A 72,089-nucleotide genomic window follows, 5' to 3' on the forward strand; every position below is an offset into this window, starting at 1 on the left:
TTGTAGGATCCTTTACTATAGATAATTTAGCTGATCTGTAACAATAACATCTTCATGCCTTATATATCATGTACTGTAGTACGCCGATGGTGTATTACGTTAAAATGCGATTGTCCAAAGAGTTTAAAAAGTCTTTTTGCAAAAGCTATTATGCTAAGGTATAAAATACAATGTATTTGATAGGCGTTACAATTTACCGGTAGGCTGAAGTAATTGTTTCTTAATTAAAATTGGGATAATTAGTGTAGATTGCCGTTCACATTAATTTTACAACCTCCCTTCAATTTGTCATTGGAAATTAAAATAATAAAATGCATTCATTGTCGGAATATGTAACATTTATTTGTATATTCTTTAATATAAATGCGAGAGAAATGCAATGTACGCCGAGCTTTCCCCGTTTTCGTAGCGAGTTCAAATACATGTTTTATTTTCCTTCAATGCACAGTACGAACTAATGTGTTAGCAGACAATTTATAGTGTTACGCATGAAAACATGTATCTCTATTAACTGACGTTACTTTGTATAAAAATCGACATAAAAATCGACGGCATTTTACGGGATCACAAAGTTAACTGCCACATAAACAATAAATCGAATGTATCCGTTCTCTTCAAATATAGGCAGGATAAGTATGCGTATACTGTTTTGTATTTATATAGTAAAATGATCGATTGTAGGATACAAGTCCTTCTTCCAGCACTCGAGAAAAAAAAATAAACGTTGTCATGTAGCCGACAAAGAACGGTTAAATTAAATCAATTACTCGTGTGTCATGGACATTTGGTGTAAAAATTGTTAATCAAATATGCCTATTCTATCTTTTGGCATGTTCATATTTAGTTTGTAATAAACGACTGTAACGTGATTATCGAACTAGGTTTCTTACGTCTACATTAACGCAGACGTTGGACTTTAGCTTATGGAAGCATAGCACTGTAGCGTATGGAAGCATCGCACTGTAGCGTAGATCATTGCCATTCAACTAGACCATCGTACTTAAGCGTCCCCATTGTTTTTAGAGTCCTACATATATATATACAATTTATGGAAGTTGGTTGAACACTGTGATAAATAATTTGATAATTGAAAGTTACATATACATGTAGTTATACTTCTAAAAAATGTTACAAAAGGGTAATGTTGTTCAACGTGACCTATGTATGAAATGCTATAATTTCATAAATTAATTTTATAATAATAAAAAAATGTGTTCTTTAATACTTTTTTTATTTATTATATAACATATGTAATAGTAGTCCAACTTGGTCTCTGTTTTTCTTTGTGTTTTATGGGATAATATACCATCTTCTTACTCCTAGAAAAAAACCATGTTTCATTGTTAGACCTATTTATTTGTGTGATAGTCTGTTGGTAGCATTCAGTGAAAGTCTATAGGTTTACAAATAAAAAGTTAAATCCTCTACCGTACAGAGACAACCTGTTCTATGAACTATACGCTAGGAGTGTGTTCATTTACATTAACTAGAGCGTGTTTGAATAGTTGTACCCTTATTTGGTGTATTCACTCGTTTTATAATTGTAATTACATACGTCTGATGTGATCTGTATAATTCGACCTACTAAAAATCGTTCTCAATGAGAAATTACGTCTTATTAAATATGAAATAAAGAACACCGTATTTTATCTATTTCTAGTCTTTAAATGTTCCCTATGTTACTGCAACACATATAATTTGTTATACTAAAACTCGTTAAACTTCTTTTGCTCAATGAAACACTTGCCTTACTTGAATCGTAAAATAATATACATTCATTGTTATGAAACAACTCTCTTGACTGTTTACTTAAGAATTCACACCTTACCACAAAAAACTTTATTTTTACAGAAATGGACATTTCGATATAACAGCATATCAATTCAAGTGTTTATGTTGTGTTCCGATACCTCAGAGTATAGCTTTCTGTAAATTTAAAGTATGTGGTATAAAATTGAAAACATAATGGATAATATGTCAAAAAGTCAACAATCTGTCCAAAAATCAGAAAAAGGCCGAATGGCCACTAATCGGTCCTCAACACAACTGATTTTTTTAAATAAATGAGGCCGTTTGTTTTCTCGTGTAAATGTTTTTACATTAATGTCCTATCGGGGCATTTTATAGTTGGCTATGCGGTATGGGCTTTGCCCATCGTTGAAGACCGTACGGGGACCTAAAGTTGTTAATGTCTGTGTCATTTTGGTCTTTTGTAGATAGTTGTCTCATTGGCAATCATACCATATCTTCTTTTTTGTATGATCCCTTACAAAAATGTGCACTTGTTCAGTCGTTATGAACGTCATAATTCAAAAAAATATAAATATATCAATGAACTTAGATTAAAAAAAAAAAAAACTTACAAAGGCCAGAGGATCCTGACTTTGGATAGGGGCAAAAAAACAGCGGTGTTAAAATGATTATGTTATGTTCTCCTATTTATTTGTATTGTAGTCCTTTAATGCTATGTTGTCATTTTAATGTTATTTTCAGCATTGCCATTAAAGCGGGAGGTTTGGAATGCCACAAAACAAGGTTCAACCGACTATATATTTTTTTAGAAAATGGCTTGCACCAAGTCAGGAATATGGCCATTTTTATATTATAGTTGTGTGTGTGTTACATTTTCACGCTGTGTTTCTGTTGCCTCTTTTAGTTTGAATTCACATTACTATAAGACGTGCCACGGTACTTTTCTATCTAAAATTCATGTATTTAGTTTTGATGTTATATTTGTTATTCTCATCGGATTTTGTCTAATGCTTTGTTTGTTTCTGTGTGTGTAACATGTTAATGGTCTGTCGTTGTTCTCCTCTGATATTTAATGCGTTTCCCTCAGTTATAGTTTGTAACCTGGATTTGTTTTTTTGCTATCGAATTTTGAGTTTCGAACAGCGATATAGTACTGTTGATTTTATTGGTAATTCTCAACTCTTTTCCTACACCTTGAGCCAATGAAGAAAAAACAAAAACACAAATCAATAAGTACAGTTAAACGAAAAGTGAAAATAAGTCCTAGTCCGATGTCAGAATAGGTTACAAGATAAACTTAACAAAATGACAATAATACATGTATAAAGAAAAAACTTCTAGCAGTTACTGATATAAATGTTCAAGATATTTATCCGAAGGAACTTACTATATGTAAAAAAACACTGTTAAGAGAACAATGCAAGGTATTCCCACCAAACTAAATGTATTTTGATATGAACATATTGAAATTGGGCTAAAAATGTCATTTTCAGAGTCAGATGACATCTATCTGTGATCTGATTTAAAAAAAAAAGGGTTTCTGTACTATTTTTTTATAAAGGCGATAATAGAAAACTTCCGGTTTCATTTGGTGGTTTACCTGACACTGAATTCATTAATATACCGGAAATAGCTATTTTTCTGTATACTTTTACATTTAACAACTACAGAAAAATAGCTATTTCCGGTTCAAACAGGGTTCATTTCCAATTCATTTTTCAATGGAATATCGCTTGCAACATAGCTTTAATATGCACACATATTAAGTAAAAGCAAAAATAAAAATCTTGAATGTCAACTTTGCCTGAGACCATGACCTTAATTTCAAGGTCATGAATCATTGACTTCAAATCGAAAGACTCCCTCGAGCTTTGATATACATGGTGAATGATTTCTAATACTATTCGCATAATTCTAAATATAAGATGTGATGAAACTCCCATTTAATGTTAACGCACACTTTCAACCGAAAATTTTGTCACAGCTAATTATATAGTTAAAATTATGTGTCAAAATCTAATTGTTTCTAAAATGAGTCAAAATTAATTCAAAATCTAATATTCAAACAAGACCTTGACCTTGATCTTATTTTCTCTTTCTGTGGTCATAGAATTTCAATTTATAAGACCCTATGTCTCTATCACTTATTGTTTACTAGTTACAGTTACAATTTTCTTATTAAAAAGGAGGAATAACTCCTTTATTGTGTCTTCGGACCGCTTGGGTCAAGATTATTTTTAAGATCCTAAGGATATAACGATAAAATTGGTATAATAACATTTTTGTTGTAATTTTTAACGGTTGCGAATGTGATGCGTACACAGGAAAAAAAGTGTTTTTAGAGATACCTCTGACAATAAAAAAGTGTTCGGCTAAACATGGTCAGTTTCAATGGCGCAATCACTGTTCGATAGTTTATGCAACAATTCGAAGCGGTATTTTGCGATACCAAAAGGACCGTATGTATTGATGCAACCAAATTCTGACGATTCAGTGTCAGGGTATTCGTAGACAATACATTTGTAACAGGACAGAACGCTGTACTTAAACATATCATCCATCTTATCGATGTGCCAAAGAATAAAACACCATTCAAAATCAAGCGGCACGCAAATGTTATCGATGCAACAGTATTCCACATACAACAAAAGATTGTCCCCACTCCGAAAAGTATGATATCGGTGCAGGAAGGAAGGTCACATACAAATGGATTGTTAAGAAATGTATGGTGATTCAAGGAGACAGAGACTCCTATAAAGATTACTCGTTAACCGAGGATATTAACACAGAGGAAGAGATTGTTGAACAACATAACACTTCACTCTCGACTTCTTAAACAATAATATTTGGTGCATCCAATTGGAGTCGCCATATAATTCAGGACCCAAGCGTAAAAGTTATAGCGATATCAGGCACCGCACTTGATCAAAACCTGACTGAACAGCGAATTCGGACAACGTTACTAATGTGATTTTATCATTAGGGACAAACGACACCAATAAGCAGAGGAAATAACGGCAAATCTTACTACCTGTATAGATCCAGAAAAAAACAAATAACCAAACGCACGCATTAGCATCAGCAGTATTCTACTACGAAGAGATAATTGTACCTCTATAAAAGCATTAAATACAGCAGCAAGATCTGTCAATAGCTCTAAAAAACTCTGTGTAAAAAGTTTAATGCTCAAATACATTGACCTATGTCCGGGACGAGTTATCTCCAAACGAAACACCATACCTAGCACTGTTTGACTTGATCGACTCGAGTGGGGTTCCAGTACAGAATTGGTCGAAAATATATTCGAGGACTTTATAAATTCAGAGTGAGAAACAGCTTGTAAAATGTCTATGTTTATTTTTTTGACCTATACACATTTTGGCTATGTCCTGAATTACCACCCTTTCATGTAAAATTGACAAAGAGTTATTGTAACTTACAAATGTATGTATTTTCATAAACGTACACTTTGAAATTACCAATGTGTTATCAAATAGTAAAGTATACAATATGTTTATTCATCATGTTGACTGAAAAAAATAATTCCATGATTATTTGTAGTAACCAATGTGGGTTTCGGCCTATATCAGTAGTTGGAAAAATGAAACGAAGGTATTTATTTATTTAAATTTAAAAGTAAAAGCTACTGGCGTATGCTCACACCAGTGAATTTTGGCGGTTTCATATTTATGCACGAACATAATGAAACTGTTATAAATGTGTGAGACTTTCTATATATTTGTGTAAAAATACTTTTTACATATCTGTAGCATGTATAATGAATGAATAAAACAGTTTGGTCTCTTGTGGACAGTTGTGTCATTGGCAATCATGTCACATCTTCTTTTTATAAAGCATTATTTCACGATATATTTGTATTTAGTTAATATGGATTGTACTTTAAATATCAATGGTATTGTAAAAAGAAGAATATTGACGTTATATGCCTGCAAGAAACACATAGCTCCGGCGATGTCGAAACGAAATGTAAAAAAAACTAATCGAAGGGGTACAGTTTTTGGGATCATGAATCCAGTTATTCAAAAGGGGTAGCGATTCTTTTTTCAGAAAAAAATAAATTTGAAATCACTTAAAACGGCCAAGATAGTTATGTTAGAAAAATTTCTGTACATGTTATATATAATTAAAACACCAGGTAATACCGGGATTTTTATTTACAATATTTATGCTCCCAGTTTGGCTGGGGACAGAAATCATTTTTTAGAAAAACATACTGTTATTGATAACAGTAATAAAAATATCGTTCTTGAGGATTTTTACTGTGCTCTAACAAAACATTTAGACCGAAAACCGGTGCCTTTTTGAGAAGACGTTGTGTCGCTTGAATTAAAAACATTTTTCGTGTGTTAATGTTGTTTAACTATTATGATACATATAATCATACAGCAGCTGTTCAATGTTTACATTATAAACATAGGATTTCGGATTTTACCTATGCTAAATATAGTAACACGATTCACACTATCAGTTAACGGTGAACAGAACAAGAAAACCTTACATCACTGATGAGATACCTGCAAATCATTAAAATATATACAAGTAATACGATAGAAAAAAAATGAATACTTTCTTGTAGAGTACGTATATAGTCCGGCAGTATGCACATATATTTGTCCACAACAGTTTACTTTTCAATCCGATAAAAAATGCACAAAGTTTATATCAAGTGCACATGCATCATTTCCATTGTGTTGAATTGAAAACCCATGCAAGTAGCGTAAATCAGAAGAAATTCTCCAAGATTCAGGGTATTTCGAAACATGTTATATGCTGTGTGTCTGGTTCTACACTTTATAACCGTGAAAATCGGCAAAAAATTGTCCACCTTTCAATCGTGTCGAGTTCATGTTGTTAATTTGATATATATTTACATGATAGTATAATACTTTCAAACACGGCCATCAAATTCTAAATTATTCAATTACCATGCGTTAATTCCTACACTATCAAACTATCCGAATTAATTTACAATGCGTTTTAAAATACACATTACTTTCAAGAGGTTTAATAGCGGAACAATTGGTTTAAGGTCACTTCAAGTGATATTTTATGAACCAGTTACAAATTAATGATGAAATAAAAATGAAAAATAACGAAAATTTAAATTTATCTATTTATCATGCTTGTAGGAGTTGGAGGTCAACCATGGTGCACATACAATTTTAAATGTGCACCTGGACAGCTGTAACTCATCAAGAAGTGCAACTTGGGACTTCTCCTGCCAGCTAGTTTGGATACTTGTCGTTTCTTATTGCCATGGTTGGTCACCAACCAAAATTACGGTGATTCCCTTTGAGGAGGACCTGGTATTCTTTGTATTTGAGGTATAATAGGGGTGTAAGTTGTCTTGTAGGAGGTGGTAGTGGACTTCCCGGTCTAATCGGTGGTATTGGTGGTGTTGTCACAGGACCTGTCAGTGTCATTGGAGGTGGCAGCAATGTTGTCAGCTGACCAATTTGTAAAGAAGGATATTATTATGTATATAAAATGACTTAAGAGACCAGATGTAAAATTGGAATAGTTTCAAATTTCTTTTGTACTGTATACTGATTTCCATTACACATTTTGTGAAAGAAATCCTGGGAATACATATTATGTTTTATTAATATGTGGATGATTATGTTGTGTTTTTCTCTTAAATCGATCAGGTGATGAATGTTTTGAAATTATGTTATATACGTTTTGTTAAATTAATTCCGGTGAATTAGAAAATGAACAGTACTACATTATCGTAACATTTACTTTTTTTTATTGACATAAACGAACAAATTTAAGATATAGGACCTACTTATATTATCATTGGTAGTAGCATGGTAACATTTACTTTATCACATTTGGACAAAAACATATGAATACGTTAAATATAATTCGCTAGAATCAACTCGTTTGAAAAAAAACAGTTAAAAACACATCCGCCAAAATGCTAAAGAAAATTAAAAAAACAACATGTGAGGTGTCTACAATAAGAGTTGTCAGCAACTGCGTATCTGAATGACAAAAAAATGGTACCTCGATTATTTTACTCACATTTTAAATGATTTTTTTTCCATTTGTAGTTGACTGTAATACGACACAGACGAATGCGTGAAATATGTAAAGTTATTTTTTATCAATAAAATCATTACAAATCTCATATATGTTATGATGGTATGATACTGAACCCCTTACGGGAAGGATTGTGCGTGATGTTTATATGATGAAATCATAATCTGTCAGTCAGTTTAATTGAAGCCTGGAGCTGGCATGTCAGTTAACTGCAAGTAGTCTGTTGTTATTTAGGTATTATTGTCATTTTGTTTATTTTCTTTGGTTACATCTTCTGACATAAGACTCGGACTTCTCTTAAACTGAATTTTAATGTGCGTATTGTTATGCGTTTACTTTTCTACATTGGTTAGAGATATAGGTGGAGGGTTGAGATCTCATAAACATGTTTAACCCCGCCGCATTTTTGCGCCTGTCCCAAGTCAGGAGCCTCTGGCCTTTGTTAGTCTTTTATTTTAGTTTCTTGTGTACAATTTAGAAATTAGTATGGCGTTCATTATCACTTAACTAGATATAGGAAGATGTGGTGTGAGTGCCAATGAGACAACTCTCCATCTATATATATTTGTTTAGGGGCAGCTGAAGGACGCTTGCAGGTGCAGGAATTTCCCGTTACATTGAAGACCTGTTGGTGACCTTCTGCTGTTGTTTGTTTAATTTTTGGTCGGGTTGTTGTCTCTTTGACACATTCCCCATTTCCATTCTCAATTTTATCAATGTATATTTTGAAAGTAAAATCATGAAAATACTGAACTTGGTGGAAAATCAATGAGGAGAGTCCATAATCACAAGGCAAAATCAAATAGCATTACACCTCAAAATCGAACGGACAAGAACTGTAATATTCCTGACTTGGTACAGGCATTTTCAAATGTAGAAAATGGTGGATTAAACCTGGTTTTATAGCGTGGTAGTTTCTGTTTTCTACAGTTTATGTTCGGGTCTAATTTATGTTAATGTGTGGTTCTGTTAACTATCATATTTATTTTGTCTTTTTCTTGTGTAATTTTTATTCCTAAAGTATAACCACTTCATTATGAAGGTGTTACATATATTGCAAAGCTTAAATAACAAATGAAAAAAAAAAAGAAATAGTTGATATGTTTGACGCTGTTTTGAATCGGTGTTCATTAAGCCTTATCGATTTATTTATAATGAATAACGATATTCTACCCTTGCTTTTTGTTATTCTACATTCAATTACACACTTGGAGCGATATATTGAGTTTTAAAAGGAAATTTGCATCATGTTCAGCTGGGATGAATTTTCTGAGAAAAAAGAAGCGTGAACACATTATAACACTAGTTGAGTTTGATATCAGTTAATGTTCCACTAAGAGGATTTAAAAACCTTAACTGGCTTCGCATATTACACAGAAATGCATATACATATTCTTTACATATTCGTGATTGTGAAACAGCTATGGTATCTTCCTACAAAATTGTTGTCACATTTGTAACACAGAAGAAATTATACATTTTCTAGGCTTACTAAGTGCTTTAGAAAAAACAACTTTTCAAAAACAAGTTTTGTATAGCCTAATTTGATATGTCATAGATTTAATGTTTTTGATCATTTTTTAACTGAACTGTCCCGTTACACCTCGGGAAATGAATGAAGAGCGTAATTAGTAAAACGATGTAAACTGTATTTTAATGTAACTTTAGTGTTTTTGAAGATTGATATTTTTATGTTTGCGGCTTATTATTGTTAATCTTATTAATTAAACATTGACATCATGCATCAATCTTGAAGTGATTTTATGCAATTCGATGTCATGGTCACACACGACAGAATTAACATATAAAAGATAAAACATTAGGTTTTTAACCATCTTAGCAAAGGGCTACCGTGTATAACCGTCATTCGAGATGATTGCATTACTTTTTTAATGCATAAACAATGCAGAGTGATGTAATTAAGATATCAGGAAAAGGTTGATCCCGATTACTTGTTTTCTTTTATATGTACTTGTTTACTATCACGTTTACTGTTCAGGCATGTTTATATATATGTGTGACGTTGCTCGGTTCAGATTCATCCTACCTGCAGACAAAGGGAGTGCAGTTGTCGTCATGGACAAATCTAACCATATCCAAGAGGCTATTCGCCAATTAAATGATGACCGGTTTAACAAAAAACTTAATTCAGACCCACCCTCTAATTCGGCGATGAAATAGCTGAATGTTAAAAGAAAATTTGTGACAATAACATCATTGATATAGATACTCTCAAATATTTAAAACCTGACGATTCCAAACCTGGCCGATTCTACCTGCTCCCTAAAACTAATAAACCTGGTAACCCAGAAAGACCATTGGTCTCAGTTAATGGTCATCCCACCGAACAAATATCCGAATTCGTTGATTACTATCTTCGACCACATGTAGAAAACTTGCCATCTTTTATAAAAGTTTAACTACTAAAAATGCAGGGTTTAAACCCCCTACCTGCCAATACAACTTTTTTTCACATTGGATGTCACCTCCCTCTATACGAATTTTCCCCATGCGGATGGTATTGAAGCATGTAGAGTAGTTTTGGACTCTCGATCTCTTAAAATTCCACCTACTAAATGCTTAGTAGAAATGCTTACTATGGTCCTGAAAAAGAACAATTTCACATTCCAAGGACAACACTATTTACAGAAAAATGGCACTGCTTTTGGTACAAAAATGGCGCCAATATATATGGGTTAAGTTGAAAAGCAACTGCTGGAGTGCTCCATCGAAAACCCGCTTTACTGGTGTCGATTTATTGATGACGTTCACATGAAATGGGAGAAGGGAGACCAATAATTACAAACTTTTATAACAAATGTTAATAATCAACACCCTACCATCAAATTCACTCATGAAACATCTAATTCCATCATTAACTTACTTGATACATCTAGTACCCTCTCTGTAGGTATAATAAACACAGATATATTCTCTAAACCTATATATACTATCAATACAGCTAAGCTCTTAGAATAATGCAAATCTGATCCTCTGAGGACACGTCAAAACAACGTCTTGTGCAGCTCAAAGGACATTTGAAAAGAAGGAGATATAAACACAAAAACATCAAAAATAGTTTTCGAAAAGCGGAATTCATCCCCAGAAGCAGTCTGCTAACTTACAACGAAAAACAGAAAAGTTATCCAAAATCTTTCCTGAGCCTCCCATGATTGCCTTCAAACAACCTTACAGCCTGAAAAATATACGTGTCCGTGCTGACCTTTCCAAACCTAACCATACTGTTGGTAATTGTCAGCCTTGTGGGAATAAGCGCTACAAATGTTTCAACCACATTGCAGCATTCATCAACATTTCACAGTAAGACCACATAAAAGACATACGAGATCTTCTGCAATGTCAAATGCAAAAGCTCAAACGTGATTTAAGTTCTTGAGTGTCCTATATGCGGTGTCCAAACTGTTGGTAAATCTTTGCAGCCATTTCACAAACGCCTTATTGGCCACATGATAACCTCACAAAAAACGATATATTCCTGTTAGCCAACACTTCAGGTTACCTGATCACAATCTTTGATTTTTATTTGTTGACATATTTTCTAGGTTTCTAGTGATTAAGAGTACAATACAATGTGACTGCTTTCCTTTAGTTTTGACTTGTATTACACAATACATGTTTTGTGTCTGTGTGTTTTGTTCACACATCGTTGTCAGTATAATTGAATAATATACATCTTTCATATAAGTGATAAGTGTCGTTAGCATAACAATCATGTTCATACGGCGTGTCAGAAATATGTAATCAAAATCTCTGGGCTTGAGGTTTTGAATTTGGCGTTGTTTTCATTTAAGTTTGAGTCGATCAGAGTATAGATTACTACAAAGTTTGTTCTAAAGAATGATGTCCGTCTTGTAGTCGTGCTGCGTGACTTGTACGAATACAAACTGTGGGTAAAAATAGTTAAAAATAATAATTACATAACTAAACACCTATAAAAAGTAAACATGGAAGTTGGTCAGGGATATATTTATCTAACAACTGTACCAGATTAAAGCATTTCAGACAAGGTCTTCTTCGTGTTACCTATAACGAGACAATATCTTAATTGGAATGTTTCAAAACATTTCTGGATAATATGTATTATTAATCATGTCTATCAAAAGATGGACACGAAAAGAAAGGTTCAGCTATATTTGTTTTCAGAACTCTAGTTGATGTAAGTTTGGGTTGTTATTAGTCTGTAGCAAAGTGGTGTTATTCTTTGCATTATATGTAACAAAAACACGACCGGAAGCAGTAAACAACTGCAAATAACCTCATTTGAGTTTTATCTGTCCTGGTGCACATTTCAAACTACATGTGCACCATGGTTGACCTCCACTCACAAGTCCTGCAAATGAAAAAAAATGTATAACTTCAAGATTTGATATTGTCATGTACATAACATTGAACAATTGGTTGATGAAGTACATATTTCATAAATAATATTTGTCCACAGCCATATTTGGAATTCACCTTGCTTTTTTTATCTGATTTGCCATAATAAAGAACTCTCATCAGAAATCATAACAAAATCCAGAGATAAATAAATACAATGAATTGTGTAGAGCTGTATATTAAAAAAAAAGGAAATACAATAAATGACCATATGTAGTTATGGCTCATGAAATTTAACCACGTTTTTTATGTTTCGTATGTTATCAGAAGAGAACAATTTTATTACACTGAGCTGTGTATGTGTCACATAGTTCATAGCGTATTATGTGGTTTGATTTTTAAAATTCACCATGGTTAAATGCAGACATTTAAACATAAAAAAAAATGTGATGTAATTAGCAAAAATTTAATTCGCTAAGGACCGGATGAAACAACATTTAGCAACTAAAGGTTATCGTACGGCTTCAATAATTAAAATTAGGTCGATTGTTATAAAAAAAATTGCATATACGGTCAAAACTAATATAAATGCAAATATGAGATATTGTGTTTATGGTATTGTTAAGAACCATTATGTAAAAGGTTACCACTGGTTACGGCTTTTTTCTTATAGATAATATAAATGATCATTTAGAATATACCTGTACTTATGACCTTCTTTGCCATATGCCGAAACAGAAGCGACAAGCGAAACTAGAAGAAGAGTCAACATAATGATTGGTTATTTTGATCTGTATAAGATGTGAAGTATACTCCAATATGTATGACCTTTTATAATTTGTTTATTGTAAGACACGTGATACATAGCCTAAAAAACATTGGATTGATATATTATGAAAAATGAGATTTATAAAATTGTGGTTTTGAAATATTATGCAAATATTATAATTGCATATCTTGATTAAGCAGGTTTTTTTTGGACAAAGTCCGATACATAGCATGCAACTATCACGCATGTCAACAAATGACCTTCATGGATATGAGAGAAAAAATAACTGTGCTGATGTCAGCAAGTTTAAATGTAAAAAGAATAAATCTGTCAACGTTAAATATTGCATCATAATATAGTATAGTAGTGCATATTTTGATCAAGGATTTTTTTATATAGAAAAGTCCAATCTATAGCATGCAACTATCACGAACAAGTAATATGACCTTATTAGAATAGAAGAAAAACTTTTTTTGTTTATGTCAGCCAGTTATAAATGAGAAAAAATGAAACTAATAACGTAAAAGATATTGCATCATATTATAGTACAGATAAAAAAATTGTTTTTATTTCATAAGTTTATTATTAACAGTTTGAACGAAACGTACATTTTTTTACATTTTTGATCAGATATGAAATTGAAAAGCAGGAATTATCTTGATCAAAAAGGGAACATCATACAAAGAACAATATTTCGTTACATTAATTGATTCATAGAGGAAGAAAGTAATGCAAAATCCCGAGTCTGAAAATAAACAAATGTGATTGATTTGGTTCATGAAGCTAATGCTCTACGCATCCGTTAAATATGCCCGACTCATTTAAAATGTATGCCCTATATTTGTTATTTTTTTTCATATTGGAAAAGTTACCGAGTGCCAAATATGAAGCAGATTTGCCCTTCCGGGGTTCCCCAAATCATCTCTGATTGCTTTTTGTTCGTTTGGCTAGGTTTTCTATTTGATATGTTGTATTTTGTGTACTATTGTTTGTCTATCAATTGTAATAAATTTTCGCAACGCGTTATAAGTTTCTATATTGTACTTTATGTACTATTGTTTGTCTATTGGTTGTAATAGATTTTCGCCATGCGTTATCAGTTTATATATTGTGTTTTATGTACTGGTGTTTGTTAATTAGTCGTATTTTTTTTAGCCATGAGTTATGAGTTTCTATATCTAGCTGTCTATTAAATAATTTGTAGCTTTATTAGCATTTTGACATAAGATATCAGGACCATGTTTTTTCTGAATGTTTTTTTTTAACTAAGCTTATGTTTTATAAAGCTGCATTCCTAATACTAACTAAGGTCTTTCTACCTAAGAAATAAATAAATTAAGCTGTATTTGGCAAAATTGTAGGAATGTTGGTCCTCATGGCTCTTCATCTTCGTACTATCTTCGGCTTTTTTTTTAACAACAGTATGGTGTAGGCTTAACGTGCGTCTGTCGTAAATACACAATTTCATCATGATGTATATGATGAGTTTATTGGATACAACTTTCTATCTTATTTAGGGCGATTTCTATTTATTTTTACAGAAATTGTTATTTACGGATCCGGGATATCAGTAAGTATTCGACTTTTACGTTAACTTTCCAAAATTAATAAAAAAAAAATTACGTGTCAGACACTATAATGATAGATATAATTAATTTCACCGAAAACTATCACATCTGTCTCAGTCTCAATATAGAGATATTTTACAAATAGTAAACTAAAAACCTACTGGTTTTACTATACAAATGAAGGCAATGATTTTTTTATCAACATAGCATTTTGTGTCTCGCAAGTATCGATATTATGTTGTGAATATAAGCTATTGCTGCTTTTATGTGCGTTTTTACACTGCATGAAAGATTTCGAAACATATAACTTTTTCATTTCTGCTATTATGACTGGATTTACTGAAGCAAAATACTCCAGATACATATTTATGCTATTAAAAAACCCATCAAATATGAAGTATCAGGTCAGTCCTTTTCTATTCGGGATTTCATCAGCAAGAACTTTTCTATAGTGCTAACATATATGTTTTATATAACGTGTGTGGTTATTTTACATATCCTTGTCATCATACATCAATATGTAAATGAATTCATACGATTCGGTGATCAGAATGACAGCATACGATTATGACATATGAAGTTATAACCTTTAGCATAATCAACCATCTGTTCAGTTTAAAACATTGGTAAGTAATTAATGTATGGGGATACCTGGCATATTTGTTCCAATTGAAATCGATCAAAATGTTCCCTAACATAGTTTTTAACCATCGAGTCTTGATCTCTTGAGTTTCCCACATGTTAGTTACAAACGTCTAAAAATAGCCAATCAAGACAAGCGTGTTTATCAAAAAAATGTGTTTGCTTAAATATTCGGTAGACACAAATCCCCTGTTTTTATTCAGATCTGCAGTTAATGCTTTTGTTCGGACATGATTACAACATATTAAAACAAGGAGATGTGCTATTATTGGCAGTGAGTCAACTGTCCACCAATGTTCATACAATTTGGATGTAAGCTATTACAGGCAAATGAAAGCCTTTGACAAAGACTAAAACAGCACACTGTATAGTCAGCTATAAAACGCCCGCATGGAAAGATTGATACATTTCAAGTGATAAATTAAACAGACTAATTCATAACAAAACATTCCGTAATGTTATTCTTTTTTTTATTTATATTTCATCAAACTTCGAAAAGTGCGTCACTCCTCTCAACAGCCTCTTATATGATATTAGTCGCACACAATAGAGACTGCTACACTTAAAATCTGCATTCGCAAAAATAAACAAGTTTAAACTACAATTCAACAGAGAAATAACGTTACGTTTATTATTGCAAATGAAGCCTAACAATTGATATGCATTACAAAAAGATTGTCTGGCGTATAAGATTGTAATCCTGGTACTTTTGATAACTATTTACACCACTGGGTCGATGCCACTGCTGGTGGACGTTTCGTTCCCGAGGGTATCCCCAGCCCAGTAGTCAGCACTTCGGTGTTGGCATGAATATCAATTATATGGTCATTTTTATAAATTTTCTGTTAACAAAACTTAGAATTTTTCGAAAAACTAAGGATTTCTTACCCCAGGAGTTGATTACCTTAGCCGTATTTTGCACAACTTTTTGGAATTTTGGGTCCTCAATGCTCTTCAATTTTGTATTTATTTGGTTGTTTAAATATTTGGATATGAGCGTCACTGATGAGTCTTATGTAGACGAAACGCGCGTCTGGCGTATAAAATTGAAATCCTTGCACTTTTGATAACTATCAACAGAAAATTCCATTATTGCCAAACACATAATATAGTACTTGTTAAATCAAAAATGACAACAAAAGAAATTAAACAAAATTGTAAGTGATGGCAAAATATCTATGACAATTTCTTTATCTTTTGCTCAACACACTTTTTGATATAGTTAATATTCCCAAAAGCTATGTAAAAGTTTTCAAATGAATAGCTTCGAATAATACAACACACAGAGTAAATTATGTCAGAGATATGTGATTTATTCATACCTGCATGTGCTTAATTCACTAAATCGAATTTTAGAAAACAATTTACCACAACACGAAAGCATTTATCAAATTAAAAACACATTCATTGCTTCGTGTGTCTAACGTCAAAATATTTATAATTCACATATTTTCTCGTTCAATGGTTATACCAACAGTTTTAAAATTTCACATTGACAATGTCAGCCATTAGGGTTAAACATCAACAGTATGTACTAAATGATTTTAGAAAAAGCTCGAGATTTAAAAAGTCCAAAAGTTATATAGAATGCATACATGTTATAAGAAGCCACACATAGTTAATAAAACTACGCGATTAAATATTTTTGACGTTTTTGGTTCAACATATTTTCTAATTCATAACATAAACATAACCTAAAAACATATTGTAGAAAGATTACATACTGACAGGATCTGTTTAAGTACAGTCACTTTATAAAAACCAAGAAACACAAAGAGTAGCATATACATTACACCTCCAAAAACTGAATGATAATACAAACACATTGACAGGATGTATAGAAACCAAGCCACGTTAAATGGATATCACAAAAAAAACAATCTTTAGTAAAAGTAATATTTATAATAGATCAAAGACAAATGAACGACTCATATAGCACATAGTTAAGATGATAATCAACGTCAGTACGCATAATTTATGTCAAAGTCATTGTGTATTATTTGTGAAGTTAATACGAAATATTGACCAACAAGGTATTGGCACCTTCAGATGAAGTTTATTTAAAAAGGACGAGCCGTTCTATGACTTACACTGGTTCAACAACTTTCTGCTTAGACATTGTGTCTATTTAAATTGATTCAGTTAGTTTATGAGAAATATTTTAACTGATTTAGTAATTAAAACGCTCCCATTCAAGCTTGAATATGAACAATCTATCAAATATGCCAAAAAACGTCACCTTTTAGATGTTTTTTTTGTCAAAAATGAAAGTGGCCGCAACAGTGTTCATCCTCAATTTTTATATATGTTATGTATTATCATCAAATACAACAAACATTTCAATATTATGAATGAACACGAATGCGGCCACTTTTTTTAAAGACGGCAACCGTCTAAAATTTAACTGAAAAGCTAATTTAGCATGACTTAATGATGCTAGTACTTGATATATGTCGATGTATTGTCAAAATAACCCATATTCACGACGCAGAAGTATTCTTCTTTTTAGTAAATAGCTAAAAGATTACATTTTCACAAATTGTAAAACTGCTATATTTTGGGGCCAAAAAGAGGTCTTATTGAACCTCCTCCTTTGAGAAATAGGTCTAAACACGAGGCGGAGGAAGCTGTATCTATTGTTTTTAGTTCTGATGCATATATATTAAAGGAACCCAATCAGAAAAGGTTTGGATTGATTATGAAAAGAACATCACCAATACATCTGAAAGTAAAATTAAATAATCTTGTTTCTTTGAATCAATTGTTTTGACAACTTTCTGAAGGAACTCCATTTCTTATGAAAATAAGGAGAGATCGGCAAGGAGAGGCTCACAGTGTGTTCCCGCAGGAATACCGACAATTTGTTGAAAAAAGTCTAACTCTAAACTTAATAAATATGTTGTCGATAAGAAACTCCAGCATACTGATCACTTGTTCTTGTGTGTAGCATGTTTTAACTGTTTTGTTTTAACTACAGCACACGTAACATAAAAAACTAAAGAATAAGCTAAACGAACCCCATAAAAAACCAAGGGTGACCTAAAGGTACTCCGGAAAGGTAAGCTGATCCTTTTCCATATGTGACACCCGTTGTATTGCTGATGTGATAACAAATCCGATTAATATGTCTAATTCGATATTTCACAATCATGATAGGGAAGGTTTGTATGTACAACATGAGGAACATATCCGATATCATTTGCAAAACGGTTATTCCATAACGGTCAACCAACTCGTGATGGCGTCCTTAAAATTTATGAAGGGATGATTTGAACTTCACCAATTAGTACTTTTGATTTAATAGCTTCCCTGTGAGCAAGACAATCATTATAGGAAATGCAAGTACGGGAATTATTAGTTTTAAGGATCAACATAGGTTAAAAACCACTACGTGAGTAATCAGTTTCACAGTATTTCTAAAGACCGTCTTTCGCTGCTGACAGAATTTTAGTCACTCTAATGGACAATTATTTAATCAAACATGAAGATTGGCCAGCAATAGTACCACTCACGCCAACGATTTCTGACACACTTTTGTCATAATCGCCAATCAGTTCATCAGTTCAGTAATGAACTTAGTTTGATTGATTCATAGCCTTGTATTAGTAACTTTTGAGTAAGCAGTATTCCTCGTTCAATTGTTCATAGGTTTTCTTACATCTTACTACTGTTATCATTGACATACGAGACTATTTTGATTATTAAATGTTTCTGTTTCTAAAGACAAATCATCGGCCTTATCTATATTAAAAACAAGAAACAAACAACAAAATTTACGAAGGGGCGATTTCTACTGCACCATTTGGAACAATTGATATAAAAGCTTCCTTTTAAGCTTAATTCATACATTAGAGGGTCACCTTAACAAATATAATAAAAGTTGAAACTATAGTATTGTATTTGCCATTTGATTAGGGACTTCATTTTTTTTAATTCATATTCGCAATTTTCTTTTTTTGTGATTTTAGGTTCTATGTCAGATATATGACATATGCTCATATCTTAATATGATGAAGTTTAACTTTACACACACACAATGATTATTGCATAGTAGAATAAATCGTTATTTATCTTGGCAAAGTAAACCTGTTTTAAATTGTATAACAAGGTTTGTGATGTGTTTTAATTGTTAAAGAAAATACTACTGTGAGGTGAGAGTAGTGTTGATTTTGTCCTTTTGTTGCCTCATTTTTACCATTATCTTGTAAAATCTTTAAAATACTTGGGTAGAAATATACTTAAAAAAAATCATGAGAAAACCAAAATCTCAGTGTGTCAGTTAATCAAACTAAATAATTCAAGTTGTTCTAGAATATATTTATTTAAAAAATATACAATTCGCAAGCATTCAATATCAGGTCTTCGTCGTGTTACCTGAAACAAGAGAAGACAATAATTAATATTTTCTTTATAATCTGTATCATCAATCAAAACTAAGATAAGCTTAAAGAGAAAGTACTTTTTAACATGTGATCAATTCAAGCTAGTTAATTATTACCTTTTTTCATGCATGACCCTAACAAAATGTTGTCTAAATTATTTCTTATTGATGTGGTGAATGTGCTTACACGGTTAATAAATGTTTGATAAATGTCATACAAAATAAACTAAATATATGCAAACTTACCAATATAATATCTAATAGTATCCTTTACCAGATGATCCACCGACAACCCTGCTGCCTCCACTAACTACACTGACTGGTCCAGTAACAATACCACCAATGGGTCCTCCAATACCACCGATTGGACCAAGAACTCCACTACCACCTCCAACAAGACCGCTTACACCGGCGATAATACCTCCACCACCGATGATACCTCCACCACCAATAATACCAGCTCCTCCAAGGGAAGCACCGTAATTTTGGTTGGTTACCCACCATGGCAATACAGAACAACAAGTATTCAAACTTCCTGGCAGGAGAGGTGCCAAGTTGCAGTTTTTGCTGAGTTTAATCTGTCCTGGTGCACATTTCAAACTACATGTGCACCATGGTTGACCTCCACCGACAAGTCCTGCAATTTAAACAAAATATACTAACTTCAAGATTTGATGATTGATAAAAACTTATTTAATAAATGATATTTGTCTAGAGCCATTTGTAGAATGCACGTTGCGGTTTTCTTGAAACACCACATTAATAAACTCTGATAAGGAAGCATAAACAATTTAGAGAGAAGTAAATACAATGAATTGTGTAGAGCTGTATGATTAAAAAGGGAAATAAAATACATGGTCAAATGTGTTCATTGCTGATCAAATTTCAACGAAGATTTACAAAATTCGTATGCTATCAGCAGAGAACACATATATTACTATCATTTGTTTATTCCACCGAAGATTAACATCATACTTGGTTTTTCCCTGTAAGTGTCATGTATGGTGAAGCGTATTATGTGGTTTTATTTTGAGCTGGAATATTCACCAATGCAGACATATGAATATATAAAAAAAAGAATATATGGTGTAATTGGCAATGAGTTAACATGCTAAGGATCAAAGACACAAAATCTAGAAACTAAATACTATCGAACGGTTTCAATAATCAAAATTCGGTAAATTATTTTGAGAAAAATTGCATGAAATGTTAGAACTTATATACATACAAATATGACATATTTTGATGATGCTATTGTTCAGAACTATTTTATTTCGGCTTTTTCCTTATTGATTATATAAATAGTCATTTAGATCATACCTGTATTTAATCCTCCGATCAATCCTCCTAAACCGCCACCATTTAACAGAAGTCCACCACCACCGACAATCCCTCCAGATCCACCAATAATTCCACCACCGCCGAGAAGTGGGCCACTTGTGATAACTCCACCATTGACAAGTCCTCCTAATAATGGACCTCCTTTGTTGTATGCCGACACGGAGGCGACAAGCGAAACTAGAAGAAGAGTCAACATTTTGATGGGTGACTGATCTGTAGAAGATGTGAAATATACTCAGATATTCATGTCCTTATATACTATGTGTATTGTAAGACACGTGATACCTGGCTCTAAAAAATGGTTTAATATATTATGAAGAAGGAGATTTATTAAATTGTGGTTTAAAATATGCAAGCAGTGCATATTTTGATTAAGCAGGTTTTTTTTTACAATACATAGCATGCAGCTATCACGAACATGAAAGATGACCTTATTAGATGTAACAAATCCTTGCTGATGTCAGCCAGTTGTAAATGAGAACAGATGAAACTAGCAACGTTAGACATTGCATCATATTAAAGTACAGACAGAGTTTCTTGTTTTTTATTTCATCAGTTTGTCTTCTTCATTTGCCAGAATATGTTTAACCACGTACGCTTTCCCCGAATACTGATCCGAAATTAGGGTATAGCTTTCCTTAAAATACATGGTTCTGCTATCCAATTTTGTTTCTTTTTTAGTTTATCTAAGATTTTTGGAGAAATTTCTCCTTTATCGTCGATTATGTCGTTTATAAAACTAAATATCGTCTTCTACCCAATGTTTAAAATACAAACTTTTGCCTTGAATCTTAATATATTGATTTCCACATAAAACCTGTTTCCTGATCAGGCTGTCATTCCTATAGTTTTCAGTTTTCTTTGTCGTCCCGCTACCATTTTGTATCCAGCACTTTAAGATTTCTAGGTAAACAGTAGACAGGTTTGTGTGTGTTTTCTAATCAATTATGAGAACCAAGATTCATTTTAAATATTACGCATGTTTACCCCCAAACTCACTGTTGTAGGTTGGAATGAGTTTCCAGTTTGCCAAAGTTTCATCTGTAAGTCTTTTTATCAAATTTATTTTCATTGCTTTAATGTAAGAATCAAGATTTGTCATTTTTAACAACCCTCTCCTTTTTCTTATTAATCTTTTCTTAGCGCTGAGCGTTTAACTTTCTAATTTCTACCCTCCAATAAAATATAATATATCATCTTCTTAAACTTATATATATATTTTTGTGTACATATTTATTAGTGATGCAATATATCATATATATTAGGTATAAAAGGGTTTTTGATGATAGTGATTCCACCATTTATTTTCCAATCGTTAACTATTTTTTCGGATTTTTTCATACGTTTTTCTGTATAACTTTTTTGACATTTATTTTTTGGAGCCAAACTATGTTTTTGTAATTATTTTCTTTTTGATGATGAAACATGTGAAATAACATAGTAGAGTATTCGATAGACATTACAAAAAATAAAGTTATACTTGTTAGATCGATTAAGTCATAATGTTATAATAAGATATTTTGTACTAAAAGTACCCCCCCTCCCCCTTCCAAAAAAAAAGGTGTCATGAGCACCATATTATAAATAAAATTAGAAAATGTTATTAAAAACATAAAATGTACTATCTCTTTTTTTTCCCAACTGCAAATCCGAGATTCTTTTTTACCAAGATTAATTTAATTCTTAAATTTGACAGCAATACAACAACAAAAATGACCCGGGATTCAATAAGTTTAGAATATATCCAAGATAGCTGCATAGTTTGATGAAAATCCAAGTTGATGTGAAAAAGTAATATAAAAAAATAAAAAAAAATGCCTATCTGAATTTATATAATATTTTTTTTACCTATTGTAAATTTAAATTTGTTCATTTCAAAGCAATAAGTCAAAATAAACCTGAATTTTGTGAGACCAGTCAAAACTAAATTTTGAGGTCCAGACTTGTCGAGACAGGTCGACACTGGTTGAGACTGAGTCGAGACTAGTCAAGACCATTTCAAACAACACCAAGATCATCAAGTACTGCATCAGACTTATTAAGTAAAGTCGAGATCTAGTCGAGTACATAGTCGATAATAATCGAGTAAAATGTGTGCTCGATTTTACTGGTCCAGCACAAAAACTGGTCAATTCGGAGTTTGTAGTGTTTACAAGGTGTGCACTATACATTTTGTTTTAAATTTTCATATTTAAAAAGTACCAAGTGCCACATATGGAGCAAAATTACCCCTGAGAGTTGTTTGTTCATGTTGTTAGATTTTTAGTTTTACATTGTGTAGTTAATGTACTTTTATGTGTCTATTGGTCGATATAAATTTAAGCCATGAGTTATGCGTTTATATTTCACCTTTCTATTAAAGAATTTATAGTTCCAACCTTTTCAGCATATTGGCATTAGATATCAGAATCATATTGTTTGGTGACTGAGTTGTATTACTAGTCTTTTTTTTATAGTAATGCATTCCTTGCATACAACATGTTATTTAAACTAGACCGATTTTTTTTTTATTTTACAGAAAATGATATATAAGGTCAGCAGTTTTATGTTAAATTGATGAATTGAAAATCTACTGTTTAATTATCAAAAGAAGTATGATACTTATGGTGCGTTCATATACTACATGAGGAATTTGGATACATATAACTTTCACATATCATATTTCAGGTATCATGCATAGAGTTACTGAAGCAAAATACTCCAGAGACATACTTATGCTATCAAAAAAACTAACAAATATAAAATATTAGGTAAATCTGTTTCTGTTTACAGTACGTAATTATGATAGATATCTATAATAACGGCAATAACTGTACTATAGTGTTTAGAAAAACATATACCATTTAATGTGTGTGATTAGTCTTAACTATATTTACATATCATTGTCATCATACATCAATCTGAAGTAAATGTTTACGAGTCGATGACCAGGATGACAGCATACGATTATGACATATAAAAAGTTAGAATATTTAAAATGATAAACCACTTGTACAGTTTGAAACATTTTTTCATCACTTAATTAAACGGGATACCTGGTATATTTGTTTTAATAAAAATCGATACACATTTTCCTTATAGGTTGCACTTTGTAAATCACGTGTGATTTGCAAGTCAAGCCTCTTTTGGGGAGAAATTCAATGCGCATTAAATACTGCTACTGTTTATCTAGTTGTTGCCATGGATGCAAAGTAACTGTTTTCTAATTAAGACTCGATTAGAGAATTAAATGGATATAAATAAAAATGTCTTTTTATTTAACTTATTTTTCAGGTGGACTGGATGACATTTGGGTGATTAGTCTCGATAACCCAGACGCATATTTAAATATAGCGTCTGGGGTGATTAACCGGACTGGTCAGATATTTATAGGGGGCGTAACAAATAATTAAATATAGAACATATCTATAAATAGCACTTCCGGTATCCCCATTCTATTTAAAAACAATTAATGCAAACAGTAAACAGTGTAACGTTACATGTATAAAAGTTATGTGATTATTAAAACTGACATTTTGTAGTTGACCCTATTTTGCCCAACTTGCAGATGGGCAAATTTAAAAGAACGATCGAAAACTGTAATTTATAGCGGTGGTCATTTTTCCTGAATTTTGTGTCACATGTAAAAAAAATAATTAAGAATTAAGACAGAATTTTTTTTCGTGGGAAAAATTTGGTTGATTATATAAAGAAACAATGTAGCATGACTGTAGAGTGCCCTCATTATAACAAGGTCTGGATCAGCCACTGTTTGTGTATAGGGGGTATCACGCTCCGCTATGCGCTAAGAGAGCCAAGGTATCCGTATAGGTGGACCGTTGTACATAAAGCCATACAATATACCCTAATTTTCTGGTGAATTATAGTTTCTCCGACATGTATCCCGAACGGCCTATAATCTAGGACCTCATCTTTATATTTATTGTCATTTTTTTCAGTCCTGAACATTTAATACCAATATTTACCACAAGACGATAACCAAGCAACCCAAAATCAATCTATTTTTATATTATAAAACACCACGTTTAATATTCTCTTATCTTCATACTATAAAATGCTCGATAAAATGTCATTTTTCTATATTTGTATTATAGCATACACTCTCTATTCTATGAAATATTTTCCACTTGACGTTATAAGCAACCAACAATTTATATTGTATCCACATTAGTCTGTATTCTTTATTTCCCCCCCTTTTTTCTTAGTTTTGTCTCGTTATTCTTATTTCTGTAAATCCTTGTTATAATTTATGCTTTCCTTTTTATATAATCTTTCAGATATCTGACGCACTTACCTAACTCGAAAAGCACACATCAAGTTACGTTTATGGAAAGAAAAACAACTCATACAAATACTGAGATTTCAATGTAGAAAATCCTCCATAACAACTTATTACTGGCAGATTTATTTACAAAATTAACTGATCTTAAAATTGCAAACGACAGAATAGTCTGAATGTTTCACAATAATCTATATCGCCTAATCCTTTTGGGAAGAAAACATTTAGGGACCAATGTTCACACAATACCACTTTGTCAGTCTCCGTGTCCATGAGGAAATACATAAGTTAACCAGTCATTCATGAAACCCAATTTAATACTCTCTGAATACATGTATAAATCAATCACATGGAAAAGATGGAATGGGATTTGTCCCATACTGCATAACTTGTAAAAAAAATAACTGAAAAGTGTATTCTCCTACTACAAACTATTATGCTGAGTTCACACGTAATATATTATATACGAATTTGATTCCAATATCCATCATGTATTTAAGGGCAGCTTCACAGAAATTCTCCTGTACATGCGAACCTTTACATAAAATAAGTAGATTGGTATGATTGCTGATGAGAACAACCTAGCAAAGTTCAAATGACATGGATGTTCGCAAATATAATCACTGCTGGGCCTTCAATATTAAGAAAACTCCATACCATATAAATAACTGAGAAGGGCCAGACATGTAAATGAGATAAATTCAAACGTGAAATCTGTTAAATTTCTTATATGATTGTTGATTTGTTTAATTTCTCTGACATATCTGACAACAATGTGATTCTTGATTTTTGTTTTATTTACTTAATGACTGTCTGTGTACCTTTTTTCGCTTTATGGTTGCTGTCAGTATAATGTTTATACTGTGATTATAATGATTGCTGGCAGCTTCAGTATTTCAAAACAAATCTTTGAATATTTTTTTCTTATAAAATTGGAGCTGTTTATGATACAATGAAAATTCAAGTATTATAGATTTTTTTTTAATTCTTCACATTTTACACATAATATCTGTGTCCAGAAATCTTCATTGGTTTGTCTACAAAAGAAAGTAAATGTTAAAATCATATTAATTTTTGGTCACCAGCATAGCATATATGAAAAACAAAATGTTTGGAAAAAACATCATAAATAAATAAACATTTTAAAATGTCTTGGTGCAAGCTGAATCCCGCTACGGCATGCAAGATTATCTCGCTGTGTTGATGACACAACCCATTGGTAGCATTGGGTTGTTTCCTGTTCTTTTGTCGGGTTGATGTCTCTTTGACACATTCCCTGTTTGTAATCTCTATCAAAATCATGCATGAACTGTTATCATTATTGAAGGCCATACCGTTGCCTATAAGTGCTCACATCCACCTTGTTTGAACTTGGGGTGGATAACTGTTTCATTGGTATTCAAACCACATCTTCTTATTTTTATAATGTTGACCTTTTGGTACTTTTATTCTCAACTTTTTTTTAAGTCAACAGTATGTCCCCTTAATTATGTTGATGTCTACTTTTGGTAATGTATATCACTGGGATCAGTCATCGGTTGTTGCCTCATTGAGACCTCCTTTCATTGATGCTGGATCTATTGTTTTGCATAAAATCGAATTTTCAGTGTTTTCCTCAAGCCATGTTTTTATTTTAAGGTTTAGAAAGTCAATTGGTATATATTCACCGACAACATTGTATGATTTCTTTTATGATTTTTTTTTAGTATGGAAAAAATGCCTTTTAAAAGTGCAAAAAAAGTATTGTCCAGTTGACCAGTCCAGACTTTGTTTACTAACAGTATATTTAAACTACTTTTTATAACAACGTGTCCCACTTCTTCTATGCTTGTTTAAGCTAAATGCATTTGTTAAAAAAAATCGAGCACAAATCATTTACACCGTTTGGTATATGTTCAAATTGGCATCTTCTAGATATACTTTGTTTGGTTTTCTTCTGCTAATGGTTTTGGATTGCTTTCCCTCTTTTAAATGTGTACAACATTGCGCATCATTCCTCCCCCCTTTTTTTTACACATATCAAAATGCGTACTCCATTATACATTGCAGACAGATACAACAAACTTATCCTGGATGAAGTTCATATTTCATAGCACTTTCAATAAAATTTATAAAGTTAAAGATAATACAAATCAACCACAACATGTATTTATAGCGTACACACGACTGTTCGAGTGGTCCCAGTCAATACAAAAATTGCCATTTATTATATTATTAACTGCTTGCGTAGCACGGACATACATGAAAGAATATAACTACTCAGTGTTTCAGGTTGTATTAAAATTTATGTGTAACAGTTTGTGTTGTTATATTATGATTATATCTTACCAAAGTTTGATGTGCTGTTATGTTCCTATGCGGTGATGGAAGCCATGCTGTCTTTTGTTTTCCACGACTTGTATGTCGTCACAGAAAAATATAAATAGCTTTAAACAACAATCGGTACACTCGGGATTTTCAATAGTATTATCGTAATATAATTTCTTCCGAAGTCAATAACCAACTTCTTGGTTATTCGTCTTGGACATTATCTTTAAATACAAGCTAAAAAATCCGATACTATTCCGAATGTCATAAATTACCATTTTTATATCACTTGTCATCCAGACGCTCTACTTTGAAAAATAAAGCGGCTGGATGATCGAGACTATTGGGTGATGAGTCCAATTTAATTGAAAAATTCAGTGCGAACCTGCAATGTTTATAAATGGAGGGCAGTGAAATTTTAAAATATGCCACACAGCTATATGTTTTTATTTGTACAAAAAAAGAAGTGCATGTCTCCTTTCCTGAAACTTCCTGAATGAACATTGCCTGCATATGCAATTTAGGCAGTTCCTATGGAAAATGTAATTGCTGGTTTTACACAAGTGCAACCTAAAATGATTTTTGCTTTTTTGCTTTTTGAAATCTTGAGTTTTCCACATATTAGCTAAAAAGGTGCCTAATAATAGACAATCAAGACAAGCGTGTTTAAAAATAAATATGTTTGTTTTAATACTCGATATAAATAACTCCCCTGTTTTAGTCAGATCTGCATTTATTCTTACATGATTATAGCATATTGAAATAAGGGTACGCGCTATTATTGGCAGTGAGTCAACCAATGTTCAAACAATATTGATGTAAGCTATTACAGGCAACCTAGAGCCTTTGACAATGAGGAAAACATCACAGTGAATAGACAGTTATAAAACGCTCGGACATGCAAAGATTGACATAATAAATGGATGTTTTCAACGCTATTCGAAGTTCAATAACAAAAACAAAAAATAGCTTCCATCCAAATTGTTTCAAAATTGGTTGACCCACTGCCAATAATAGCGCATATCCTTATTTTAATATGCTATAGTCATGAAAGAACACAATTTATTCAAACATTTGTTCAAATAATCAGTAGAAATAACTCCCCTGTTTTTAATCGTATCTGCAGTCTATGCAATTTGGATGTAAGCTAGTACAGGCAACCGAGACTCTTTGACAATGAGAAAAACATCACAGTCAATAAACAAATTAGCACCATACACAATATAACACAGGTTAAAGCAACAATTAAAACAAAAAAAACTTATGATGGTATGCTCTCTATGAAAATTGTCTATGTCTTAAGTTAACCCACATTTCAAAAGAGTAAACATTTCCAGAACGGTAACGGTATCTACAATGTATAGGTTTTCCAACAAATTTCATTGCAAAATACATTTAACAATGTTAAACAGAGTAATACATGTCAGAGATATGTCATCTATCCATACACAAAATAAGCTGTTGTGTTCACCAATTCACAAAATCAATTTGCAACTTACAAAAGTTAATAATCCAAATTAAAAGATTTTTAAAATTGTTATATTTTGAACTTATATACGTAAAATAGTAATGTAAAAATCGTTTTAACAAGATAAATAATAAAAGAAAATGTACATATGTACACGAGGTTTATTTTATAATAAACACGATCATTTAACGCTGCAAATACACGCGCGTTTACTTTCAAGTGGGCGTAAAATAACACTTGTGAAATCTGTTGTAAATGCTCGTTCACATTTTAGTGCACGTATAAATAAACTTCAATCTGTTCTTTCAAATTAATAAACTTATGAAACGAAAACGAATTACTTTAGTGTAAAATGTACTATAATATGATGCAATATCTAACGTTGACAGATTTTATTTTTTAGTCAATTACACCTGTCTGACATCGGTGAACATTCTTTTTTATTTTATCTAATAAGGACATCGTTCACGTTCATGGTAGTTGCATGCTATGTATTTGACTTTGTCCACAAATAAAACCTGCTTAATCAACATATGGATACATTGCACATGTTTACACCACAACTTTATAAATCTATCTTTTTGTAATATATCAAACCACAGTTTTTAACTATGCATTACGTGTCTAATAGTCAAATAAACAGAGTATAAATGACATGCGTTTCTGAGTATACTTCACATCTTCTACAGATCAAAATAACCCATCATGATGTTTACTCTACTTCTAGTTTCTCTTGTCGCTTCTGTTTCGGCATATGGTATTATTAGGAAGGCAAGCTGAATTGAAAAAGTTATTAAAAAAATAAAGTGTACTATCTCTATTTTGGTCGAACTGCAAATTCTAGCTTTTTTTACCTGGATTAATTTAGTTCTTGAATTTTACAGCAATACAACAAAAAATAAAATGACCTTGGATTTAGTAAGCCTAATATACATGTATATCTAAGATATTTACATACTAGTTTGATGAAAATCAAAGTTGATTTAAAAAAGTTATTGAAAAAATTAAAATGTACTATCTCTATTTTGTCGTGTCGCAAATCCTAGCTTTTTTGACCAAGATTACTTTAATTCTTAAATTTTACAGAAATATAAAAAAAAAAAACTAAATGACTTGGGATTCAGTAAGCTTAATATATATCTGCAAGTTGAAAATCCAAGTTGATTTGAAAAAGTTATAAACAAAATTAAAGATGCCTATCTGAATTTATATAATAATTTTTATTTTTACCTATTGTAAAATTAAATTCTTTCATTTCACAGCAATAAACCAAACTATCTATAAATAAGCTTCAATTTTGTAAGATCAATATTTAATTCAGTTAGATTGGCTGATTTACACCAGTCAAAACTACATTTGAAGGTCAAGACAGGTCGAGACAGGTCGAGCCTTGGTCAAGATCATTTCAGACTACACAAAGATCATCAAGTACTGAATCAGACTAATTAAGTAAAGTCGAGACCTAGTCGAGTATACTTAAGTTCAGGTAAGTACAGTCGAGGCAATGTCGAGACTAGTCAAGTTAAATGTGTGCTTGATTTTTACTGGTCGAGCCCAAAAACTGGTCAATTCAGACTCTGATCAGTTTGTAGTGTAGTGTTTTATCATTATTTGTACAAATGGTTTACATCAGTTTTTTTTTATTCCCTTGACATAGCTGAGGCATCTATAAAGTTTTTAATAGATGCATATTCTGCTATTGTTTTTTTATTTGGTCAAGTTGTTGTCTCTTTGACACATTACCCATTGCCATTCTCAATTTTATTATACTTTGTATCGGACTTCTTCCAGCCAACAAAACCCAACTTAATCAGCATATTTCAAAGATGAATGCCTCTAAATACAATTAGACTCTGATTGTTCATAATATATTAAAGAACTAGTTACTTCACATGATGTTATTAATCCGTGAACATACACATAAACATTTTGAACAAAACATGAACGATTCTACCATATGCATTAACTGATCCGTAAACCTATTAAATTTAGGTAACAAGTAAAAACGTATATTCTATAGTACAACTTTATTTTAACAGTTACCAATAAACATTCGTTTCATTAATTCCAATTTGAAATATCTTTATTGAGGACTTTCTTTTTGAATTCGATAATGAACAAGGAGCTTAAATTATAACCAAGTGTCATAACGGGGAGAAGATTGATAGTAAACCAAACTGATAAGTGTTAATGACAGTAGTGCATTGTCTGTTATTTAATCATGGAAAGGTATTTAGTGATGTTTGAACAACAAAACAACACTTGTATAGTAATGTTTGTCAGTTTAAAAAAAAAGCAAAATCCAAATGATTGAATGTTTATAATTAATCCAGCTATTATAAATTCTGCTTTAAGGTGTACCCAACATTTCACTTAAATTGATTTGACGCGTTTAATTTTCATAGATTTGGCAAAGTATTTACTTTGACCCTTTAACAAAATGTAAAAATTTCTAAAAAATTTAACCAACCATTTTATCAGAAAAGTTACACTGGTTATATAGCAGTTTGACAAACACCAATTTTGATCATTGAGATGCTAAATATTCCCTTGACAACACAACGTTACTAAAACGTTTAGCTGACTTTACAGAGTTGTCTCCCTGTAGTTTTAGGTACCACCTTAACTGATTTTTATACAATCTGTGAAAGATATATGGTATATGAAAAAAGTAATGCTATGTTATGCAATGTAATGCATCAAATTACACAACTGTTTACCCAGGTAATGCATAAAATTACAGTTACATGTTATGCCAAAATTGCTCCATTTAACATTGTATGCAGTTACTTGGAAAAATGTAATGCATTTGAACTAAGTCATTAGTTAGATGTATATTGAAATGTTAGCCTTTGATACAAATTTCATTATTTGTTAACAGCCTCTATCTAGTTGTCAGTACTTGCAGGTCCTCTCAGATCTGTACATAATGGTTTGTTCTCGTCTTGAATTTTTTTCACGATTAATTTAGATTGAAAAAGGGGTGATTGCTCACAAACTTGATTCAACCCACCACATTACTTATGAACATTTCCAAGGTCATGAGAATATCGTTCAGCGATTGTCCTTTGTTTAAGCCTTTTTTTTTCTAAGTTGAAATGTTTCAACCTATCCATGTCGGGTTATTTTATAGCAGGCTATTTAGTGTAAGTTTTTTTATTGTTAAAGGTTGCTTACATCCAATTCGTTTGAACTGTGGTGAATAGTGTAAATTGGCAATACAACCAAATCTTCGTATTTTAAAATCATTTATAGATCATATCAGTACAAAAGTCTGAAGTTTAAAGATTTCATTAAAACCCAAGTTATTTGATTAATACTTTAACCCAATACACAATCTTCCTAGATTTAGTGTTGGATATAAGGTGGACTAAATATTCATACCTGAAAGCCAGGGTTAGTAATACAGAAACAAAATTATAAAAAAAAACCAAAACAATATAGTTGAAGATATTTAGGTAAAATGTGCCTGAGAAGGTTGGAACTTCAATTCACTATATGTGTCTCGTACTGATATGTAGAAAAGCGTTTGACATCAGATCGATGTCTATCGAAACAAAGATCCCAGGTATTCATATGATGAATGATGTCTCTAACACTGCACACATTAGGGGCCATGTCAATAAAAGTATTCTATGATATGTCCTAATATATTTCTTTGGACATTTTTTAAGGATAGTCTTATGAGGTGTCTGAGACTTTTCTTGGAATATAAACAAAGATATCGCATGACAGCCTTAACTACGATGGTCCTAGGACCATGCTAACACATTTATCTAACTAAAAAATATGTAGGGATTTCAATGACATATATTCTATTGTATTTCTGTTTATACGTAAAGGAAAGAGGATTACTATTTTATGGATAACAATAAACACGAAATAAAAGTATTAACGGAATACTATTAGCTATGTTTATATATATGATAACAAATATGAATGAATTTCGTACACCAAAAAACACATTTAAATAGTCACAAAACTTTGTTAATTTTGAAATTCGTGCTGCATTTTTTTTATCTGAGGTCCACTCGATTTCATTTGATATATTGAATCAGGATTATTTAAAAATTAAGTTTTTTTTCACATTCTAAAAAATGATTATTATGTAGATGAGAGTAATACTATGACATCGAAAAATATGCTTTTCGGAGAATTACTATTGATGCCTATTTTATACAAATGTGTATACACAAAAGTAATTTTAGTACATAAGAAAAGATCTTTGACAATTATGGATAACATTTGTCTTGAAATTGAAAACAAAGTAACACAATTGATTGTTAAACAATTATTAGTACATAAAAGAAGATATGTGACAATTGACTACGCTTTATTCTTGTAAGAGGCTTATAATTAAAAACAAAACGATACTGAATACTATAAACGTTATTTGTTGTTGGTATCTGGAAGTATTTTATTGATAAAATTTGTCTTGAAATTGAGACAAAGTATGACAATCGATTGTTAAACAATTATTAACAAAATATTTAGTTTTAATAAAATATTTAGTTTTAATTTCATTACAGCACTATAGTTTAATATTGAATCATTTGTTTTTTATTTTTGAATTTATGCCATATTTGCTGTTTTTATTTCGTTTTCGAACAATACTGGCCTGAGACACCTATATATATATATCCTATCTATAGGCCCAAATTTACGAAATGTCTTGTTTTAAGACACTTTTGTTAATTTGACTTAAGACTAAGATTGTCCGTAGACCACATAAAGTCATGTTCTAGTCCTATGATAGCTCCGTTGACATGGCCCCAGGGATATGACAGTTGTTGTCCATTCGTTTGATGTGTTTTATTATTTGATTTTGCCATTTAATTTAGCACTTATTTTTTCGGAGTTTAGTATTTTTGTTATTTTACTTTTAAACAAATTATGTTCATTTTTTTTATATATTTCATACTGTTATCAAAAGGTACCAGGAGTATAAGTTAATACACCAGACTCGCGTCTCGTCTACATCAGTGACGCTCAAATAAAATAGTTAAAAGCCAAACAAGTACAAAGTTGAATAGCATTGATGAACCAAAATTTCCAAAAATTGTGCAAAATTAGGCAAAGGTAATCTATAATATTCAAAATCGTATGATGTCATTATAATCACCAAATCCTCAACATTATTTTATAGATTGATGTATAATTACAATAATTAACGAATATGGTTAACACTGACTAACCGCAGATACAAAATGTAGATTTAAAAAAAAAACTCTTAGGAACAGTGCACAACGATGTCACGAATATCTATCAAGCCTATGGACACTTTGCTGATGTAATCCCTTACAGAAAACAAAAACCCAGATCAGTTAAGATCAGTTAAGATAAGGTCTGGAGCCTCACACCACATCTTCCTATATCTAGCATGTCAATAACAGCTAGCAGTCCTTTGTTGATTTATGTATAATTATAATTGTGTTATGTTTCTTTGCTCACCTATTCTGACATTGAACTTGGAAATAGTATGCAATGATTGTGTTAATGCGCGTTGCTGTATGTTTGCTTTTTCTACATTGGCTAAAGGTACAAATTAATAGGGGCAGGGTTCAGATATAAATAAAATAGAAAAAATTGTTTAACCCCGATGCATGTTTGGGCCTGTTCCAAGGCGGCATCTGTTTTGTATGATTTTTAGTTTTAGTTTCTTTTATACATTTCCGAGTTTAGTATGACGTTCATTATCAATGAACTAGTCAATATATTCTGATAAGAGGGTCAGCTTAAATACACTTCCGGGTGCGATATTTTGTCGCTGTATTGGAGACTCATTGGTGGTCTTCGGCTATTTTCAGCTATTTGGTTTGGTTATTGCCCCTTTGACACTTCCTCATTTCAATGTCCGATTGTATAACCTAGCAATAACACTTGTTATTCTTTTTTACCTGTTAATTCAAATCTTTTTAATACAAAAATATCTTGATATCGCAAATTTATATGTACATCAAAAGTATACAATATCATTACCACTAATAACTAATTTAAAAGTAGGAATTTGTGATGTCTTGATAGTTAATAACATACCAATATCATTCATAATCATAAACTGAATCATGCTCAAGGAAAAGAGGTTTTCCTCATCATTAAAATGTTTACAACTATTGATAGATAAGTCGGTTAAAAGAAGCATGAAAATTCCAATCATTATCAGTTGACCAGTTTCTGCCAGTATTAACAACTTGTGGAGTATTGTCCTGGTGGATAATACCGGTGGACGATAAATACCATCCAAACATTGTTTTCTGATTGGGCTGCAATAATACATCTATTAGAACTAAAATTTAAAGACAAAACAGATGCGACTTCCTCTGACAAGTCTTTAGACGTGTACCTTGACACTGACATATGCGGTCATAATCCTATTAAACCAGACGATTTTTGAAACTATTAATATCCACCACCTAGTGATAGTATACCAATTTCACCGGCATATAGGATATATAGTCCCTACTTCATTCGGTATTCACACTTTGTAAAATTATAACAGTGTAACAGTGTCTTGGATGAAAACTAATCAAAGATCGTCAAAACATTTAAGTCACCAGAAGCACTACGTCCTTTTGGATGAATATACTTTATCAACATCACAAATAAAATACAATTGTCTTGAATGTAAAGTATTGGTAATAGCAGTGTTTTCGATCTTGATAACGTGTTATTGTAATCTTTTTTACATGCACGTCTTTGATAAGTGTTACTTTTACTGTTACATCCATTTATGAATATATATATATTTACGTGGCTCTGTACGTCTACATTCTATCCTTGCCTCATTGTGCTATGACACATGTTTCTGTTATTGTCTTCAGTGTTTGCTTACATGCTGATGTCTGTATGCTTTTTTGTTTTTATTTGTTGACATTCTTGCTTGTTTTATAGTAATTAAGATTACACAAAAGGATGACTTCTTACCCCCTAGTTTTGACGTGGATTATATACTACATGTATTATATCTGTGTTCTTTGTACAGACATTGTGGTCAGTATACTGGAATGTTGTGAAACTGTCATATAAGTGATCATTTTTTTTTAGCTATGAACTAATGGTAAATCCACCATTTTAAGAAAATACCTGTACAAAGCAGGAATATGACAATTGTTATCAGAGTATAGATTAGTATAAAGAGCGTTCTATATATAGAGTGATGCGCGTCGTGTTGTCATGCTGCGTTTTTATGACTAACGGGCAAAATCTTCACAATGTTAGTGTAAATAGAAATTAAAAAAAAATAACACCACCAAAAACCTAATGTGTCATTAAATAAAAGAACCATATAAGTTTGTCAGGAATATGTTTATTTTACAAATGTACAGATCTAAAGCATTTCATAGCAGGTCGTCTTCGTGTTACCTACAACGATAATAATGATTTAAAGATATGTTCTATAATATAGTATTAATTATGTTTATCCTCATCTTAGTATATATCTAGGATTATGATTGGTTAACGCACGTCGTTACAAAACCCAAAGTCCCTGGGTGTTGCTAACCATATACCCGGACGTTGCTAACCTTTATCCCGTGGGAACTTCACGCAAGTTTTCCTTAGTTCCATGGTTGTTCCTTGTGAAATATTGAATTCTGTAGATTATTCATGATGTTTGTAATCAAATATTTAATTCATTAACGATTTTGTCCTTTTATGCCGATTATACTAATTTCATTAAATGCATCACTTGACTGACACATTTTCAAGGAATAGGACTACTGACTTATCTATGAAAATCACCCTCGTTGACGTCAAACCATCTATTACGTAACTCCAACAACATTGAGCGCCAAATTTGACTCAATCCGGTTTCTCTGTCTCCGTATTAAAAACGTCTTATATTTGACTACCTGTAGGGTTCTAACAACGGAAGTACCCTACACCCCGTAAATAATATGTAAAATTTCCAAATTTCAATAAAACTTTTTTTAGATAATGAACAAAAACGTTGTGTTCACGTTACACTTGGTACCCGAATTTCCATTAAAACTCGCCCGATTCGGACTTAGACCGGGGATAAATACGCCTCATGGGGAACTGGGGTACTTCAGGGTGTTAAAATAACCATACATACGGATATGAACGTAGATAACTTATAATATCAAAACCTTACATTGAAATGACAAGAAAGGTTTACCTATATTAGTGACACAGGAGATGTTGTTGTTTTAAGAACTGTAGTTGATTAAGGAGTAAGTTCAGTAAGACCCCTGTTTGGCCCCAAAATATAAAAGTTTTACAAAATTACGAAAATATAATCTTTTAGCTACTTACAGAAAGTCAAATACTTCTGCTACATAAATTTTGTAAAAAACACAATGTACATATATCGGGTATTAACATCATTAGGTCATGCTAAATTACTGAAATCTTCACAATTTGAGCATTTTGTTAAAATTTTAGACGGTTTCCGTCTAAAATGAAAGTCGCCGCACTCGTGTTCATTCATAATTTTGAAATGTCAGTTGTTTTTCATGGTAATTCATAACAAGTATAAAGGTTGAGGATGATCACGGATGCGGCCACTTTCATTTTTGACCAAAGCCATCTGAAAAGTGACGTTTTATTGGCATATATGATATATTTTTCATATTTAAGCTTGCATCGTAGAGTATTTAAAGAATGAATCAGTAAAATATATGTTAAATAAAATTATTGAATCAATTTAAATGGACAATTAAGAGTTAAAACTTCTTTCTTTCGATGAACCTTAGTTTTGAGGCCAAAATCGGCCGTTAACCTGCTCATGTTGATCCTTAGTTGTCTGTAGCAAGTTGTGGTTTATTAAAATACGTTTGTATGCATGTCGTTGTGCGTGTGTTTCCTTAACGTTTCTTTTTTTCATAAATTTTCATACAGACAAGAAAGCATGCAATTTCAAATGATCTCATATGTAATCAAGATCTAATATAAATGGCTATGTATCGATACAGTATTTTGTATTAAACATGCGACAATAAATATTACTTATTCTGTTGCTTTAAGATTTGACAACGCGATCAGCATCATACTGTTCTAAATGAATAATAATTTCTTATGCACGACTTGAACAAAACTGTGTTGAACTAATTTATTATTGAAGCTGTCGATGTGCATACAATGTTAATACAGAAATATTGAATGCTAAGCAGAAACTTACCTTTTAGAATATCTAATAGTATCCTTTACCAGTTGATCCACCGACAACCCTGCTGCCTCCACTAACTACACTGACTGGTCCAGTAACAATACCACCAATGGATCCTCCAATACCACCGATTGGGCCGCCAATACCACCGATTGGACCAAGAAGTCCACTACCACCTCCAACAAGACCACTAACACCACTGATGATACCTCCACCACCAATAATACCTCCACCACCAATAATACCAGCCCCTCCAAGGGAAGCACCGTAATTTTGGTTGGTTACCCACCATGGCAACAAAGAACAACAAGTATTCAAACTTCCTGGCAGGAGAGGTGCCAAGTTACAGTTCTTGTTGAGTTTGATCTGTCCTGGAGCACATTTCAAACTGCATGTGCACCATGGTTGACCTCCACCAACAAGTCCTGTAAAGATATCAAAATACATAAATTACAAAATATCATAGTGTCATGTATATAACATCGTCCAATTGGTTGATGACGTACATATTTAATAAATGATACTTTTCCCAAGCGATTTTCTTTATTTACCAAACTAGTAAATGCTCATAAGAAAACATACGAAACCCATATATATGTAGAATACAATGAAATGTGTAGAGCTGTATGAGAAACATACATTGATACGATGTTAATTTATAAAAGATTCACAGGAAATTACAAATTACTACCGAGAAATGTACATGGAACGGGAAATTATATTTGAAAAAATCGCTATGATGCCGTAAATCATTATCAAAATATTTTTTTTAAAATGACCGTTACATACAACAAGGATGACCGTGATTGGCAAACAGTTGACCGTTACTTGTAAAGGATGACTGTAATGTGTAAAGGCTAAGTGTAATTTTTAAAGGATGACCGTCATTTGTAAAGGATGAGTGTAATTTATAAAGGATGACCGTAACTTTTAAAAGATGTCGGTCAATATTCTAAGAGATATCCATAGGTGTAGTCCTAGCTTTATGTTGACTTTGTCTCAATAAGGGATCGGTTAGTGGATACTAATATGTTTCATAAACATTGCCGTGTTTTGGGTTCATGACAATGATAGTACATTGCATATTGACAAACAATGAAATATTTATTGATAACAATGTTAAAATGTTAATACAAATTGACAGCGATACGACGAAAATTTTAAGAAACATGAAATACGGATGCCTCATACACTTTCATTTTCAAGTGGGCCGTGAAATGGAATAAAACTGTTAGTTGACATTGTAATTAACAAAATCATATCATAGTGAAAATCATCAGATTATCAACAATTTCCTAGACCAAAAAATGTAACCCGAAGCTGGACAGACGGACGAACGGACAGACTAACGAACGCACTGACCAGAAAAATTAACGACTATTTTAAGGATCTGTTTTGCTTGAGCTCACCCTCATTAGCTTAGTCGTATTATTTTCAAAACATTTTTTATTTTTTTAGTTGCAAGAAAAATGGAAGACTAATTAGAGATGATATAATACCAATGGGTGTACATAAACATGATGAATTGGCATTTATTAAAGGTGTATTTATTGTGTCATTAAAAGGAATCCCAGAAACAAAAAAAAATCGTTTGTTGTTCATGTGCATGTCTTGTTGTAAATTCATTTAAAGAATTAAGACCTCTACCGTAAAAAAGATATTTATGGTTAACACATATTTGAAGCACGTCTTATTTTCTTCTACCTATAGGGTAAAACTTTCTTATTAACACGTTGATACTAACACGATTAATCATTTGAAACAAAAAAGGTAGTTATATAAAAAACGATATTTTTCTAAGATTTGACGGTCATCAAATAAAAGTTACGGTCATCTTAAAACCAATGACAGTAACCCTTGTTATGAATTGCTGATTATGTTACGGTCATCTCGATTGTGATTTACGGTCACCTGAGCGATTTTTTCAAGTCGAAATTCCAATTTCATACACATTGCTCGGTACTAATAAGTGATTTCAGTGTGAATCTTTTATAAATTTACATCGTATCTATGTTTGATTTGTAAAATAAATGATTTAGAAGCACGTTAACATACAATACAAATACTGACCTAAGTTTTCATCCAACATCTTGGTATGACCGTTAATGCAGTTACGGTCATCATCTTTACCCCCAAGGAATTATGGCAATAGGTTAAATATTTCACAAACGTTAAATGAAATGTCAAAACAAATGTGCATGCATAAACCAAATATTTAAATTATTGTAAGGAACCAATTTATAACGGGTTGTGGATTTTTTTCCTTTCCATAGAGTAAATGGTCATTTATAACATACCTGTATTTATTCCTCCAACTAATCCTCCTAATCCACCTAATCCACCTAATCCTCCTAATCCCCCTAATCCACCATTGTTGAGCAGAAGTCCACCACCACTGACAATTCCTGCAGATCCACCAATAATTCCACCACCACCAAGGAGTGGACCACCAGAAACAACTCCACTACTAACAAGTCCTCATAATAATGGACCTCCTTTGCCATATGCCGAAACAGAAGCGACAAGAGAAACTAGAAGTAAAGTCAACATTATGATGGGATATTCTGATCTGTAGAAGATGTGAAGTATACTCAGATATGCATGTCCTTTTATACTATGCTGATAGTCAAACACGTGGTACATAGCTTAAAAACAGTGGTTTGATATATTGTGAAAAAGGAGATTGATAAAATTGCGGTTTTAAATAGTGCAATTCTTGCATAAGTTGATTGAACAGGTTTTGTTTTAGGACAAAATCCGATACATATCATGCAACTATCACGAACATAATAAATGACCTTATTAGATAAAAAAAATTAACATAGTTAACTGATGTCAAATATTGCATCATATCATAGTGCATCTCAGACGAAAGGAGTTTGTTGTCATTTCATAAGTTTATCAATTTGAAAGAACAGATTGATCACTACATACAATATCTTTTAATCTTGTTAAAAGAATGAATTTATACCGTCTTGAATGAAAATGGGAAATTTTACAAAGAACAAGTGTTTCTGTAATTATCTTACTAAGACAGTTATGTAAAAAGCTAAGTCTGAATACACCAATAGCATTATTTGTAAATAGAATAATGGTCACCGAAGCTAATGTTTCACCCATTCATGATGTTTGTCTACAATATTTAAATTTTCATGTTTGAAAATTTACACTTGATTCAAATATAAGACACACACATCTAAATGCATATTGAGGTATCTTATAGAATTGGCAAAGAAATCGATGCTTGGTTGAAGTCCAATTCCTTTTGAAAGAACAGATTCAAAGTTTTGTTGAATACTTGAAATAAGAGAATTGCAAACTAAAGTATAAGTAGCATCAGTGTCAATAGTAGCCCTGCCTAAAGTATAAGTAGCAGCAGTGTCAATGGTACCCCTGACTAAAGTATAAGTAGCAGCAGTGTCAATGGTAGCCCTGACTAGTATAAGTAGCAGCAGTGTCAATGGTAGCCCTGACTAAAGTATAAGTAGCAGCAGTGTCAATGGTAGCCCTGACTAAAGTATAAGTAGCAGCAGTGTCAATGGTAGCTCTGACTAGTGTGGTTTTACAGCTGCAGGTATAACTAAATATCTATCAATATTTCTACCAACAAGCTCATCAAGGCTCTCTTTCTCTTTTCACTCGCGAAAACAAATCTGATTCAGATATCACCTCCCCCCAATTTTAAAGTTAAGTGGCTGTTCCTTTATGAAAGCCATTATTTTGATGATTTGCAGTAGTTTAAATAAACTATAGAAGTCTCGATTGCGCATTAGAAAACGTAGGCTGCAGCAGCGTGCTTGCAGACGAAAAAAAGGATTGAGATGTTAGGGCTCACTACATTTTTATCTTTTCTGTTTGTTTCAAATGATATTTCTTCTCCTAAAAATGCATGAAATATTTGCCACTGGACGTTAATCAACCAACAATAAATCAATCTTCTCCATGGAATATTTGACGAAGGGAGAGAGAAATGTTTTTTTTTTTAATTTTAAGTGTAATTTGACGGATCTGAGATACTAGACAAACATATCATTTACCTCACACTTTTTTTTAGTAATGAATTTATGCGTGAATCGTTGTTTGAGTAAAAACCAGTGGCCGATATTTCTATGTACGTCAAGTCAGTTCGGGAAGACCTTTTCAAATAAATTAGGCAGCAGCTATATAATTTTCGTAAGAGGGGGGAGTGAATTTTTCATGACAAATTTTGGTCGAAAACATTTTTTTTCTTTCAATTTTAGCATTAAATATATTGGCAGTTGAAAGCAAAAGAAAATTTCAGTGTTAAAAAAATATTTGTTTTTCTCCAAAACTGGAAACACTTTTTTCCGAAAAATCCATAGCCTACACCCCACACACACACACATTACCCCGAAAATCAATAGAAACTTCTTTATTGGTTTGGCAATGATGCTGCTTTGAGTCTTGATCAGGGGCTTATAAAGTACGTTAATTTAAAAAAAAAGTAATAAACATAATATACATTTTAGACAACAATTTCTGTAAAGAACCTTATTGATAATTGTTGAAATTATCAATTTTATTCAAAAAAAGTTTCCTTCTTAAATATAAAAACGAATCAACTAATGTCCTAAATGCCTACATTTGTGTACACTTAACCTACACAAGGCCTGCATTGAGTTTCGAATGTGTGTAGACCAAACATGATTTAAACTACATGTAAACATTGCGTGTTATCAATGGGAACGCAATTGTGTTTAGTTTACGTGTGAGTTACACTAACACAACACCAAATTTATGTCAATGTGAACACGGCCGAAGACAAATTACACTTCAATATTAAGAATGAACAGGAATGCGGCCACTTTCATTTAAGACGAAAACCGTCTAAAATATATCTAAAATGCTAAAATGTGAAGATTTCAGTAGTTTAGCATGACTTGATGATGCTAGTTCCCGATATATGTGCATTGTTTTTTGTCAAACACAGCCCATATTTATTAACCAGAAGCAATACATAAATAAAAGTATATATATTTTTAAAATTTTGTAAAACTGCTGTATGTTAGGACCAAAAAGGGGTCTTACTGACACTACAACTTTTGAAAACATTAAAACTAAAAAACAATATAGAGCACACTTTGTTAATATTATGGATGAGTAAAACGTTAGGCTCATGAAACAGTATTCTTTTTTACCAATCAATGCTATTGGTGTATTTTCCGACAAAATATTTGACAGTTCTTTTTTAGGATATTATTTATCAAGTAATGCGAAGAAACACTTGTTCTTTGTATGATATTCCCTTTTCATTGAAGACATTAATTTCTACATTTCTATTTCATTCCGCATGCCCATCTCAGCAAGATATAAAGATAGTGTATCTTTGGATCAGTATGTTCTGTAAGCTTATTACACTAATGAAACCGTTTACATTACTCTACAATGCACTATAAGATGATGCAACATTTAACACTGATATATTTATCCTTTTCTCATTTACAACTGGCTGACATCAGCTATCTTTTTTATTTCTTTCTGAAAATATCATATTTTATGTTCGTGATAGCTGCATGCCTGTACTGGACTGTGTCCACAAAAAAACACGTACCTAATCAACATATGCATAAATTGCACTATTTAAAACCGCAAATTTATAAATCTCCTTTTTCATAATTTATCAAACCACTGTTTTTTAGTAATGTATCACGTGTCTTACAATAATCATAGTATAAAAGAACATTCATATCTAAGTATATTTCACATCTTCAACAGATCAAAGTAACTCATCATGATGTTGGCTGTACTTCTAGTTTCTCTTGTCGCTTCTGTTTCGGCATATGGCAAAGGAGGTCCATTATTAGGAGGACTTGTTAGTGGTGGAGTTGTTACTGGTGGTCCACTCCTTGGCGGTGGTGGAATTATTGGTGGATCTGCAGGAATTGTCAATGGTGGTGGACTTCTCCTTAACAATGTTGGATTAGGAGGATTAGGAGGATTAGGTGGATTAGAAGGATTAGGTGGATTGGTTGGAGGAATTAATACAGGTATGTTATAAATGACTATTTATATTATGGAAAGGAAAAAGTCCACAACCCGTTATAAAATGGTTCCTAACAATAGTTTAATAATTATTATTTAAATATTTGGTATATGCATGCGTAATTTGTTTTGACATTGAATGCAACGTTTGTGATATAATTTACCTATTGCCATAATTCACTGGGGTAAAGCTGATGACCGTAACTGCAATCACTGTCATCTCAAGATGTCGGGTGAAATATTGGGTCATTTTTTTTTTGTATGTTAACGTGTTTCTAAATCATTTTCTTTACAAATCATACATTGATACAATGTAAATTTATAAACGATTCAAACGGAAATCACTAATTACTACCGATAAATGTACATGAAACAGGAATTTCGACTTGAAAAAATCGCTCAGATGACCGTAAACCACAATCGAAATGATCGTAACAGAATCAGCATTTCATAACAACATGTGAACAAGGGTGACTGTTATTGGTTTTAAGATAACCGTTATTTGTAAATGATGACCGTCTCTTTTAGATGATGACCGTCCAATCTTCGAAAAATATCCGTATTTATATAACTACCTTTTGTTGTATCAAATGATTAATCGTTTTGGTATACACGTATTTATAGAAGATTATTACCCTATAGGTAGAAGAAATTAAGACGTGCTTCAAATACATAGTTTTTCATCAATATATTTTTACCGGTAGAGGTCTTAATCTTTTAAATGAATTTGCAACAAGACATGCACATGAACACCATTTATAACATTGTTATCAATACATATTTCATTGTTTACGAGAAATATGCAATTTACTAGCATTGTCATGAACCCAAAACACGGCAAATATTTAAAAAGAAAGGTATGAAACATATTAATATCCGCTAACCGATCCCTAAATGAGACAAAGTCAACAAAAAGCTAGGACTACAAATACGGATATGTCTTAGAATATTGACGGTCATATGTTTACCAATCGCGGTCATCTGTTTACCAATAACGGTCATCTGTTTACCAATCACGGTCATCCTTGTTATATGTTACGGTCCTCTTGAAAATATTTTGATAATGATTTACGGTCATCTTAACGATTTTTTCAAATCGAATTTCCCTTTTTATGTTTAATTCTCGGTAGTCATTTGTAATTTTCCTTTGCATCTTTACGTCGTATCAATGTATGCTTTGTAAAGAAAATGATATATAAGCACTTTAAAACAATACGGAAACTGACCTTATTTTTCATCCGACATCTTAGGATGACTGTTATTTAACAGTCATCAGCTTTACCCCAGTGATAATTGTTGTAGCCGTTCGGTGCCATATAGTTGCTTTTGTATTTGTCATTTGGTACATAATAGGTTCTCTCATTGGCAATCAGGCCAAATAATATTTTTCTAATGTATAATCAATAAAACAAAATTGAACATAAAACCACAATATACGCTATGAACTCTGTAACAATGTGTAATAGGTGCAAACCTGGTGGACTTATTATCATCGGTGGTGTACACAGCACAAAACAATACTTGTATTTCATGTTGTTAGCATCTGTTATTATAAAGAATCAGTGCTCTAACTCAATCAACAAGAAATACATGTACATTTGGCGCTGCGTTTAATTTCCGTTTTTATCATACAGCTCTACACATTTCATTGTATTCTATATTCGTAGGTTTCGTATGTTTTCTTATGAGCAGTTACTAGTTTGGTAAATAAAGAAAATCGCTTTGGAAAAATATCATTTGTCTAGTATGTACGTCATCAACCACTTGGACGATGTTATATACATGACACTATGATATTTTGTAATAAATGTATTTTGATATCTTTACAGGACTTGTTGGTGGAGGTCAACCATGGTGCACATGTAGTTTAAAATGTGCCCCAGGACAGATTAAACTCAACAAAAACTGTAACTTGGCACCTCTCCTGCCAGGAAGTTTGAATACTTGTTGTTCTTTATTGCCATGGTGGGTAACCAGCCGAAATTACGGTGCTTCCCTTGGAGGCGCTGGTATTATTGGTGGAGGAGGTATTATTGGTGGTGGAGGTATCATCGGTGGTGTTAGTGGTCTTGTTGGAGGTGGTAGTGGACTTCTTGGTCCAATCGGTGGTATTGGAGGACCAATCGGTGGTATTGTTACTGGACCAGTCAGTGTAGTTAGTGGAGGCAGCAGGGTTGTCGGTGGATCAACTGGTAAAGGATACTATTAGATATTCTAAAAGGTAAGTTCTGCTAATCATTGATTTTTTTCTGTATAAACAGTGTATATAAAAAAGAAGATGTGGTATGATAGCCAATGAGACAACTATCTATAAAAGACCAAAATGGCACAGACATTAACAACTATAGGTCACCGTACGGCCTTCAACAATGAGCAAAGCCAATACCACATAGTCAGTTATAAAAGGCCCCGATAAGACAATGTAAAACAATTCGAACTAGAAAACTAACGACCTTATTATGTAAAAAAAGGAACGAAAAACAAATAAGTAACAACCACTGAATATACAGGCTCCTGACTTGGGACAGTCAGATAAATAATGTGGCGAGGTTAACCTGGGACAGTGGTATAACAGTACAACACAAGTGTATACACATCGACAGCACCAATAATAAATTAGTTAAACACAGTATTGTTCAAGTCGTGCATTAGAAATAATTATTTATTTGACTTAAAGTACAGTATGATGCTGATCGAGTTGTCAAATCTTACTGCAACGGAACAAGGAATACTTATCGTCGCATGTTTAATACAAAGTAATGTATCGATACATAACCAGTTATATTAGATTACATATCAGATCATTTGAAATTGAACGCTTTCTGGTGTTTATGAAAGTTTATGAAAAAAGTAACGTTAAGGAAACACATACACATACAAACATATTCAAATTAATTCAATAAGTGAAAGTACATGCTACGATTCAAGCTTAGACATGAAAAATCTATCATATATGAACAAAACCGTCACTTTTCAGAAGGTTTTGGTCAAAATGAAAGTGGCCGCATCCGTGTTTATCCTCAACCTTTATATACTTATGTATAACCATCAAATACAACTTACATTTCAAAATTTTGAATGAACACAGATGTTAGACGGAAACCGACTTAAATTTCATTAAAATGCTAAAATTGTGAAGATTTCAGTTATTCAGCATGACCTAAAGATGCTAATACCCGATAAATATGCATTGTTTGTTTTTATAAAACGACCAATATTTATGTTGCAGAAATATTTGACTTTCCAGTAAATAACTAAAATATTACATTTTCATACTTTTGTAAAACTGCTATATTGTGGGGCCAAAAAGGGGTCTTACTGAACTAACTCCTCAACATGAACTACAGTTTTAAAAGCAACAAATATAGGTAAATCTCTCTTTTTATGCCAATGTTATGTTTTGATATACATAATTAATATCATAAATATTATCGAGAATATATTTGAATCATTATTATCAGTGTATTGTATCGTTGTAGGTTACACGAAGACGACCTGATATGAAATGCTTTAGAACTGTACATTTGTAAAATAAACATATTTCTGACAAACTTATATGTTTCTTTCATTTAATGACACATTAAGTGTTTGGTTGTGTTATGATTTTTTTTAAATATTTGTACACTAACACTGTGAAGATTTTTCCCGTACGTCATAAAAAACGCAGCACAACAACAAGACGCACATCATTCTATAGAACACACTTTAAATTAATCTATCCTCTGATAACAATTGTCCTATTCCTGCTATGTACAGGCATTTTCTTTAAATGATGGATTGCATAGCTAACAAAACGTATAACTTATATGACAGTTTCACAACATTCAATTATACTGACAACGATGTTTGCACAAAGAACACAGCCAAAGTACAGTTACTATGTTGTCCTTGTCAAAAGAAGCGGGAAAGTAGTTACCATTGTGTTGCAATCTTAATTACTATTTAACAAGCAACTATGTTAACAAATAAAAACAAAAAAATCATATAGACAACAGCATGTAAACAAACACTAAAGACAATAACACAAACATTTATCATAGCAAAATGAGGCAATGGTAGAATGTATATGTACTAAGCCACGTACATTATATATCATCATAAATGGACTAAACAGTACAAGAAACACTTATCAAAAACGTGCATGTACAAAAGATTACTATACCACGTTATTTCTGCTTTCCAATTGTGAACTTTCCTTTTCTAAGTAGCAACATTCCAGCAGCACCTACATACGGGTTAAATATCTCCCAATTGATACGATAGTCCCGTGCTTCATTTCCTATCATGATTTTCTTGATAGAGGATTGCTGCTCATAAGGAAGCTTTTAAACCAAGAGTTCCAAATGATGAAGTTGAAATCATCCCTACGTAAATTTGACGAACGCCATCACAAGTTGGTTTACCGTTATGGAATAACCATTTCAAAAATGATATCGGATATGTTAATTACGTCATAATTACAATCCCCTTCCCCTTCATGAATGTGACCTACCGATGTAGACTATTTACTGGATTTGTTATTACATAAGCAACACGGCGGGTGCCATATGTGCAGCAGGATCTGCTTACCCTTCCGGAGCACCTTAGATCACCCCTAGTTTTGGGTGGGGTTCGTGTTGTTTTTTCTGCAGTTTTCTATGTTGCGTCATGTGTGCTATTGTTTGTCTTTTTCATTTTTAGCCTTGGCGTTCTCAGTTTATTTTAGATTTATGATTTTGACTGTCCCTTTGGTATCTTTCATCCCTCTTTTAGCAAGATTGATAACCCTGCTAGTACCTAAACAATACATTTAAGACAATTGTATATTATCTGTGATGTTGATACAGTGTACTCACCGATACGGACGTAGTATGCTGCTGGTGACTTATTTGTTTTGACGATCTTTGATTCGATTCTTAGTTTTCATCTAAGACACTGTTACACTGTAACAATTTTACAAAGTCTGCATACCGGAGGAAGTAGAGACTATATATCCCATCTGCCGGTGATGTTGGTATACTGCCACTAGGTGGTGGATATTCAAAGTTTCAAAAATCGTCTCGTTTGACTAAGATTATGACCGCATATGTCAAAATCAAGGTACACGTCTAAAAACGTATCTGTTTTGTCTTTAAATTTTAGTTCTGAAAGATCGCAGCCCAATAAAAAAAACAAGGTTGGGTTGGTATTTACCACCCCCGGTATTCATAAGTGGTGTTCACCAGTATTAATCACCCCGGACAAAACTCCACGAGTTGTTAATACTTGCAGATACTGGTCAACTGATAATGATTTAAATTTTCATGCTTCTTTTGAGCGACTTATCTATCAATAGTTGTAAACATTTTTATGATCAGGAAAAGTTCTTTTCCATGAGCATGATTCAGTTTATAAATATGAATGATTTTGGTATGTTATTCACTATCAAGACATCACAAATTACTACTTTTGGATTAGTTAGTATTGCATACTGTTGATGTACAAATAAAGGAGTAAGTACGGTAAGGGCCATATTTGGCCCCAATTATAAAGTTCATAGTTACAAGACAGTAAATGTCTTAAGTTGCCTTAAAGACATGTCAGAAAGTTAAACTAAACTGTTTTTGTCAAAGTTTAATTCTCACACGTTGATTTTACGTCCCAAAAGGGTCAAAATAAGGGATTTTGGTGAAATTTGAAATTTTCAATCACATTTACGACCAGGAAACATAGAGCGCAGTCGTCGACAAAGTTAATATCCAAATAAGACATGTGAAATGTCTTCACAAACATTATTTTAAAAGATCGTTGTTGTCGACGTATGCGCTCTATGTTTCCTGTTTAATAATCTTAGGAAATTTACCGATTTTTATTGATTTTTTCGTGAAAAATCAATATTAGTACAACTTGTGACGTCATAATGAAACGCAGAAACGTAAAACTTTCAACAAAATGGCTCATTTCCTTTCAAGTCACTTAATTCGCTATAATTTATTGTGATATTGGTCAATAAATCCGAATTAGAAATTTATTACTGAACATACTCCTTTGCTATTTCAATTTTTTAAAGTGTATAAATAAAGATATTTTTTTATAAAAAAGATTTGAATTGACAGGTAAATAGAATAAATATAGAATAAAGGACTTTTTGTTTTTGATACTGACTTTATCACAGTAAAATATCAGGTGAGCCCGAAGTGCGAGCATGATATTTTCTGTGATAAAGTCAGTATCAAAAAAAAAAGTCCTTTATGTTGTTTATCGGTAATTAAAGAAAAATAAAAATCACTACAATAATAGAGAAAATTACAAACGAACTCCTTTTTCGCGTCGAATCACGGCGAATCACACTTGACGTCACAGGCTGCATTACGTCATTTGAAAGTTTGTCACAGTGCAGTAAACATGCCGTTCTCTTGTACAAAGTATTGAAAAGGAATTATAGCATGCGTTTCATTAATATTCTGCTTTGGACATGACACTAACAATGGCAAATATAATGGTAGCATACCGGTAAGTCAAGTTTCTTTATTTTTCACAAAGCATCATCATAGTGATAAATAGTCAGTAATAACGAAATAGTGTGAGGAGACATTTATACTGGAGCCCACCCCATCCCCCTCTTTTCTCCCTAGGCAGTGTAAGCTGACTGTAAATTATCTGAATAGTTATCAAAAGTACCAGGATTATAATTTTATACGCCAGACGCGCGTTTCGTCTACATAAGACTCATCAGTGACGCTCAAATCAAAATAGTTAAAAAGCAAAACAAATACAAAGTTGAAGAGCATTGAGGACCCAAAATTCCAAAAACTTGTGCCAAATACGGCTAAGGTAATCTATTCCTGGGGTAAGAAAATTCTTAGTTTTATTTCGAAAAATTCAAAGTCTAGTAAACAGAAAATTCATAAAATGACCATATAATTGATATTCATGTCAACACCGAAGTGCTGACAACTGGGCTGGTGATACCCGCCGGGACGAAACGTCCACCAGCAGTGGCATCGACCCAGTGGTGTAAATAGTTATCAAAAGTACCAGGATTATAATTGTATACGCCAGACGCGCGTTTCGTCTACATAAGACTCATCAGTGACGCTCAAATCAAAATAGTTAAAAAGCCAAACAACTACAAATTTGAAGAGCATTGAGGACCCAAATTCCAAAAAAGTGTGCCAAATATTCACTTTACTGTCGACTTCATTATTATTTTAAACATTTTAATAGAAGTCACTAAACTTTTAGCTGATCATTCTTGCTTTTTCAAAGCCATGTTCATTTTTTTTTCAACACGGACCAGAAATATGAAACTTAAGAGTTTAAGGGCCCTGCGGTTACCTTTAATTTCAGAAGCGAATTTAGAGGAAGGGGACCCGGGTCACAGTCACCCCTTATAAAGGCAACAATTCTGGTCAAAGCAGACTTTTATAGTTTGGTGCCCCGGTTATACCCCCTTTTTTAAAATTTATCCTAGATCCGCATACATGCATGAAGATTACGGTTCACTTTTTTGTTCTTTGTTCTAGGCAAAGCTGTTTTATTGACACTGAAACGACATACATTTGTATTTAAAAATTGTGTAAGAAGCTGGCCCTCTTGACATAAAATATTTACTAGTTCAGTGATAATGGACGTCATACTAAACTCTGAAAAAAATAAAATAAACTTAAATTAAAAATCATACGAAACAGATGCTGCCTTGGAACAGGCGCAAACATGCGTCGGGGTTAAACTTTTTTTTTTTATATATCTGAACCCTGCCCCTTTCAATTTGTACCTTAAGACAATATAGAAAACAAGCAAACACACAGCAACACGCGTAATAACAATCAGTACATACTATTTCCAAGTCTAATGTCAGAATAGGTAAGAAAAGTTACAAAACAAAATTATAATGACACATAAATTAACAAAGGACTGCTAGCTGTTATTGACATGCTAGCTCCAGACCTCATCTCAACTGACCTGTTTTTTTGTTTTCTGTTTGGGGTAACATCAGTAAAGTGTCCATATACATGATAGATATTCGTGATATCGTCGTGCACTGTTCTTCAGAGTTTAAAAAAAAAATCATTTTATATCTGTGGTTAGTCAGTGTTAACCATATTTATTAAATATTGTCATTATACATCAATCTCTAAAGGAATTTTGAAGATTTGGTGTTTAGAATGACATCATTAGATTTTGGATTTTATAGATTACCTTTGCCTAATTTGGCACAACTTTTTGGAATTTTGGTTCATCAATGCTCTTCAACTTTGTACTTGTTTGGCTTTTAACTACTTGATCAGAGCGTCACTGATGTAGACAAGACGCGCGTCTGGTGTATTAAATTATGCTCCTGGTACCTTTGATAACAATTTGAAATATATAAAAAAGAAATAAAGAATATTTGTTATTTGAAAGTAAAATAACAAAAATACTAAACTCCGTGAAAAAAAACTAAACGGAAGGTCCCTAATTAAATGGCAAAATCAAATAATAAAACACATCAAACGAATGAACAACTGTCATATTCCTTAGGCCATATCAACGAAGCTGTCATAGGACTAGGACGTGTCTTCATATGGTTTTAGTACAATCTTTGTCCGGATTCAAGTTAAAACAAGTGTCCTAAAATGAGATATGTCCTACTTTTGGGCCTAAGGATAGGATATGTAATTAGGTGTCCTAGGCCAGTCTTGTAAGTAATGATGTTCTAAAACGAAATAAAAACAGCAAATATGGCATAAATTTAAAAAAATAGAAAACAAATCAATAATTCGAACTGCCCCTTTTTCAGCTTACAAATACTAGCATCAGCAGCATTTTTCACTCATGAACATACGTTGCAATGCTCATTTTTTTTGAGAATGTGAAAACTTATTTTAAATAATCCTGATTTGATATATGAAATAAAATGGAAAGGAACTCAGAACAAAAATTCAAAAAACTTTCGATCTTCAGTGGTGTACAACTTTGTACTTTTTTCACTTTCGATATTCTAAATATGGGCGTCACTGCTGAGTCTTGTGTGGACGAGGTGCGTTTTTGGCGTATTGAATTTTAAACCTGATGCTTTTTGTTTATCTTTTAATCATGTGTTTCTATTGTAGTCCTGTAATATAATGTTGTCATTTCAATGTTGTATTTAACTTTGCCATTAAAGTGCGAGGTGTGGCATGCCACAAAACCAGGTTCAACCCACCATTTTTATTCCCCTTTAAAAATGTCCTGTACCAAGTCAGGAAGATGGCCATTGTTATATTATTGTTCGTTTCTGTGTGTGTTGCATTTGAACGTTGTGTCGTTTGTTTACTCTTATTCTTGATATATTTAGATAAGACGTGGCACGGTACTTGTCTATCCCAAATTCATGTATTTGGTTTTGATGTTATATTTGTTATTCTCGTGGTTTTTTGTCTGATGCTTGGTCCGTTTCTGTGTGTGTTGCGTTTCGGTGTTGTGTCGTTGTTCTTCTCTTATATTTAATGCGTTTCCCTCGGTTTTAGTTTGTTACCCCGATTTTGTTTTTTGGTCATGGATTTATGAGTTTTGAACAGCCGTATGTTACTGTTGACTTTATTTGTTTATATCCCAAGACATATCTCAGATACGTCCAAAAACAAGAATGTGTCCCCAGTACACGAATGCTCCTCTCGCACTTTAATTTCCTTTATTCGGTGGACCGTGAAATTTGGGTCAAAACATAAAATTAAAATTAACATTAGAAAGATCATATCATAAGGAACATGTGTACTAAGTTTTAAGTTGATTGGACTTCAACTTCATCAACGACTACCTTGACCAAAAATTTTAACCTGACGATGTCCGAACAGACGAACGGACGTACAGACCAGACATAATGCCCCTCTACCATCGTAGGTGGGTCATAACAATGTCCAAAGACATATTTTAGGACATATTCTGTGATACTTTATTGACATAGCCCCTGATTTGTTCAGTTTTAGAGACAAGATTCATCATATGGATACCTGGGATCTTTGTTTCGATAGACAACGATCAGAAGTCAAGTGCTTTTCTTCATTTCAGAAATTTACAAAGTAATTAAACTAAACGATCATTACACAAAGTTAGATAAGCTTGAAATGCATTAAATTACAATTTTTTAAGAAGTAATATCAAAGTATTTGATTAACTGACACATTTTTGAACAAAATTGAAACGTTTTTAAAACAACATAACGACAAAAACGAGTCTAACATATGCAAGAACTGTTCCGTAAACCTATTAAATTTAAGTAACAAATAGAAAAGTATATGGTCCGAGAACACAATTAATTCGTAGTGCATTTCTTTTAGAACATAAATGAAAATTAAAAAAATCCCACCTGCGCTTTCTCAATGAAACTTTCACAGTGTTGTACTACTTTTGGGACAAATTATATCACAATTATAGAAAACTTCATCGTCTCTAATTCAAAATATGGACAATTTTATCTTTAGGGCGTCTTGAAATCTTTTGACAGCTTCCGAAGTGCCATATTTCAACCTTTTAGATCTAGCAGGGCGAGGTAGACTTTTATGTCAGCAACACAAACTTTGTATCAAGGTTTGTAGTGGCGTTTTAGTTAAACAGAATATTTGTAAACATTTAATTTTCACCCCTTTTTTCTCTATCTTAAAAAAATTCGATATATTACAACAATGTCGCCTTTCAGTCGTTTTGCGTTCTTGTGTAAATGTCATGAACAATTATTGAGGTTTAATATTACTGGAAAATTTATATTCTTAAAAAACAACCTGTTGTGACTGAACTCAGGAATAAACATAAAAGTTAATGTGAAAAATATTTATTCTATACATTTACAGTTTTCAGGCATTCAATAACCTGTCCTTTTCGTATGACCTACAATGAGAAAATAAACGAATCAAATTGTTTCATATTTTTTTCGGATAATCTTTATGCTTAATCAAAAACTTAGATTGGCATGAACAGACAGGTTCACGTATATTTGTGACACAAGACATATTGTTCTTTTCATACTTCTAGTGTATGGGTTATAAGTTTCGACCCTTGGTTGTCTTTAACAAAGTGTGGTTTATTTATATTTTTTTGTATGAATGTCGTTGTGTGTGTGTTTAACTTGTTTCCTAAAGAAATGTATTTGATAAGACGAACCACTAACACGCCATTCAAGCATGATCTTAAAATAACGTCATATATATAGGAAGCAATTGAAAATGCATGTACCAAGTAAGGAATATGACAGTTGTTATCCATTCGTTTGATGTGTTTTATCCTTTGAAGTTGCAATTTGAAAAGAACTTTTCGCGGAGTTCAGTATTGTTTTTCTATTTTAATTTTTAGCTTATTAGTAGGTCATATATCTAAAAATCGATAGTCTATCCTGTTTGAAAAAAACCGATGTTATTAAATTTTCAATTGAAACGACCTGACAACATGATCATCCATGTACTGTGGGGCATCTGATAAATGTAAGCTATACAAGCGTTTATATCTAATTGAAGCGGTCGGTGTGCATATGTCGTATTAACATATTGAATGAGGGATGTTTTACACACTAAACTAGAGGATTGAAAACTTACCTTTTGCATATTTAATAGTATCCTTTACCAGTTGATCCGTATCCACCGACAACACTGCTGCCTCCACTAACTACACTGACTTGTCCTGTAACAACACCCCCAATTGGACCTCCAATACCACCGATTGGACCAAGAAGTCCACTACCACCTCCAACAAGACTACTGACACCACCGATGATACCTCCACCACCAATAATATCTCCAGCACCAATAATACCAGCACCTCCAAGGGAGGCACCGTAATTTTGGTTGGTTACCCACCATGGCAATAAGGAACAACAAGTATTCAAACTACCAGGAAGGAGAGGTGTCAAGTTACAGTTCTTGTTGAGTTTAATCTGTCCTGGTGCACATTTCAAACTGCATGTGCACCATGGTTGACCTCCACCGACAAGTCCTGGAAATAAGAAAAATATGATTCAATTCATGATTCACACTCATATGTGTAAAGGAACGTACATGACTGGTCAAATTCATTTTTCGCTGATCTAGTTTGAACATCGTTTCTTTATGATTTCGTATGTTATCACTAAGGAATACATGTATTACTTTGAGCTACATGGAAACTGTCGATGAATAAAAGTCTAGTAGGTTTTAACCTGTAGATGTCATAAAATTGGTAGCGTATTTTATGGTTTTATCTACAGCTGGAACGTTCATCTACGTTTAATGTTGACATTGATCAAAATATAAGATACTGAAAAGAATGTATAGTGTGATGGTCAATTGGAAAAATTACTAGGGACTAATGACACAACAATCAGTAATTTTTTAGGTCACTGCACGGATTAAGCAATTCAAATTATGCATTTATTGTCAGATCAAATAAAACACGCAAAGATGAGTGGTTTTGATTTTGCTATTGTGAGAATCATTTTATAACCGGTCGTGGATTTTCTTTCATAGATAATATAAATGGTTATTTATAACATACCTGTGTTTAATCCACCGATCAATCCTCCTAATCCACCTAGTCCTCCTAGTCCTCCTAATCCACCATTGTTAAGCAGAAGTCCACCACCATTGACAATTCCTGCAGATCCACCAATAATTCCACCGCCACCAAGGAGTGGACCACCAGTAACAACTCCACCACTAACAAGTCCTCCTAATAATGGACCTCCTTTGCCATATGCCGAAACAGATGCGACAAGAGAAACTAGAAGTAATGTCAACATTATGATGGGTTACTTTGATCTGTAGAAGATGTGAAGTATACTCAGATATGCATGTCCTTTTATACATTGCTGATAGTCAAACACGTGGTACATAGCTGAAAAAACAGTGGTATGACATATTAAGAAAAATTAGATTTATAAAATTGCGGTTTTAAATAGTGCAATTCTTGCATTTGTAGATTGAAAAGGTCAAAAGGTTAAGGACAAAATCCAATACATATCATGCAACTATCACGAACATTATAAATGACCTTATTAGAAAAAAAAATAACATAGTTAACTAATGTTAAATATTGCATCATATCATAGTGCATCTCAGACGAAAGAATTGTTTTTTCATTTCATCAGTTTATTAATTTGAAAGAACAGATTGATCACTACATACAAAATCTTTTAGTTTTGTTAGAAGAAGGAATTTGAAAAGCAGAAATGATATAGTCTTGACTGAAAAAGGGAATATTTTACAAAGAACAAGTGTTTCTGTAATTAACTTACTAAGAATGTTATGTAAAATGCTGAGTCTGACAATACACCAATAGCACTATTTGTAAACAGAATAATGGTCAACGAAGCTAATGTTTCACTCATTCATGATATTTGTACGACTTATTTTCAATGTTTGTCTACAATATTTAAATTTTCATATTTGACAATTTACACTTGATTCAAATATAAGGCACAAACATGCATAGTGAGGTAAGGTCTTATAGAATTGGCAAAGAAATCAATGCTATCAATGCTTGGTTGAAGTCAAATTTCATGCATTTAATATCAAGAAATAAATAGGGAAAGTGTATCAAATAAAACATGCAAGTTATACACTGTTTACACTAGGGACTATATCCGTAGACAACGAAAACCAAAGGACGATAACTGTGTCCTTGGACCAAATAGGACAGAATCTTTATAAAACTTTGCATAACCTAAGCTTATGCTATAATGAAACAGTTAACCAAGTTTCATGGCCAAATGTCATATACAAGAGAAACTAGGGTCATTTTAGTATTGACATTTGGATGTTTATTTTTGTCTACATTTGTCAAGATTTTGGCTAAAAAATTTGAAATTTTGCAAAAATTGCCTTTTTAAATGCTCTTGAATATTATATATTAAGTATTAAAAGCATCTGCACACTCATCTTATTTATCAGATGTACTGTAATTATTCCAAAGTCAAATTTATATGAGCCTATGCCTGAAAATAGAGATTTTCCAATTCAGGGAAGCCTTATATAAATATGCATTTTTCTTAGCCAATTTTAAGTTTTTGAAGTTTTTTAAGCCTAAATTATTCTTACATATATATTAAACTTACTTTAAATGTATAGAAAAGTTACAAAAAGTATACCAAATGGGTATAAAATGGTCTTGGGCCATGTAGTACTGAGAATTATTCAGAGTCAATTTAGGCGGTAGTCCATATTGACATATAAAAATGCACACAGAAGCTATTAGAAGTGAAAATGTGTTACTTTTTGCTAATTTCTATGCTAAGGTGTTATGATACAAGAAGTCGTATTGCAAAAGGACTCTTGCATTTAATTTTTTTGAAAGACAATATGGTCTGACGGTCAGTTTTTTCACTTTTCAATGGAAAACTTGTATTTAGTTTTAGTCTCAATAGGCATCAATTTGGACCACCTACTATCATACAGGAAAAAAATATGGTAGCCTTTAAAGGAGTTAGGTGAACTGAATGTAGTGAAGTGTTTTTTTTACAGATTTAGGGAAATATTTGTGATGGACTACAGATTTGATGTACAAAGCGCTTCACATTTTACATACATCAATTAGGCCGTTTAACCAGGGCCATGAAAATAAAATATGCTGCACTTTTTTTCTGTGATAATCTACTTTTTTCAATATTCAGAGTTCACAAATGGTTAACTAAATTTGATTTGAGCATAGAAACACAAATATCAGGAACAAAAAAACTGGCAGATAGAATGTCAGCATGCCTCTTAGGCATAAAATGTAAACTGCTTTAGAATGCTTATTATAGCCGTAGAATGCCAAAATGGCACATTTTAACAGAATTTCTGTGTACCAAAGATGTAAATCCTTTACATTGATTGAGTTTGACAAATTGAAACCAGCAAATCATTCAGGAAAGTTGCCGAAGTACAGAATCTAGATTTCAGGAATCCACCTCTTAGGCCCGATAACACAGTTATTTGGTAGTACATTTCTTTAGACAATAAATTCAAAGTAAAAAAATCGCACCTGCTCTTTCTCAAATTTTTTTTTACAGTGTAGTGTACTGCCAGTGAGACAAATAATATCAAAATTATAGAAACTTCTACCAGCTCTAACTCAAAATATTGACAATTATGTGTTAAGAGGGTGTAAAATTCAGTTTGACAGCTTCAGACGTGATAAATTTTGACCTTTTAGAACTGGACCAATTCACTACTTCACATAAAGAACCAGCACCAAACCTTTTTTGACATGTAATTACATCCCCCTACTTAATATGTCATGCATTTAATATCAAGAAATAAATAGGGAAAGTGTATCAAATAAAACATGCAAGTTATACACTGTTTACACTATGGACTATATTCGTAGACAACGAAAACCAAAGGACGATAATTGTGTCCTTGGACCATAAGTAGCAGCAGTGTCAATGTTAGCCCTGACTAAAGTATAAGCAGCAGCAGTGTCAATGGTAGCCCTGACTAGTATAAGTAGCAGCAGTGTCAATGGTAGCCCTGACTAAAGTATAAGTAGAAGCAGTGTCAATGGTAGCCCTGACTAAAGTTTAAGTATCAGCAGTGTCAGTGGTAGCCCTGACTAAAGTAAAAGTAGCAGCAGTGTCAATGTTAGCCCTGACTAAAGTATAAGTAGCGGCAGTGTCAATGGTAGCCCTGACTAAATTATAAGTAGCAGCAGTGTCAAAGGTAGCCCTGACTAGTATGGAATTTACAGCTGCAGATATATATAAATTTCTATTAATATTTCTAACAACAAGCTCATCAAGTTTCTCTTCGTCTTGGATCAGACGTGAGCCTTGTGGTCTGATCCTGACCTGTTTAAAGACAGGTCTTTTGAGGAGTTCGAGGACAAGTTCCTCTGAAAAGCAAGTTATTTTGTCCTTTTGAATGGCATGTTGTCCTTTTCTTTACCTCCTTGTGGTGACGAGAAGTGGGTGTTTTGAGGACTCCGGAATTTCAAATGTGATAATGGTGGAGTTGGTGATCTGACATAATTGCTCAAAGGGCGCATTGACGGGGACTAATTTTCTCGATGGTCGGTTACAACTGTCATCTTTTAATAACTGATTAACTTTAGATATTAAGTCTTTGATATTGAATTGTAAAACGTTTACTACTTTTTCAGTCGTCTTACTGTTTTGCGAAGCCCTTGGCCTCTGTGGACAATAATTAGAGTCGTTCACGTACGGAAATAGAGCTTGCAGTTGCGAATATGACTGAGGACCGCCAGCAGTGGTTCTATTGACTCCATACCTGGCTTTCTGGTACGCTAATGAAAACTTAGTGCATTTTAATGATCTATGTATAGTTCTGTGATTTATCTCTACGATTAACCGGGCCTTTTACTCTGGCGTTCACGGAGGAAGTATTCCAAAGGTATATTGCAAGAAACGGCCAAGATTAGCGGTTGAGGACTCCTACTCCTTCTCCTTACATAAGACTCTTTCAGTTGGGATAAGTCTCGGTCAAAAGACTCCTCACTTGATGATGAGACTTTCCTTTGGCAGTGTTTTCACTTGTGCCTGTCAGATGTAGTTTCACGGATTGTCTCACGTGAAGTGTTGTCACAGAATGGACATTACAACTGGAGTAGTCAGCTGAAATGATATTGCAGTTCTGTTTAGAGTGTCCTTTATTGATCCTGAGTAGAAAGCTGGGGATGTCGATACAGCTGATCCAATAATATGCTTGACTCTCGGAAGCAAGATACTACAAGGTCTTTGTAGTGACAATGTGGGTGCAGGACAATTTTCAAAAAAGATAGGGTCATAATCTGATAATGAAGCCAAAGTCCCTAGTCCAGTGTGACCCTGTCAGACAAAATAATTTGATTTTGTTTCATGGGTTCTAGATATCTAATTAGTTTCACAATGTAAGGATCCTGGTGGATCCAAAGGTCCCTGTTCAATTGAAAACATTCTATCCAATTATTCTTTATTGGTGAGTGTTGCATTCAACTGTACCTTGATATCAGACTGAGCTTGTCCAATAGATAAAGGAGTATCCATAGGTGGGGCCCAGCCCCCCTGACCAACAGAAACGTCAGTCTTGGGTTTCTCATGTTTTTGTTATGTTACTTCAGGTGCAGTATTGAGAGTGGTTTCTGCTGAGGCACACAAGTTTTCCTGGATGAATGTGTTCATGAAGTATAACTCATTCGACTTTGAGAGTCCAGTAGGTTTACTAATAGTTGACACTTTGCCTGATATGATGTTAACTTGGCTGGATTGCCTAATAAATTAGATTGAATTCCTTGTTGGTCCTTAGTCTGCTGGTAATCATGTTTTATCACAGTGTCTTGTTCTCCTGCACTTGTTGTTCAGGATGTTCGTTCTTCAATAATGATAACTGATTTTTGAACTAGGTGGTTGACCTTACTAACTGGGTTCGCTCTTTTTAAGTTAGTCGAATACATAAGTCCGTAGTCAATTCATTCTTTCTGATAACTTCTGACATTTTTTGTATCTCCCTCTTAAAGTCCTGAAGTTACACTGGATATGTCATGTTTGAATACCTGCTTGAAACTCACTAGATCATTATGTAGTTTCTGGTAAAAGAATAACATACCAGGTTCAACAAAATATTTCTTTAAAATTGATTTTGGCACACCAGTAATGTTTAAAACTGTATTTAGGTCTATGCAATGAGAGGAATCTTTAACCTTAAGTATCTGTATCGACATTTCATTGTATACACCCTCAACTGATTAAAGTTGATCCAAAGTGGCATCAATAAGTATTATATTTTTTTTGGTTTTAAATAGTTGTTAATTTAAACTGATAGTATACTGTGTCGGGAGGAATACACTAATGTACTTTGCCACAAAGATCGGTGTTCGTAATCAACCACGATGTCTGGCTATTCAAAATGGCGACTCATTAAAATGAGAAACTAGACAATCATTCAATTTCATACAGTGAATCTGATTTGTAGTACTGCCTGAAAAGTACTTACACTTTCCCAAATTGATGAAGGATTATGTTTAAGATATAGCAGAGGCTATAATTTGCAGTAATGAAAAGCAAATGGTGTGAAACGTACCGTGCAGGGCGGTAGTTTCAAAATCAACAGATTCGTCCGACGCCAATGTTGTGATCCGAGCATGTAATGAATAATACACAAAAACAAGATATGAAACTCACAAGGGTTTATTTATTAATGCAATCAATAAATGTCAATATACTTAAATGCATGTGGTTATACGTAAAAAGTTCGAATGTTGTGTTCTGTGTAATACGTCACGAATTCATTCATGATAAGGTACATATAAAACATAGACTGGTTCAGTACTTTGTTTTGGTGTTCAGCTCGAAAATACGTTAGTATATTGAAACATCCTGATCACAGAGTAACAACGAACACGTTACAAAACCTAGAAAAGCATACAAACACAGTGCAACAAAATTACAAACGCCGTCACGAGACTGTTTTAACGCCAGAAAAGTGACATCACAGGTAATATCATACTTGGCGATGAAATTAAAACTATAAGCGATAAGCATTTAAAAATATCCGATCAGAATTACAAAGACTACTTCATAACATGCATCAATGTTGGATTAACAAATACCGTTACGTGTCTGTTAACAATGCGATTTCACAATTAGTAATTTAGTCATAATCGGGAAAAAATCTTGTTCGGTACTTAAAAGATAAGACGACGTAATTGATAAATCAAAATAGAAGACATGGTAAAATCTCCTTAGTTAATCTAAATTTTAACATGACGTCCTTCAAACGCTTTGAGTACACACCCGTGGTAAAATTTGAATATATTGCATGGGCTGTTGCGATCGTACTCCCACGTCATATGCTTTTTTATAAATTAGTTTCGCGACGTCATAATACGATGACGTTAGAATATGAGCATTTTACGGGAAAATACACGCTTGAAAAACCGAAAATCATCACAACATGGCAACGTAAACAAACGATGCTAAAATGTGTTATAAGCCATATTTGTTTAAACATTTAAGACATATAAGTAAATTATCATTTAAAATAATTCAAAACTATTTATATGCGTTATTTGAAATAGTTTAAGCATGTCACTAATTCAGTTTGCTCCGTTCTTTTACGCCAATTTAATAGTGCGTTTATTTATGGGAATGGCAAATATTTGCCTCCACCTAGAGCGCTTCGATCCAAAAGAATTGCCGTATTTGTCTTATTAGAATCGAAATAATTCATGGGGGCTTGAATATATCTAGATTTTACCACGGGTTGTCCCTTTATGCCGATATTTTACCCCTCTCTATCGCTCAGGGTAAAATATTTGTCATAAGTGGCCAACCCGTGGTAAAATCACGATATATTCAAGCCCCCATGAATTATTTCTTAAATGTAAAGAAATTTATTTTTAATCTTTCCTCTTCCTACGTAAGTAGCACACTCCTGTATGTAAAGTCTGTATTGTGTGAACGGCTTGAACATAACGCATCATCTCAGATATGTAAACAAGAGATTTATTAGATGTAAGTATTGGCTGAAATATGTTTTTTTTTCAGTGATATAACATCATCAATATATCTGAAAGATTTTTTAAAAAAAATTCACAAGGTGCTTTTCCTTTTTGTCTTTGAGAAACATATGTACGTTTTATGCTTCATACGAATACAAACACAAAAATGCCAGTAGCGGTGTACAATTAGTACCTATTGGAACATTGATTGTCTGGTGAAATAGCAAGCCTTCAAGTCAACAAATATACTGTCAATTAAAATGTCAAGCTTTTTTCTGGTATATTCAGTGTGATTCTTCACAAATTAAGATTCCAACTTTTATAGAAAGAGCTCTGTATGGTGAGATATTGAAGTCGATCTATCAACTAAACATGGGTAAAACAAGTGTTAAGCATAAGAAAATTAAAAGTCTTAATGTTTCTATAAAATTTAAGATATTGTGATCTTAAATTATATCTGGTTTACACCACTTACAGAATATATCTCATCAGAATATTTGAAGGCCATCTTTTACTGTCGAAAGAATTGTGGTTAGTACATTTTGATGATCCAGCAATGTTTCGTTCCTTATATCGAGTTTGTGAAGTTTTGTTATCCAGTAAAATGACGGTAATTTTTCTTCGTTTTTTTTTAATTTTGTTTAAATAAGGAATATGTAGTATTACCAGTTGTATAGCAACCTAAATAGATGATCAAATAGCTGAGATCCATTCGAACAAAAATGTCCAATTTTGGTTTGTTTTGGTAAGACTTTATACATTTCTAGTCCCCACTTGTATCAACCAGTAACCCGTAACCCGTTATTCTTTTTCCAGTTGATTAGCTGTGGAATTCTATATTTTAGTCTCTTGACCAACCACTGTCTTTGCTGTTCATTGGTAACGATACAACTATCTCTAGTACTTACCTGATTATATGGACTCTGAAAACAAACATTTCTTACATCACATTTTACTTAATGATAATGGTACACAATTCAACCAAACAAATCAATTTGTTTTGGCCCCAGATGACGTTTAAGATTTTTATATCATTGAAAAAGCTACAAATTATCTCCCTTTGGTGAAAAATGCCATTTTTTAATTTATTATAATTGAATTTTTTTTTGGACTACTCGCGATCTGTGACCTATACTGTTTATTATGTTTTTCAAAAAAGCTGTATTCAAAAAATGACTACTGTCAAATTTAAGCGATATCTGTATTTAAGTTCTTTTTTTATTTCGATATTACCGTTTTTCTCCTTTAACATGTTTTAGTTCGACATTGAAAAAAAAGTAACCTAATGAAAATACTTGCTTCTTTTGAAGGCGGATTGTGAGCTAAAATGACCCTATATTTTTATTCTATTTTTTTCTATCTAGTATAAGATATGTATATAAAAAGCATATGTTGTATGATTGCCAATGAGACAACTCTCCAGAAGAGACCCGATGTGACAATGTAAAACAATTGAAACAAGAAATCTAACTGCCTTATTTATGTACAAAAAATGGACGAATACACATAAACAAACGACAACAACTACTGGCTTCTGACTTGGGACAGGCACATACATACATAATGTGGCCGGGTTAAATATGTCATCGGAATCCTAATCCTCCCCTATCTTGGGACAGTGGTATTACAGTACAACATAAGAAGTTTGTTAATAGAAAAAAAATAGCGAAATCTAATATTAAAAAAAAAGATTTATACCCGCGAGGTCCCTTAACATGATTGTTTAATGTGTTTAATTCATGTCTTTAATAAGCTATTGATGTCGATGGCTGGTCATCAGATCGTAAAAACTCATTGCGAAATTGATGTATGGTGACAATTTTTAATAAATATGGTTAACACTGACTAACCGCAAACATTAAATGATACATATTTTTTAACACTATAGTACAGTTCATGTCGTTATCACGGATATGTTTCATAATAACGTACACTTTGCTGATGTAATCGCGAACAGAACAAAGGCACAGATTTACCTAGTAGTTGATATGTGCTGGCTTTTTTGACAACATACATATATCTCGCAAGAATTTTGCTTCAGTAACTCTGTAATAGCTGAAATATGATAAGTAAACGTGCTCTTTGGCGACATTTCTATGCAGTGTATCATAATACAAGATATCAAAGGTAACATGGTTTAGTTTAATACGTTAGACGCGTCATATATACAAGATTTACAGTTTGATGTAGACCAATCTCGCGTGCATTTTCTGTGCGTAAACACCGTAATTTCAGTAGACAATAAAAGTAAACGTTTTACTTCCGCGTTTACCTTTACGTTAACATGAGAATGGCTCGTCTTCTAATTTTGTAAAGAGTAAACGCACGTTTACTTTCGCGTTAATTGTTTTACATTGTCATTTCAGGGCCTTTTATAGTTGAATATTCGGTATGGGATATGCTCATTGTTGAAAGCCGTACGGTGACCTAGAGTTGTTAATTTCTGTGTCATGTGGTATATATTGAGGACATTTGTCTCATTGGCAATCAATACACATCATCTTTTTATTATTAACGTGAAATAGGGCGCATCTTATATTTTCGTAAAAGCACTTGTATTGTGTGTTGTACACGCGTGTTAACGCAGACAGAAAATATTGACCTTACATATCTAATGATAAGGTTCATCAACATTGTTCGAATGGCATATTGACGAATACAGTTGAAGATATTACAGCTTTAAATAATTAAAAAATAATCATAAAAATATTTTTTTTTCTGCACAAAAAAACAGACAAGCTTGTCTTAAATTCATCCAATTAATTAGACCTTTACCAAAATCCAGCAGTTTTCACATCTCAAACTGACAAAAATATAACAAAAACTTTTGAGCGACTCAACCAAAAATGACCATATTTGCAGTTTATAATGCTAATCTATCGTGCATCATAGTAAATCGGTAATATTTCTGTGCCAGGATTGATTATGTAAAACCATCAATGGGGCTTTCAACTGAAAGAAGGAAAATCATGATCGCCTGACTATTTGGTACAGTTTGCACACTTCGTCTATTAATGGATTTCAGATAATAACGATGTCAGCAATATTGGAACACAATGACTACATAATGTTGTCAACATCAAATTAGAGTGCCAGCATGTCCTCTTTTTATTCAAAATATCGTAAAAAAATAACAGTATTTTCAATACTTTAGACGGACTAGTTTGACCAAATTATTTGACCGCATCAACCAAAACTGAAAATATTTGCAATTTATTATGTAAATTTTAAAGTCGCATAGTAAATCTGAAATAATTCAATGTCATGATTGATTGTATTATAAATATGATAGCAATAGTTAAACACAATGACTAAAACAATTTGTCCACATCAATTTGGAGTGCAAGCATGTACTCCTTATATTCAAATTATTCAACCATAAAAAATATCAGTAGTTTCGATACCTCAGACTGACATGTATAACAAAATGTTTTTACCGCATCAGCCAAAACTAAAAAAAATATTTGCACTTCATTATGCAAATGTTATAGTGGCGTAGTAAATCAGTATTATTTTTCTGTGAGGTGTGATTGTTTAATACAAATGACAGCAGTATTGGAACACAATGTATATGAAGTATATATTTTTCGGCATCAATTAAAAATGCCAGCTTCTCCTCTTTTTATTCAAAATATTGAATAATAAAAAAAAAATATTTCTCCTCATTAACCATTTGTCAACCAAAACTGATCATGTCTGCACTTTATATTTCTTATAGTCGCATAATATATCAGTAGTATTTTCATAGCAAAATATATCAGTACTTTTTATACCCCATATAATAATCAGCACAATATCATACCGTGCTACAGAAAAATTTAAATGTTGAAAAAATAATCATTGTTTTTCTTTAAATTAAAACAAGGAAATTTTTAAATTAATATTACTAAACATTCCAAATATTGGCCTTTTATATAAACTGAACTGTTCATTTTTATTTAAATCAATTATACCAATTATAATAGAATCTGAATAGTTAAAATAATGCATTATTTTATTAAAGCGGGGAAGCTCAAAGTCGAATTGACTGATGTCCCTATAAATTGTTATATATAAAATCACTGTAGTTCAAATAAGATGTTGTCATCAAGGAAGCATCAATACTAAGATAAGAGCTCAGTAATAGAAGATAGTCACTGAATAATATGGTCGAGACTTTCTTATGCATACTTTGTTTAAGGGAATTGGAAATTTATGTGTTGTAAAAGAGCGACACACCATGCAAGCTTGACATTGCAAGTCATAAGTTAAAATAAACAGATAAGGACCAACAGACTAACAAAAGTTCACAATAAACATAGATAATTAAAGAGAAACACGAACAAACAAATTGGGGCTTATATACGGTGCCCTGCTGGGTAACATATCCTGGTCTCTATATGGCACTCGTTAAAGGATAAGGTCCGGAAGAGGCCGATTTTAGCCTCAAATTTCAAGTTTATCTGACGGAAGGTTTTTGACAATTTTTTAAACACTTGAATATCTAGTTTAGTTGATTCAATACGTATATGTAACAGATTTTAACTGAGTTTATCATTCAAAACGCCCCGATTCTAGCTTAAATTTGAAAAATCTATCAAATATGACAAAAATTGTCACCTTTCAAACGATTTTTGTCAAAAATGAAAGTGGCCGCATCCGTGTTCATCCCCAACCTTAATATATGTTATGTAATCTCATCAAAGACAAATTACAATTCAATGTAAAGATTGAACAGGAATGCAGCCATTTTCGTTTAAGACGGAAACCGTCTAAAATATATCTAAAATGCTAACATTGTGAAGATTTCGGTAAGTTAGCATGACTTGATGATGCTACTTCCCGATATATGTGCATTGTATTGTCAAACACATCACATATTTATTAAGCAGATGCATTTTACGGTCCTCTAAATAAATAAAAGTATACATTTTAATAATTTTGTAAAACTGCTCTTTGTTAGGGACAAAAGGGGTCTCACTGAACCTACTACTTTTGAAAACATTAAAACTAAACAAATTATAGAGCACACTTAAATATTATGGATAAGTAAAACATTAGCCTCATGAAACAGTATTCTTTTTTTAACAATCAATGCTATTGGTATACTTTCTGACAAAGTAGTTGACAGTTCTTTCTTAGGCTACTATTTATCAAGTATTGTGAAGAAACACTTGTTCTTTGTATAATATTCTCTTTTCATTGAAGACGATATAATTTCTACATTTATATTTCATTCTTCATGCCCGTCTTAACAAGAAATAAAGATATTGTATCTTTGCATTAATCTGTTCTGTGAACTTATTACACCAATGAAACCGTTTACATTCCTTTATAATGCACTATAAGATGATGCAATAATTAATGTTGATAGATTTATACTTTTCTCATTTACAACTGGCTGACATCAGCTAACTTCTTTTTTCTTTCTGAAAGTATCATATTTTATGTTCGTGATAGCTGCATGCTATGTACAGGACTGTGTCCACAAAAACACATACCTAATCAACATATGCATGAATTGCACCATTTAAAACCGCAATTTTATAATTCTCCTTTTTCATAATTTATCAAACCACTGTTTTTTTAAGTAATGCATCACGTGTCTTACAATAATCATAGTATAAAAGAACATTCATATCTGAGTATATTTCACATCTTCTACAGATCAAAGTAACCCATCATAATGTTGACTCTACTTCTAGTTTCTCTTGTTGCCTCTGTTTCGGCATATGGCAAAGGAGGTCCATTATTAGGAGGACTTGTTAGTGGTGGAGTTGTTTCTGGTGGTCCACTCATTGGCGGCGGTGGAATTATTGGTGGGGCTGGTGGAATTGTCAGTGGTAGTGGACTTCTGCTTAACAATGGTGGATTAGGAGGATTAGGAGGATTAGGTGGATTAGGAGGATTGGTTGGAGGAATACATACAGGTATGTTATAAATGACCATTTATATTATGGAAAGGAAAAAATCCACAACCCGTTATAAAATGGCTCCTAACAATAGTTTAATAAAAATAATTTAAATATTTGGTATATGCATGCACATTTGTTTTGACATTGCATTCAACGTTTGTGTAATAATTTACTTTTTGCCATAATTCCTTGGAGTAAAGCTGATGACCGTAACTGCATTCACGGTCATCCCAAGATGTCGAAAGAAATATTAGGTTAGTATTTGTATTGTATGTTAACGTGTTTCTAAATCATGTTGTTCACAAATCATACATTGATACGATGTAAATTCATAAAAGATTCACACGGAATTCATTATTTACTACCAAGAAATGTGCATGAAACAGGAATTGCGAATTGAACAAATCGCTCAGATGACCGTAAATTACAATCGAGATGACCGTAACAGAATCAACAATTCATAACAAGGGTGACTGTAATTGGTTTTAAGATGACCTTTATGTGTAAATGATGACCGTAACCTTTAGATGATGACCGTCAAATCTTAGAGAAAAATATCCGTAAATGATTAATTGTGTTGGTATAAACGTAATTATAGGAGAGTATTACTCTATAGGTAGAAGACAATAAGACGTGCTTCAAATACATAGTTAACAAGCAATATCTTCTTTACGGTAAAGGTCTTAATTTTTTAAATGAATTTGCAACAAGACATGCACATAAACAACAAACGATTTTTGTTTATGTCTGGGATTCCTGTTAATGCCATTATACATAGTACTGGAGACACGTTCATGGTTCTTAAATTTTTCGTCGTATCGCTGTCAATTTGTATTAGAATATTAACATCGATCTCAATAAATATTTCATTGTTTACGATAAATATGCAATTTACTAGAATAGTCATGAACCCAAAATACGGCAAATAGTTAAAAACAAATGTATGGAACATATTTATATCCACTAATCGATCCCTTATTGAAACAAAGTAAACAAAAAGCTATTACAAATACTGATATCTCTTACAATATTGACGGAAATCTTTTAAAAGTAACGGTCATCTATTATACATTACACTCAGCCTTTACAAATTACAGTCATCCTTTACAAGTTGCGGTCATCTGTTAACCAATCACGGTCATCCTTGTTATATGTTACGGTCATCTTGAAAATATTTTGATAATGATTTACGGTCATCTTAATGATTTTTTCAAATAGAATTTCCCGTTTTATGTACATTTCTGAGTAGTTATTTGTAATTTCCTGTGAATCTTTTATTAATTTACATCGCATCAATGTTTGCTTTATAAAGAAAAGGATATATAAACACTTTAACAGACAATACAGAAACTGACCTAGTTTTTCATTTGACATCTTGGGATGACCGTGAATGCAGTTACGGTCATCAGCTTTATCCCAGTGATAATTGTTGTAGCCGTGCGGTGCCATATAGTTGATTATGTATTTGTCATGGCAATCATGCCACATTGTATTTTTCTAATGTATAATCAATAAAACGAAATTGAGCATAAAACCACAGTATACGCTATGAACTCTGTAATAGGTGCAAACCTGGTGAACCTATATTAATTGATTCATTGTTTACACAACTCAAAACAATACATGTATTTCATGTTGATAACATCTGTCATTATAAAGAATCAATGCTCTAACTCAATCAACAATAAATACATGTACATTTGGCGCTGCATTTAACTTCCTGATTTATCATACAGCTCTTATGAGCATTTACTTGTTTGGTAAATAAAGAAAATCGCTTTGGAAGTATATCATTTACTAGTGTTAGTATGCACGTCATCAACGAATTGGACGATGTTTAATATATGACATTATGACATTTTGTAATTTCTTTCTTTTAATATCTTTACAGGACTTGTTGGTGGAGGTCAACCATGGTGCACATGCAGTTTGAAATGTGCTCCAGGACAGATCAAACTCAACAAGAACTGTAACTTGGCACCTCTCCTTCCTGGAGGTTTGAATACTTGTTGTTCCTTGTTGCCATGGTGGGTAACCAGCCAAAATTACGGTGCTTCCCTTGGAGGCGCTGGTATTATTGGTGGTGGAGGTATCATCGGTGGTGGAGGTATTATCGGTGGTGTTAGTGGTCTTGTTGGAGGTGGTAGTGGACTTCTAGGTCCAATCGGTGGTATTGGAGGGCCAATCGGTGGTATTGGAGGGCCATTCGGTGGTATTGTTACTGGACCAGTCAGTGTAGTTAGTGGAGGCAGCAGCGTTGTCGGTGGATCAACTGGTAACGGATACTATTAGATATTCTAAAAGGTAAGTTTCTGCTTATTAATTAACTTTTCTGTATTAACAGTGTATACACATCGACCGCTTCAATAATAAATAAGTTATTGGTCAAGTCGCGCATTAGAAATTATTATTTATTTAGATATAGGAAGATGTGGTGTGAGTGCCCATGCGACAACTCTTCATCCAAATAGCAATTTTAAAAAAAGTAATCCATTAAAGGTCAATGTACAGCCTTCAACATGGAGCATTGACTCACACCGAACAACAACCTATAACGGGCCCCTAAATTTCTAGTGTAAAACCATTCAAACGGAAAAAAAACCCGAAGGTCTAATCTATAAAAAAAAATGACGAGAAACGAGAAATACGTATAAATTACATAACTAAACGACAACTACTGTACATCAGATTCCTGACTTAGGACAGGTGCAGACATTTGCAGCGGGATTAGTGAAGTACAGTATGATGCTGATTGAGTTGTCAAATCTTACTGCAACGGAACAAGTAATATTTAT

General features: G+C 32.6%; 5 protein-coding genes across 6 annotated transcripts in view; 2 read left to right on the plus strand and 3 right to left on the minus strand.

Annotated features, from left to right (window-relative positions):
* Positions 1 to 11,832: 11,832 nt before the first annotated feature.
* LOC134719421 (uncharacterized) lies at positions 11,833 to 21,066 on the minus strand. Of its 2 annotated transcripts, none has more exons than XM_063582421.1 (3): positions 20,837 to 21,066; positions 19,763 to 20,153; positions 11,833 to 11,862 (listed from the first exon to the last, which is right to left on the minus strand). In XM_063582421.1, exons 1-2 carry the CDS (start codon positions 21,051 to 21,053, stop codon positions 19,774 to 19,776), a joined length of 597 nt encoding a protein of 198 aa, XP_063438491.1. In that variant the 5' UTR covers positions 21,054 to 21,066; the 3' UTR covers positions 11,833 to 11,862; positions 19,763 to 19,773. The 2 variants fall into 2 exon arrangements, with proteins under 2 accessions (XP_063438491.1, XP_063438490.1); XM_063582420.1 differs by lacking the exon at positions 11,833 to 11,862 and adding an exon at positions 19,432 to 19,509.
* Positions 21,067 to 36,201: 15,135 nt separating this feature from the next.
* LOC134717606 (uncharacterized) lies at positions 36,202 to 41,158 on the minus strand. The gene is made up of 4 exons (XM_063580100.1): positions 41,068 to 41,158; positions 40,336 to 40,515; positions 38,051 to 38,463; positions 36,202 to 36,273 (listed from the first exon to the last, which is right to left on the minus strand). The coding sequence occupies exons 1-3, from the start codon at positions 41,156 to 41,158 to the stop codon at positions 38,063 to 38,065; spliced, it is 672 nt and encodes a 223-aa protein (XP_063436170.1). The 3' UTR covers positions 36,202 to 36,273; positions 38,051 to 38,062.
* Positions 41,159 to 43,779: 2,621 nt separating this feature from the next.
* LOC134718531 (acanthoscurrin-2-like) lies at positions 43,780 to 46,260 on the plus strand. Its single transcript, XM_063581131.1, has 2 exons — positions 43,780 to 44,046; positions 45,871 to 46,260. The coding sequence occupies exons 1-2, from the start codon at positions 43,791 to 43,793 to the stop codon at positions 46,248 to 46,250; spliced, it is 636 nt and encodes a 211-aa protein (XP_063437201.1). The 5' UTR covers positions 43,780 to 43,790; the 3' UTR covers positions 46,251 to 46,260.
* Positions 46,261 to 54,775: 8,515 nt separating this feature from the next.
* Positions 54,776 to 56,753, minus strand: LOC134718532 (uncharacterized). The gene is made up of 3 exons (XM_063581132.1): positions 56,483 to 56,753; positions 55,549 to 55,945; positions 54,776 to 54,847 (listed from the first exon to the last, which is right to left on the minus strand). Exons 1-2 carry the CDS (start codon positions 56,724 to 56,726, stop codon positions 55,560 to 55,562), a joined length of 630 nt encoding a protein of 209 aa, XP_063437202.1. The 5' UTR covers positions 56,727 to 56,753; the 3' UTR covers positions 54,776 to 54,847; positions 55,549 to 55,559.
* A 12,285-nt stretch (positions 56,754 to 69,038) lies between these two features.
* The window catches only part of LOC134718533 (uncharacterized), a 3,488-nt gene continuing 437 nt past the window's right edge, over positions 69,039 to 72,089 (plus strand). The window contains exons 1-2 of the mRNA XM_063581133.1: positions 69,039 to 69,309; positions 71,186 to 71,598. Coding sequence (XP_063437203.1) covers positions 69,066 to 69,309; positions 71,186 to 71,586 — 645 coding nt within the window. The 5' untranslated portion in view covers positions 69,039 to 69,065 and the 3' untranslated portion in view covers positions 71,587 to 71,598. The remainder of the gene's footprint in view (positions 69,310 to 71,185; positions 71,599 to 72,089) is intronic.

Source organism: Mytilus trossulus, chromosome 5 (assembly GCF_036588685.1).
Source record: "Mytilus trossulus isolate FHL-02 chromosome 5, PNRI_Mtr1.1.1.hap1, whole genome shotgun sequence".
NCBI lineage: Eukaryota > Metazoa > Mollusca > Bivalvia > Mytilida > Mytilidae > Mytilus > Mytilus trossulus.

Excerpts from the sequence above, each read along its gene's own strand:
- LOC134719421 (XM_063582421.1), bottom strand. The coding sequence starts at position 21,053 with ATGTTGACTCTTCTTCTAGTTTCGCTTGTCGCCTCCGTGTCGGCATAC. Across the intron at positions 20,154-20,836 it reads GATCGGAGGATTAAATACAG|GACTTGTCGGTGGAGGTCAA; the intron begins GTATGATCTAAA and ends TTTAAATTGCAG.
- LOC134717606 (XM_063580100.1), bottom strand. The coding sequence starts at position 41,158 with ATGGGTGAAACATTAGCTTCGGTGACCATTATTCTATTTACAAATAAT. Across the intron at positions 40,516-41,067 it reads CTTTTTACATAACTGTCTTA|GACTTGTTAGTAGTGGAGTT; the intron begins GTAAGATAATTA and ends CATTATTATGAG. Across the intron at positions 38,464-40,335 it reads AGTTGGAGGAATAAATACAG|GACTTGTTGGTGGAGGTCAA; the intron begins GTATGTTATAAA and ends ATATCTTTACAG.
- LOC134718531 (XM_063581131.1), top strand. The coding sequence starts at position 43,791 with ATGATGTTGGCTGTACTTCTAGTTTCTCTTGTCGCTTCTGTTTCGGCA. Across the intron at positions 44,047-45,870 it reads GGTTGGAGGAATTAATACAG|GACTTGTTGGTGGAGGTCAA; the intron begins GTATGTTATAAA and ends ATATCTTTACAG.
- LOC134718532 (XM_063581132.1), bottom strand. The coding sequence starts at position 56,726 with ATGTTGACATTACTTCTAGTTTCTCTTGTCGCATCTGTTTCGGCATAT. Across the intron at positions 55,946-56,482 it reads GATCGGTGGATTAAACACAG|GACTTGTCGGTGGAGGTCAA; the intron begins GTATGTTATAAA and ends TCTTATTTCCAG.